This window comes from Homo sapiens, chromosome 4 (assembly GCF_000001405.40).
Source record: "Homo sapiens chromosome 4, GRCh38.p14 Primary Assembly".
In the NCBI taxonomy this organism is placed as follows: Eukaryota; Metazoa; Chordata; class Mammalia; order Primates; family Hominidae; genus Homo; species Homo sapiens.
In genome coordinates, this window is record NC_000004.12 from 73,816,827 (window position 1) to 73,888,915 (window position 72,089).

Below are 72,089 nucleotides of genomic sequence, written 5' to 3' on the forward strand. Positions count from 1 at the left end.
AAAGAGGAGAAAAAAATGAAATGAATGAAGAATAAATGAGGAGTACGAGTCTCTGGTGCTATTTAATATTAAACACAAGGCAGTGTTGACCTAGACACTGAGGCAAGGAATGGTGATGAAAGGGTGGGACGGAGGCAAACATGAAACACATTACTGGGTGATCTCCAGGCAGTGCAGCTGTGTGTTCTGATGAGTCAGACATAACTGGGGAAACTTGGTTTCAACCACCAGGAAATTAAAGCACTTAAAAATTGTTTAGGGGTGAGAGAATATAAATTCATGTGTCATTTCTAGGAAATAACTAACTTTTTAACTTAATAACATCTCACATACCAAATGTCCACCTAACTTCGTATAGCCTGGGGAAATGGTGCTATGTTTAGTGTTTTAAACATTGTGATCTCCAGGTCATATGATACTGATTTTTAAGACATTGAGGAGACAAGAAGAGTCAAACATTTATCCATTTCAGACATCACTATTTCTGGATAGAATCAGGAGGGGCACTTCTCCCATTGCCGCCAAACTGTGAGCTAAGGGGTTCTACAAACTACAAAGACTAAAGGATTTATATTGACCCCTCCTATATCAGCTGGTCTTCACAATAACACATAGAGATGATGGGGCAGCTGTTAAAACACCTTTCTTCCTGCACAGAGCACTCAGATGAGTACATAACACTTGAAAGAGAGTAAGGCCTAGAAGGTTGTGGGAACTGTCCAAGGTGACAGGGGAAGAAGATACCTGAGAACTAATAGATAAGTCAGCACCTATCACAACCAATTTTAAAGACAAACCAAAAAGAGGAATTTTTCTCTAGCAAGAAGTCTCAGGCTTTTCTTAGCTTCCAAGGAAGACTTCTCTGAAGGTCAGGCTGTACCTGTAGGACTGGTGATTGGATAGATCTCAATGTGTATAAAATGCCTGATGCGTCAAAAACCAGCTGTTGTTCAATGACTACATCTTTCTGGGAAGATTCTAGAGAAGTGGAGCAGAAATGATCAGTTGAAAGGAAAGGAGATTGATAAACATCTGTTGATACATTCTTGCTCAGGAGGTTGTTCAATGATCAAAGACTCTTAATACCTTAGAACTGTGATCTTACTATTAAAGTCTATTGAATGGCCATTTTAATGTAGAAAAGAGCAGAAAAGGAAAGAGAAGGGAAAGGAAATGAATAGGAAAAGGGATGCATATGTTAAATTCTTAAATATCCATGTAAATACAGGGGGAAATAAAAACTTATGTGTTGACTCTGAAAATGCTATTTCTGAGGACAGTGGAGAGAGGAATAATAGAGCAGATTCTGGCAGATGAGGTTCATTTAGAAAACGTGAGAACAGATGATAGCTGCAATCAAATGTTTCTATGAAGGACTATGTGAGTGCTAAGAGATCACCCCATCACCCTAATTTTTGGTGGTAGCAGTTGGAATTTTGTCAATGAAAAAAAGGGAAACTGTATTCAAGGCTTAAGGAGAAGAGAACACCACAAAGTCAGCCCTGGGACCTCAGCTCATGCCTTGTCTATAGGCATTGATGTGGCTGTAATACCATGGTGAGGTCATGGCTCCCACATTAAAAGCTTTGAGGGTTTTGTGTAGCCAGAGTTCTTTTCCTAAGTAGAGTCTACATATCCTTACCCCATATAAAACAAACATCCCAGTGACATACTTAGGTCTCTGTTACCACCATGAAACAATTTAGTTACTCACCAAAGGAACCACCATTTGGAACTAAGAAAATGGCCTCTAAAATGAAATCCTGCCATTTGCAGCAACATAGATGGAACTGGAGTACATTATGTTAACTGAAATAAACCAGACACAGAAAGGTAAATTTTGCATGTTCTCATTTATATTTTGGAGCTAAAAATTAAAACGATTGAACTCATGGTGATAGATAGTTGAATGATGGTTACTAGAAGGTGGGAAGGGTAGTGGGGGTTGGGGGAAATTGTGTAGTTTATGGGTAAAAATATATAGCTAGATAAAATGAATAAGATTTAGTGTTTAATAACAAAAATGTGACTATAAGCAACAATAATTTATTGTACCTTTAAAAATAATTAAAAGAGTAGAATTGGAATGTTCCTAACATAAAGAAATGAAAAATGCTTGAGGTGATGAATAGATTGATTATCCTGATGTGATTATTACACATTGTATGCCTGTGTCAAAACATCACAGGTACCCTATAAATCTTTACACCTATTATGGGCCCATAATAATTAAAAAATTAAAAAATTTTAAATGAGAATAAAGAGAAAAATGGCCTCTATGAACTGGAGAAGAAACATAGGAACACAAATGGTAGAGGACTTTAGTCTCTTAATGACAAACCAGACTCAGAAGTACCAAAGTTTATTTTTTAACAGACAAGCCTTTATTAGGAAATCAACTGAAGATAGAAGGAAGGACAATTTTGAAGATCTTTTCTGATTATTGCCTGTCTCTCCTGTCACTTAATGTTATGAGACAACAGCCTTGTTCCTCATACAGTCAGAGATCAATAATGTCTTTGTAACAAATGCATTAATAGATTAATTAACAGAAATAAACCTTTATGATTTGAGTTCTAGTGCCTTTCAACTGAGGGTATATTATGAAGAGATTGAAATTCTTTGCAGAAATTGTTACATTAAAGAAACAGATGGATATGGGTCTTCTATTTCATAGAGACCCAACATGAACTACAGCAGCAATAGCAGTGACAGGTCTAGTCCAAGGTCTTGGCACATTATTCTAAGAGTAAGCTAGGAAAAATTAATCAACTTGGCTACCAGAACGTAGAGGTGGGGACAAAAATAAAATAATAATCTCTTTTCGTCTTGCATATCCTCTTAGAAGACCTCATGAGTTGAATACAAATAGCTGTTAATTGAGGAAAGTTTCATTGCATATGTATTAGCAGGGTATATTGAAGGGTCATTCATGGATAGGATTATGGTACTTTCTCTACATAAAGTGAATGTTGGCTATTCACAAGACAAATTATTAAATTAATCAGTGATTCATGGAAGTGTTAGAATAAGTCTTGGGGATTGCTTTATTAGAGATTAGTGACATTAGGACATCTGTTGCATAATAGGACTATTGGTAAAGAGTGGGCAAGAGAGTTATTACAAGATCCCATTATCCAAATATATCACCAATTCAAAAAGAATTCTGAAAAACAGCATGTAAATGTCTATTGATTATAATACTCTTAATTGTCTATTTAAGGCCAGTTATAAAAGCAGTAATTTTGACCTCCATATCAATCAGGATGAATTTGTTTGCTTATTACAAAATTAGTGTTTTATAGTTAGGATGATATCACCAGATAGATGAAGAGGAATAGGAAAACCCCACCTTTGCTCAGTGCAGTTTCTCATGCCTTTAAATAATAAGTGTCTCAGGAGATGTATCAGAAGTCCCTGATAGGTTTCAACACAAAATGAAGAAGGTGGTTTATGGTGAGACCCACCTAGATGGGTAACTGTAGCAGCAGGTAGTGGCAGTGACAGCAGCTATAACTTGTTTTAGCAGTAGCTGCAGCAGCAGCTATAATAAAAGCATCCACTGCCCAGTGTTGCATGTTGAGTGTCAGCGATGCAAGCCATGGTGTCTCTGACCTGTGGGAAAAGCTTACTTTACCTTCACCAGTCTGGTTCTGCTACATGAATTTGGGCATCGTTCTCGATGTGCATCCTCTGAGACTTGCTCTCTGGCCCTCCTAAAATTTATGTGAGCTTCTGAGTGTCTTTTTAAAATATACTTCTTTTCTGTTTAAATTGTCATTTGTTATTTGTAACTGATTGTATCATTGTCTTTAGCAAGCTGTTAGGGTAAAAGAATCTGCATGAAGTCTCTTTCAATATCTCCCTGGAGAAAGCCAGTTCTGTGAGGCTTTTATGCACAAGGTGCTCCTCAGGAGGGAGTGAGCAGCAAAGTAACCAAAAGTTATTCCTGACATCCCACTGATAATCAGCAGTTTCTTTGGGAAGCAAAGTTACAGAGCAAAAAGATTATGGGCCTTGTAACCAGAAACTACCATTTACAGTGTCTATAACAAGTTGATTAATCTCTCTGGGACCTTTTTTTCCTTATATGTATACACAAATAATAACATTTATTTTGCAGGGCTGTTATAAGATTGTGGGAAAATTGATATGAAGGATTGAGCCAGGTGCTGTAGAAGATGAAAAATGAGTTGGGTAATGCAGGAAGAAGAAAATGAATTGAACATGAGGAAAAACAGTGAGACTGATGATCACTAAATATTGGGGTCCTCAATGCACCATTTGAGACCATGATGTGAGCTCTCTCTCTAGGTGGATTCCACAAGTCATTCCTTATGTGATGTCTCTCACACACATAGCTTCAGCACAAACTTCTTCCCTGAGTTCCAGAATCATAAACAACTTGTTCCATGATATTTTCACTTGGATATTTCACAGGAATTTACAATTTTAAACGTCTAAAAGAGGATTTTTTTTTTATTCCACTGCTGTGTAAACATGTATTTCCCCATTCTTTCATATCTCAATCAATGGCATCCCCATACAGAGTTGTTTCCATCAAACAACAAGGAAACATTCTTGAATCTTCCATTGCCAGTATCCAAACTCTTCAGAATGTCCTGGAGGTTGTAACTGTGAAATATATAGAGACTCTTTCATCATCTCTATGTCTCAATAGATATCATCCTAGCCCAATCCGTCATAATTTTTCATCCAGAACAAGGGTTGCCAAACTTTCCGTAAAGGACCAGAAAGTAATTTTGTTGTTGTTTTGCAGGATATACAGTTTCTTTCACAATTATTCAACACCGTCATTACAGTGTGAAAGTAGCCATATGTAAAATGTGTGCAAATCATTGCAGCCGTGTTTTGCTAAAGCTTTATTTACAGACATGTGGCAGACCAGACTTAGACCATCCTGATAGTTTGCTTAGCTTTCACCAAGATTGTTGGAGTTGCCCTCTAACTTGAGTTTCTTTTTCTTTCTTTTTCTTTTTTCTTTCTTGAGATGGAATCTTGCTCTGTCACCCAGGTTGGAGTGCAGTGGTGCTATCTCAGCTCACTGTAACCTCCGCCTCCTGGGTTCAAGTGATTCTCCCGTCTCAGCCTCTTGAGTAGCTGGGATTACAGGCACACATCACCATGCCCGGCTAATTTTTATATTTTTAGTAGAGACGGAGTTTCGCCATGTTGGCCAGGCTGGTCTTGAACTCCTGACGTCAGGTGATCAGCCCACCTCGGCCTCCTCAAGTGCTGGGATTACAGGCGTGAGCCACCATGCCCAGCCTAACTTGAGTTTCTTAATCCAAAGTTGACACTACGACATTTCCACACAGAAGTCAGATTAAAAAAAAACAAAAACAAAAACAAAAAAAAAAACAGATCATACCTTCTTGTAACATAACATCCTTGAATTGCTTTCTACTGCAAATAAAATAAGTTATAAACTCTGCATCTTGGCCTAGAAATTTCTGCATGACCATGTCCCTGATGACCTCTGTGATCTCACTCATGTCATTTTCCCCCTTTCTAAGTTCCAGCCATCAGCTGCTACTCTTAGTTATGAAAACATAGCAAACTCGTCCTGCTTCTGACTTTTGTCCTGCCGTGTGTTCTGCCTGGAACCCTCATTTCTATGCTCTTTGCAGGTGTGTATCATTTCTATTCTTCTGGTGTCAGCTTAAAATTTCACCTTCTTAGTGACCATTGTTCTAAGCTAAGCATTCCCAGCCCATGATCTTTTTGATCAAGTGGTGATGTTACTCTGACTCATAGATCTACCATAGTCTCTATATTGTTTCTTTGACTGTTTTATTTTTACTTCTCCCACTAGCAAATGAGGAGAGTCCCATGAGGACAAGGTCCTGTACTGCTCTGTTCATCATGTATCTTGAGCACTAACACAATGAAGATTCTCCGTAAATAGAAATTGGGTATTTGAATGAATAAAATGAAAATAGAGAAAGCTAGGTGCAAATGAAGAGTCATTCTGCAAGGCAGGGAGAAATTAATTGAGAAAGTTTCTACCAGACAATGATAAAGAGTGACATAGAGAGGGAGAAGAAGAGGGAGAAAGGGGAGGGAGGGAGGGAGGGAGAGAGAGAGATAGAGAGAGAGAGGAATTGAAAAGACTAAACCAGGGAAGGTTCAAATTTGTGCTGAAGGGAACAGAAGAGCTGACTAAGACAAAATAAAAGACTTTATGTGGCATTGAATCAGCAGAAAGAAATTGGGAAACATGAGGTGCTGTGATCTGGATGCTTGTATGACTTCTTAAAAATTTTCTTGACACATATATTAATCCATTTCCACACTGCTATAAAGGATTGCCCCAAACTGGGTAATTTATAAAGAAAAGAGGTCTAATTGATTCACAGTTCTCTATGGCTGGAAGCCCTTAGGAAACTTAAAATTGTGGCAGAAGGCCAAGGGGAAGCAAGACACATCTTACATAGCAGCAGTGGGGAGAGAGAAACAGAGAGAGAAGTGCCACACTTAAAGCCATCAGCTCTTGTGAGAACTTGCTCACTATCACAAGAGCAGCATGGGGGAAACCACCCCTGCCCTAGGAACCCTCCTCACCCCATTATTCAATCACCTCCCACCAGGTCCCTCCCTCCACATGTGGGGATTACTATTCAAGATGAGATTTGGGTGGGGACACAGGGACAAACCATAACAACAGATATGGTATACCTTATTATTGTTATCATTACTATTATTATATTATAGACTTATGAAGCACTGCAGAAGTATATTCTGAAGGCTTGATGAGAAAAACAGGCCAGTAAGAACATTCTAAGCATTTGTCAGACAGACTCTTTTTAATGCTTTAAAGAAATGCTTTTCAAACATTAGTGTGCAAAAGAAAAATCTCCTAGAGAGCTTGTTAAAATACAGATTCCTAACAACCTCACTCTCTCATCCTAATTTAGTAGTGGTCCTGGGACACCACCCAGGAATTATTTTTTCATTGAGATTACACTCACCTGCTGTAAAATTCACCCTTTTAAAGTGCTCACTTTAGTGGTTTTCAAAAAATGTTCACAAAGTTGTGTAATCATCACTATTATCTAATTCCAGAATATTATAAGCATCCCCCAAAGCCACACCCATTACCAGTCACTCCCCATTCCTCCCTTGTCAAGACCCTGGCAACCACTAGTTTTCCTGTCCAATTGATTTGCCTATTCTGAACATTTTATTTAAGTGGAATCATCCAAAACAGCTTTTTGTATCTAGCTTCTTTTACTTTGCATAATGTTTTCTTTGTGCTGAATGAAATTAGCATAAGGCCCATCCATGTTGTAACATAAATCAGTACTTTTATGCTGGATAATATTCCATTGTAATAATATAAAGAACTCTTATACCACATTCTGATTATCCATTTTTCAATTGTGGACATTTGGTTGTTCCTACTTTTCGGCTATTACAAATAATGTTGCTATGAGCTTTCATAAGTATGTTTTTGTATTGACATATATTTCCAATTCTTTTTGTTGTATTCCTTAAAGTGAGATTGCTGGGTCATATAGAAGCTCTATGTTTAACATTTTAAGTAATTGTTAACTGTTTCCCAAAACTGCTGCGTTATTTACATTTCCACCAGTAATGTATGAGGGTTCTAATTTTTCCACATCCTTGAAACACTTTATATTATCTCGTTGTGGTTTTGATTTATATTTCCCTAAGCACAATGAAGAATACATTAGTTAATATTGATGTTGAACATTTTTTCTCATACTTCCTGGTCATTTGTATATTTTCTTTGAAGAGATGTATATTTTAATACTTTTCCCAATTTTAATAGCGTTATTTGTCTTTGTGTCACTGCACTGTAAGACTTCTTTATACATTCTGGATACTAGGTGCTTACCATGTATATAATTTGAAAATATTATCTCCCATTTCATGGGCTGTCTTTTCACTTTCTTGTTAATGTCCTTTGATACACAACTTTTTAAAATTTTAATGAAGTCCAATTTGTTATTTGGTTGTTAGTGTCATATCTAAGAAATAATTATCTAATACAAGATCACAAAGATCAAAGCCTAACTTTTTTCCTAAGAGTTTTATAGTTTTAGCACTTATATTTAGGTTGCTGATGTATTTTGAGTCCAATTTTGTGTATGGTGTGAAGTAGTGGTCCAACTTCACTCTTTTGTATATTGATATATGATTGCCCAGCATTATTTATTTAAAAGACTATTCTTTCTCCCATTTATTTATCTTGGCACCCTTGTTGAACACCAACTGATCATAAACTTATGGTTTTATTTCTGGACTCAATTCTATTGCATTGGTATATATTGTCCACCGTAGGCCAGTACTACACAGCCTTGATTGTTGTAGCTATGTAGCAATTTTGAAATTGAGAAGTATGAGTCTTGCAAATTACTCCTTTTTAAAGATTGTTTTAGCTACTCTGGGTCTCTTATTTCAGAATTTGCTTTTCAATTAGATAGAGTCCTTTTAACTTCTCATACTTTGTAGGCAGGGTACAAGGAGGCTGTGATTTAAGGTTTTGGTACCTACTTGATTAAAGATCCTGGGCTGACCTTGGTTGATTCCACAGTTTTTTTTAGCTTACATCATAATATCAATTTTGAGGCTTAGAAAATTTCTTATATCAGGATAAGAAGAATGAGAGTTTACAGATTTAAAAAAAAATATAACATTTCGTATTTCAAAATGCCAGAATTCTTTGCTCTGAGGAAAGTAACCGCATATGTAATCTGAGAGAACATGTCCCCAGCACTTTGCAAGCATAAACTAATGACTTCCTCTCTTACCTGTGCCTTTACCAGAGTCTAGCTAAAGACAGTTGGAGGAACAGGGAGTTGGCAGTCCTACTCACGGTAACTTCATAGTGTACTATAAATCACATGATGGCAAAAAGTATGCAGAACTTTTTCATTAAAGAATGTTCTTACAGAAATTCACAGTGAAAGAATCTGAACCATAACAGAGGATAGGAGAGAACAATAGAAAACACTTCAGAAGGGTAAAAACTGAGTTATTCCAGAAAAAAAAAATTTTGTAGATAAACCAGAATTAATTTTGCCCCAGAAAACTAATGTGAGTCCAGGTTAGATTGACTGATTGATTAATTGATTGGCCCAAAATGGAAGAAGACATCAAATGCAAATGTGAGACTGCCAATTGAATATAAAACAAAAATGATTTAATTAAACTTTGTGAAACACGTTGTCAATACTGGAATCAAAGTCGATGGATTATTGGAGTCAGTTATTGTAATTTTGGGACAGGCTTACAGAACAGGATCATATTTTGAAATACTAACTAATGTGTTTTCCTCCTGCGTACCCACAGCAGCAGAGTCAGCATATTCTATCAACTTGTTACTCCCACAGTGCCACATAGCACCTAACCTAAAACTAGCAAATAATCCACTTCCATTTAAAGGAGCACTAAAATTATAATGCTTTCTTGTTGCCACCATTGAATATCTACCCTTAGCAGCATTCAGCATGTCACTCATTGAGGATGAAGAAGTAATCATAACTACCTATTTATTTAAATCTTGCTCAACTTTTTTTCCAAAATATGACACATGGACAATCCCTTTCTCGAGGCCCTACTTATTTACAGGAACATTGCAGATATATTGTGGGTTTGGTTCCAGACCACTGCAAGAAAATGAATATCAAAATAAAGTGAGTCGCAAAATTTTTTTGTTTCCCTGTGCATATAAAAGTTGTGTTTACATGATACTGTAGTCTATTAAGTGTGCTATGGCATTGTGTCTACAAAATAAGAATCCCTTAACTTTAAAATACTTTATTACTAAAAACTGCTAACAATTGTTTAAGCCTTCACCACGTCATAATACTTTTCCTGGTGGAGAGTCTTGCCTCAATGTTGATGGCTGCTCACTGATCAGGAAGTTGGCTGCTGATGGTTGAGGTGGCTGTGGCAATTTCTTAAAAGAAGTCAGCAATGAGATTTGTGGCATTGATTGACTCTTCCTTTCACAAAAGATTTCTCTATAGCACATTATGTTGTTTGGCAGCATTTTATCCACAGCAGAACCTCTTCCAAAATTGGAGTCAATCCTTTCAATTCCTGATGTTGCTTTATCAACAAAATTTATGATGTAATACTCCGTATCCTTTGTTATCATTTCAACAATCATCACAGCATTTTCACCAGGAGTAGATTCCATTTCAAGAAACCACTCTTTGTTCATCCATAAGAAGTAATTCTTCATTTATTCAAGTTTTGTGATGACATTGTAGCATTCAGTCACATCTTCGGGCTCCACTTCTAATTGTCTTACTATTTCTACCACATCTGCAGTTATTTCCTCCATTGAAGTATTGAACTTCTTAAAACTATCCATGAAGGTTGAAATCAACTTCTTCCAAACTCCTGTTAATGTTGACATTTTGACTTCCTTCTATGAATCACAAATGTTAACAGTACTTAGAATGATGAATCCTTACCCAAAATTTTTCAATTTATTTTTCCCAGATCCATCAAAAGAATCACTATCTCTGGCAGCTACAGCCTTACAAAACGTATGTCTTAAATAATACTATTTGAAAGTCAAAATTACTTTTTGATCCATGGGCTGCAGAATAGATTTTGTGTTCACAGGCATAAAGGCAACATTAATTTCTTTGTACATCTCCATCAGAATTCTTACATGACTATGTGCATTCTCAATGAGCAAAAGAATTGAAAATACACTTTACAAGGGAGATTTACAAATGGCAAGCAAGCATCCTTAAAGGTGTTCAACATCATTAGTAATCATGAAATAATAATTAAAAGCTTAATGGGATACTACTAAATGCCTACCAGTAGCTACAATTTTAAAAAGAATGATGATGATGATATGGAGTAGTCAGGGCACACTTCCTTTGTGGGTGGGAGTATGAAATGGTAAAACTCTTTTGACAACAGTTTACAGCATGGCTTATTGAATATTTTGAGCCCACTGTTGAGACCTACTGCTCGGGAAAAAAATAATTTTCTTTCAAAATATTACTGTTCATTGAATTTCCTAGGAACCATTATGAAAATTCAACAGATGGCATATCTGTATCTGTTCCTGTACTTTAATTGGTTTCATGGGTCTCTCTGTCTCTCCTTACTCCAACTGTCCTTGTTAATGTGTTTTATATTGTGCCTTGAAATCAGATAGTGTGGTTTCTCTTTGTTCTTCTTTTTCAAAATTGAGCTGTTATAAGTCTTTGCTTATTCATATAAATGGTATAAGTGATGTATCAATTTCTCAAAAACAGCTTAATGTGATTTTTATTTAACGTTGCATTGAATGTGCACACTGACTTGGGGAGAATTATCAGCTTAGCAATTTTGAGTTTTCTAATTTATAAACATGATATTGACACTTTGTTATTTGCTTCAGTCTTTTTATCTTTTTTTTTTGCAGCCTTGTGATATACAGCATAGAATTCTTGTTCATCTTTTGTTCAATTTATTCTTAAGTGTTTTATAATTCTGATGCTATGGTAAATGGTATTTTAAAAATTCTATTTTCAAATATTTTGCTGGTATAACACAGAAATAAAGTAGACTTTTACATATTGTCTTTTTATCTTCAAATTTTATTAAATTCACTTATTGGTTCAGTATATTTTATAATTTATTTTTAGTTTTCTGTATTAATGACAATTTTATCTGCAAATAAGGACAGTTTTATTTCTTCCTTTTTCATTTTTATGTCTTTATTTCTTTTTTAAAACTTACTTCACTGCCTATAACCATTAGCATAAAATAGAGTTGAAATACTGAGACTAGAAATAATTGTCTTGCTCTTTTTGAAGTAGATCAAGTGTTATTCAAATCATTTGTACATTAATTAATATTTTTGTCTACTTCTATTAGTTACTTAACGGTATTAAAATTTCTAACTGTGATTGAAGATAATACCTGTTGTAAGTTCTAATTGGTAGTTTTGTTTCATGTAATTTGAAGCTTATTTAGTAAGCATGTATAAATTTATAATTTTTTTTATTTATTGACCATTTATCATTATGAAATGTGCTTATGTATCTCTGATAATACTTGTTTTCTTGCAGTCTGTTTTGCTGAATATTTATAAGGCCACTCTAGACTTCATATGGTACTGGTTGCATGGTGTTTTTCTTTCCATTCTTTGATTTTCAATCTGTATATGCCTGAATTTAAGCAATTTTTTTTCAAACCATCACAGAAAGCTGGCTGGATATAGTTCAATACAAAACTTTCACAACTTCCATTTACTACAAAGAACGGTCTTGTGCACAGCAACATTGTGGTCTATTTCTAATACATGAGCCACCACATGTTTTCCTGTTCTATGACATAATCCCTCCCGGTCATAGCATTCATCAGTCTGGTCTCAAATTCAAGTTAGGGAAAAAAAGTCAAAACTGTTTCTAACGTCAGAAATATATTGTGTTCCAAAGAAAATAACTTCCTGTCTGATTTACTAATACTGCAATTTTTGGAAATCAAAATGATTCAAAGTAAAATATTTTGTTAAAGCAATTTGGTCAATTTACTCTTCAGAGGAAGTCACGCTTTAAAATCCCAAAATGCTAGTAAGAAACTTATAGTCCAACATTAGCCAGAATTTCTAGGATTTTGTGACTTTTGGCTTGGCATTGCAACACCTTTTATGTCAGTGTGAGCAATTTCCTAATTCCCAATTCTTATACTAAAAAATAACATTTAAAATATGCATGAAAATAGTTATTCACTGGAAATTCATAATGAGATTTAATGAATTAGTGGCAAAAAATCAACTCTAAGACATATTTTTTTCTTATTTTTTTCTTTTGATCTTTGTTTTGTCGATGTGGTGAGGGCACTGGTGGTAGTGGTGGTGTACTTGTGTGTTTGTCTTTTAAGTTCATGAACATTGCCTGGGATACTTGTCAAATGTTAGGTCTTCCCTATTTTTTCAAGCAGTGACAAGGAAGGAAAAAGACGGTTTTGAATGTCTAGGAAATACAAAAATCACACATATACAAATATATTACAATTATTCCTATTAAAACGGCAATCCTGAGGTTCTACTATATATTAAATGAGAATTAAATATATTATGAAGTAATACAGAAGACAGTATCTGCTGAAAAATACAAGTTATGAAGGTAATGTTGATCAGAAATTATATATCAAACAAGCATTATTTAGCACAGTATTAGAAATCTAACTTACATAAAAGACTTTTGTAGTATAGAAATGCCTTCTCAAAGTTATTTAAAATATCTAACATTAAAATATACATACATATATATATATATATATATATATATCTTTCCTTAGCCCAGAAGAAATTTTTGAAGAAAGCAATGAAGACTTCCTGTTTCTGAAAAACTTAAGGCTTTTAGAAACATTTAAAACTTTAATTCTTATCTTTTTTTATCCTATGTAGCAACTCTTGTTGTCAACAAAAACTTTTCTAACGTTTGCACAGTTGGACAACAGATAACTAGCTGCCCCATCCACACAAGAGGTGGGGAAGAGAAGCCCAGCTATGATTATTTGAAATCTAGCTCAGTACAGACTAAGTCAAGGTTCATTGATTTAGTCCTCAAACAGATATAATCTGAAATGAGCAGCAAGGAAAATTAGATAATTGGCAAAAGGAAGAAAAATATTCCTGGCATTTCAAAGCAAAGGTGAAGCAACCCTGGAGCAAAGTCATTCCCTGGATGATAGTACTTCTTCATTGGACTACCAGCTCAATTTAGGAGACAGACTGCATTCACATTGCAAAGTAAACTCAGCAGTTGCTGGTGTTTTTTCCTTTTTCTTTGCATACATGCAAGTTACTCTATCCTCCACTTAAACTCTTATTGCCTTCCTTATACTGAAACACTTGATATGCTTAACCTGATAATAATTATTGCAATTATATAGCATTTCTTAAAGGTAATACAAAGAATGGTGAATATAAAAAATAAAATCTTGGAAAAAACATTTGAAAAGGCCTAACCTAAGCCAAATACTAAATCATATAATTAAAGGCTTCTCTAGTTAGAAAAAATCAATTTAGAATGACATACACACACTGTTAACATTCAACGCAGTGTAATGTAATCAGATTTTTCCATTGTCATTTATCTCCAACAATCTCTATGTCACAAAAACTATGTAATTTGGTTAATACATTAGTTATATGTATTTTTTCTTTTAATATCAAGTGCCTTGCCGGATTCTGAACATTCTTTTGAACAGTTTGAATTCAAAGACAGAAAATATCGTTGATATCATTCTAACTTTCCCTAAGAATAACCCAGAAATAATTTCCCACATAGGAGGCAGCCAATTCAAAATTGTAAAGTTTAAAAAAATACAGGAGTTAATGACAATAAACAGCCCCATTCTTTTCTCTTTAAGATCTACTTGTAAGGTAAAGAACACCGTAAAATTAAAAAGTTGTTATCATTATCCATCACCAAGTGCTCATAGACTGTTCGCTGTTGAACTAAGAAATTATGTGAGGTTGTGTGAGAAATGTAAGATATCGTCACTGATTTTAAGGAGTTCGTAGTTGACTTGAGGGAGATAAAAGTAAAATTAAGGAGTAATTAAACTCTGCCTCATGCAGTGGTTATTGTAAGTACACTAGATGTTCGAAGAGCAAAGGTGGAAGGAATACTCTATTCTGGCTTTGTCAGAATAAGCTTTTTCAAAGACAGGACTTTGAATTTGCCTTGAAGAAAGTGAGGGATATAGAAAGTGGTTTCAAGTTGAATATGTTGGAAGTCTCTTTTACCCTTGATATTACTGTGGTCCCAAAGATAGGAGTGAATGGATTGAGGTTCTCAATAACTTAAAATGTGGTTTCTGGGAAATATAATAAAGTGGTTACCCAGATTGTGGAAAGCCACTGTGGGGTGTTTGCCAGCAACTGTGAAGAAAGTGGTTTGTAATCTGGAAACTATTAAAAATTACTGGGGCACGTTCTCTGGTGTTTAACTGCCAATTCTGGATTTTCTATTACTTAACTCATTCTCTGGGAGAGAGATTTTTTTTTTTTTAATCAGCCTCAAAGAATAAATGTGAAGCTCAAGAAATAATGAGCATAAAAGTGTTTTGAACGCCACAAACTCTTTGGAATGTTTTCATTCATATTATATTAATCTGTGGTACAATGACTAAAATAGGATTGATTTTGACAGGGAGTAAACTTTTCAGGCCATCAGGATGCAAATGGCATTGGAAGAATTTTTCCCTTATTGTTGGGAACAAAAATAACACAGAGCTTTTCTCTACCAGCTGGACACAGTGCAGGTAACACAAATGGTTTTCCTTTAAACTAGTGAAAAGGGAGCAATGACTTTTAAAGTCCTATGTCTGTCGTAGTTCTTCATGCTTTCCATCTTAACCTCAGGGGATCTTTGCATCATTCATGTTCCCTCCTGTATTTTTACAAGGCCAACATCAGAGAATGCCTAGATAGAAGCCAGACATGGACAATGACCCAGGCTGATTTTCATGGGAAGCCAGGAAAAGCGACACATTGCTTCCTGATTAGGTTGGGTAACCCAACAACTCACTTTTATTGGGGACTTTCTATTACTTGCTTATCAACTGCAGAAATATTTTTTCTTCTTACATTCTATAAATAATCCTTTGTGAATTGATTCAGAGTGCAAAGCAGGTAAGACATGTGTACTTATAAGACCATCAGGAGGAACTGGCAATCTTGTCTCATGATTCCTCTCTGATTTTACCATTTGGTGCCAAAAACAAATTCATATGTTCATTTATGTTTAAAATGGCTTATTCAGAACTAACCCACATACAGACAGGGAGAGAGAGTTTAAAAGTCAATAACCTATGTCATCTCTAAACTTTTTTTTAAACAAAGCCTTATACTGTGGTTTATTCCCTGTGGTTAAGTTGAATTAATTGCCTAGGAGCTGAGTCACATTTTTGAAGTTTTGTCTTAGCCATTTCAGCAAGGCTTATCTTTTGTCTTTAGACACATTCTAATCTTTAAAATGTCAATATGCTAAATCTGCAGGCTGTTTTCTACAGATTACCACTCCCCAAAAAGATGAAGGATTCCATTTGCTGAGTCAGGTATGATGTTGATGGTGTCAGGAAGCTGTGAGAACTTCTCATTTAGCTTCCCACAAACTGAAGGCCAAACCACCCAGCCTTCCTCAGCCAATGAATTTCTTGTTTCCTTCCAGAATCAAAATTGTAAAGGTCTGTGACACCTCTTTCTTGCTCACCAATGGAGGTGACAGGAGAGGAAGTTAATAAAATTCCCCAGTGTCACAAGGGACAAGGAAAAGAGTTGTGTTCCATAACTGGCTTCTCAATGCCGTCATGTTTACTGATGACCTTTGCTGGCCTGCACTGAGGACAAAGTTCTTCAGAACCAGCCAGAAGAGGATCTAGTTAGACTTCTGTGAAAGAAAGTCTATGTGCCATTCCAGTGCCGTACTCATGCCTGCCATGGAGCAAGACGGTGGAAGACACTTAAACCTTCAGTGCTTTAACTCCTCCACGGATAACAAAGAAGGAGAGAGGGAGAAGCTGGAAGCTACTTCACCCTTCAATTTCAGGAGGCAGTGCAGGGCTCACTGGGGACTAGAACAGGTCTGCAGAAACAGCCTTGGTCACCAGTAATCATGAAATTAGATGGTTCCAGAAGCCTATGGGGAGAATTCCTCCCCCCATGAGGTTGTTTGGGGGAAAACAGACTGGGTGCTATTATGCTGCCCAATTGATGCAAATCTCTAGAAGAAGCTTTCACATGAGCCCCTCAAATTCATCAACCTCCTACAGCATCTCCAAATGGTGTCAAAAACACACCTGGGGGTGGGACCAGAGCTGGGGCAGGCCCGGGCTCCCTGGCAAACTTCAGTCTATGCTCACCATACTACACTTCACTCCCAATAAGACCAAAACCTCTTCCAATTCAATAGCATAGCAACCGCCAAAAGTACATTTTATCTTCCATGGCAATTTGCTGGGTGATTTTTGTTTGAAGATATTTTTGTTTATTAAACTGCCTCAACACACATATGCTTGCTAAACTACAAGTATACAATTTCTAATAAACAGATTTCACTTTGGGGCCAATTCAGGCAACTTGTTGACTTCAGGTGGGGATAGAGCCTCTTTCATCACGTTATCTTGGCTTCTAAAGCTGTTTGAAATCCAGATAATCAAAAAGTCATTCAAGAAACCTAGAATGACCTGCCTGCAAGAAGAGGAAGGACTCTCAGTTTAGGGCAATAATCATGAATAACATTTCCTGAATAATAGTAATAATAATTAGAAAGGATTGACTTTCAGAAATTTTTCTCAAGTCAAAGCTTCCACTACTATGGTTCCAACTTTTCTCTCTTTTTTTTAATTTTATTATTATTATACTTTAAGTTTTAGGGTACATGTGCACAATGTGCAGGTTAGTTACATATCTATACATGTGCCATGCTGGTGTGCTGCACCCATTAACTCGTCATTTAGCATTAGGTACATCTCCTAATGCTATCCCTCCCCCCTCCCCCCAGCCCACAACAGTCCCCAGAGTGTGATGTTCCCCTTCCTGTGTCCATGTGTTCTCCTTGTTCAATTCCCACCTATGAGTGAGAACATGCGGTGTTTGGTTTTTTGTCCTTGCGATAGTTTACTGAGAATGATGATTTCCAATTTCATCCACGTCCCTACAAAGGACATGAACTCATCCTTTTTTATGGCTGCATAGTATTCCATGGTGTATATGTGCCACATTTTCTTAATCCAGTCTATCATTGTTGGACATTTGGGTTGGTTCCAAGTCTTTGCTATTGTGAATAGTGCTGCAATAAACATTCGTGTGCATGTGTCTTTATAGCAGCATGATTTATAGTCCTTTGGGTATATACCCAGTAATGGGACGGCTGGGTCAAATGGTATTTGTAGTTCTAGATCCCTGAGGAATCGCCACACTGACTTCCACACTGGTTGAACTAGTTTACAGTCCCACCAACAGTGTAAAAGTGTTCCCATTTCTCCACATCCTCTCCAGCACCTGTTGTTTCCTGACTTTTTAATGATTGCCATTCTAACTGGTGTGAGATGGTATCTCATTGTGGTTTTGATTTGCATTTCTCTGATGGCCAGTGATGGTGAGCATTGTTTCATGTGTTTTTTGGCTGCATAAATGTCTTGAGAAGTGTCTGTTCATGTCCTTCATCCACTTTTTGATGGGGTTGTTTGTTTTTTTGTTGTAAATTTGTTTGAGTTCATTGTAGGTTCTGGATATTAGCCCTTTGTCAGATGAGTAGGTCGCGAAAATTTTCTCCCATTTTGTAGGTTGCCTGTTCACTCTGATGGTAGTTTCTTTTGCTGTGCAGAAGCTCTTGAGTTTAATTAGATCCCATTTGTCAATTTTGGCTTTTGTTGCCATTGCTTTTGGTGTTTTATACATGAAGACCTTGCCCATGCCTATGTCCTGAATGGGTAATGCCTAGGTTTTCTTCTAGGGTTTTTATGGTTTCAGGTCTAACGTTTAAGTCTTTAATCCATCTTGAATTAATTTTTGTATAAGGTGTAAGGAAGGGATCCAGTTTCAGCTTTCTACATATGGCTAGCCAGTTTTCCCAGCACCATTTATTAAATAGGGAATCCTTTCCCTATTGCTTGTTTTTCTCAGGTTTGTCAAAGATCAGATAGTTGTAGATATGCGGCATTATTTCTGAGGGCTCTGTTCTGTTCCATTGATCTATATCTCTGTTTTGGTACCAGTACCATGCTGTTTTGGTTACTGTAGCCTTGTAGTATAGTTTGAAGTCAGGTAGCGTGATGCCTCCAGCTTGGTTCTTTTGGCTTAGGATTGACTTGGCCATGCGGGCTCTTTTTTGGTTCCATATGAACTTTCAAGTAGTTTTTTCCAATTCTGTGAAGAAAGTCATTGGTAGCTTGATGGGGATGGTATTGAATCTATAAGTTACCTTGGGCAGTATGGCCATATTCACGATATTGATTTTTCCTACCCATGAGCATGGAATATTCTTCCATTTGTTTGTATCCTCTTTTATTTCATTGAGCAGTGGTTTGTAGTTCTCCTTGAAGAGGTCCTTCATGTCCCTTGTAAGTTGGATTCCTAGGTATTTTATTCTCTTTGAAGCAATTGTGAATGGGAGTTCACTCATGATTTGGCTCTCTGTTTGTTTGTTATTGGTGTATAAGAATGCTTGTGATTTTTGTGCATTGATTTTGTATCCTGAGACTTTGCTGAAGTTGCTTATCAGCTTAAGGAGATTTTGGGCTGAGACCATGTCTCTGTTTGTTTGTTATTGGTGTATAAGAATGCTTGTGATTTTTGTGCATTGATTTTGTATCCTGAGACTTTGCTGAAGTTGCTTATCAGCTTAAGGAGATTTTGGGCTGAGACCATGGGGTTTTCTAGATATACAATTATGTAATTTGCAAATAGGGACAATTTGACTTCCTCTTTTCCTAATTGAATACCCTTTATTTCCTTCTCCTGCCTAATTGTCCTGGCCATTGGAGAGGAGGAGCATCTCCCAGACAGCTGCGTGCCTCAGAGAAGCCAGCCTCGCTAACCCCTCAAGCCCAGGGGATGAGACCCTGCTGAATCGCTGCTCTATTTTGGCTGGAGCCACAGCTCCCTCCACCGCGGGGCGGGGCTAAAATGTCCTCCCCCTTAAGGGAGCAGGCAGCTCCTCCCAGCCACCCACCCCACCAATTCCCATCCTCCCGCCCCCCTCCACCAACCCCTTCTTTCCACACTGCCCCCTGAGTTCAGGGAATTTCCCCAGCATCCCAAAGCTTGAGTTTCCTGCCAGTCGGGAGGGATGAATGCAGATAAAGGGAGTGCAGAAGGCACGAGGAAACCAAAGTGCTCTGTATCCTCCAGTCTCCGCGCCTCCACCCAGCTCAGGAACCCGCGAACCCTCTCTTGACCACTATGAGCCTCCCGTCCAGCCGCGCGGCCCGTGTCCCGGGTCCTTCGGGCTCCTTGTGCGCGCTGCTCGCGCTGCTGCTCCTGCTGACGCCGCCGGGGCCCCTCGCCAGCGGTGAGAGCTCCTGGCACTGGGGTGCATCCCAGCCTCTGCGGGGCCGCTGCGTTCCAGGGAACTCTCCCAGCAACCTGCCCTATAAAAATGTCTTTCTTCCCCAGCTGGTCCTGTCTCTGCTGTGCTGACAGAGCTGCGTTGCACTTGTTTACGCGTTACGCTGAGAGTAAACCCCAAAACGATTGGTAAACTGCAGGTGTTCCCCGCAGGCCCGCAGTGCTCCAAGGTGGAAGTGGTGTAAGTTCTCCTGTGTTGCTGTGTCCACTGTGACTTAGGCAAGTCCTCCAGCCTGGGTCGTCAACCTTTGTGGCTCATGGGTGCATCCTCTTTTTCTTTACTTCAGAGCCTCCCTGAAGAACGGGAAGCAAGTTTGTCTGGACCCGGAAGCCCCTTTTCTAAAGAAAGTCATCCAGAAAATTTTGGACAGGTATTTGTCCCTTTGATCTTTGTGGTGTTTTAATATCTTCTATGGAAAGCATATACTTCACAATGTCCTTATTCTCTCTGTAGGATTTAGACTATGCTTAGAATTATAAGGTTGTTAAGAAGAATAAGGAAACTTTTTTTCTGGAATGTTCTGGGTAAACCTTTATCACCAATCTTACATGCCTGAACAATTACACAGAGCTCATTACTGACATCTATTTTTTGTCTGCTCTTTGCTTTTATTGATTTTTTTCCCCCACCAAACGCTTTTGAAAACCAAATGTAGCATACAAGAGTGTGGGAATTGGTTATACTAATATAACTCTTTTCTCAACAGTGGAAACAAGAAAAACTGAGTAACAAAAAAGACCATGCATCATAAAATTGCCCAGTCTTCAGCGGAGCAGTTTTCTGGAGATCCCTGGACCCAGTAAGAATAAGAAGGAAGGGTTGGTTTTTTTCCATTTTCTACATGGATTCCCTACTTTGAAGAGTGTGGGGGAAAGCCTACGCTTCTCCCTGAAGTTTACAGCTCAGCTAATGAAGTACTAATATAGTATTTCCACTATTTACTGTTATTTTACCTGATAAGTTATTGAACCCTTTGGCAATTGACCATATTGTGAGCAAAGAATCACTGGTTATTAGTCTTTCAATGAATATTGAATTGAAGATAACTATTGTATTTCTATCATACATTCCTTAAAGTCTTACCGAAAAGGCTGTGGATTTCGTATGGAAATAATGTTTTATTAGTGTGCTGTTGAGGGAGGTATCCTGTTGTTCTTACTCACTCTTCTCATAAAATAGGAAATATTTTAGTTCTGTTTCTTGGGGAATATGTTACTCTTTACCCTAGGATGCTATTTAAGTTGTACTGTATTAGAACACTGGGTGTGTCATACCGTTATCTGTGCAGAATATATTTCCTTATTCAGAATTTCTAAAAATTTAAGTTCTGTAAGGGCTAATATATTCTCTTCCTATGGTTTTAGACGTTTGATGTCTTCTTAGTATGGCATAATGTCATGATTTACTCATTAAACTTTGATTTTGTATGCTATTTTTTCACTATAGGATGACTATAATTCTGGTCACTAAATATACACTTTAGATAGATGAAGAAGCCCAAAAACAGATAAATTCCTGATTGCTAATTTACATAGAAATGTATTCTCTTGGTTTTTTAAATAAAAGCAAAATTAACAATGATCTGTGCTCTGAAAGTTTTGAAAATATATTTGAACAATTTGAATATAAATTCATCATTTAGTCCTCAAAATATATATAGCATTGCTAAGATTTTCAGATATCTATTGTGGATCTTTTAAAGGTTTTGACCATTTTGTTATGAGGAATTATACATGTATCACATTCACTATATTAAAATTGCACTTTTATTTTTTCCTGTGTGTCATGTTGGTTTTTGGTACTTGTATTGTCATTTGGAGAAACAATAAAAGATTTCTAAACCACTGATGTTGTTTCTCCTTCTTATACAGTTACTATTTATCTTTAATTCTACATTATTCAAAATATTACCTCTGCTCTTCTCTGGCTGGCAGAGAGGGCCCTCATTCCCCAATACCATTGCATTGGTTCAACTTTTCTCCATGTTCAGCCCCCTTCCAGTTACTCCTTCACAGCACCAATAGCCTCTGGGGTCTTTAGAAAACACAAATAGGATAAGATTTTCCTATCTAAATTCTTAAATGGCTCCCTGTTTCCTAGACATGAAATAAAAGTTGCTAAACATGATGAATGAGGTTCTGTCTCATCTCACTCCTGATCATCAGTACTTCAACTTCCCTTGTGCCTCACATTCACTATAGTCAGGCGTTCAGTTCCCTAACTAGGCATGTTCTTTCCCCAGGCTCATGACTTTGTATTTGCTAGGGTCTCTACCTGGAAAGCATTTACGTTTTCCTGCGTATAAGAGGAGGCTTATTCATCCTTCAGAACTCAGTTCAAGCAATATCTCCTTCGTGAATTTTCCTTGGCACACTCAGCAAAGCTTGTGGTTTGCATCTTGGTGTTCTCATAGCATCTTCTAGACATCTGCACTACAACAAATATATTCCATTGCTTTTATTTGTTTATAGGTTTCTTCATCTAACTGTATTAAGAGCTCTCCTAGAACATCGACCATATTTCATCCAACTCTGCATTCCAAATGTGTGGCATGGAATGACTTAATGAATTAATAAGTTATCCTGACCCTCAGGTAGTCAGATGTTATACTAAAATCAATAATCTGGCTCATGGTAGATTTTGATTAAATTGTAATTTGTTCACCTTCTTTTCTCCTTCTTGTCTACAGGTAATCCAACAGGGCTTTAGCATGTGTAATCCACCCACCCCTCATTTTCACTTAGCTACCTCCCATCTTTCCTTCCTTTGGGGATAGCTTACATATCATTTTCTTGATACAATCTTTATAACTCTTACTCCTCCCAGATTAAGATCCCTTTTATATACTGTCATAGCACTCTGTACTTTTTATTCATAACATTTTCTCATGAAGGTGACTTTAGAGTTTATAGAGCATATAGACATGTGGTCATGTGTTTAGAGTCTATCTATTCTAGCTTCACTGTAAGTTCTATGAGAGCAGGGACAATGTTTATCATCTTTATCTCAGTTCCTGGTACAATGCCTAGCACATAGTGTATATTTAAACAAATGAGTGATCTGGTTAAACAAGTCTCTCTGTTTCTCTAGTATTAAAAGTGTCGTTTCATATAAAATACCTGTTCTTAGGAAAAGCAAGAAAATGAAACGAAGAAGACTAACCGAATTAGTATGTGTATACATACATTCACACTGCAGCTGGATTAATATATTATATATGTTTATATTGGCACGTACTTGTATACTTTAGTATATCTAACCTAGGCTTTCCTGTATGTTTTATCTCTCTCTTTATATATAAAATATAAATTGGATTAATATTTTTTAATTATTATATATTGATATATTTAAATAACAGAGAGAGAAAGAGACACAAAGATATGAAAAAACTTAAAAAGTAGCTTCAGAGATGGGTTTTCTAATCATTTTTTCAACAATAAAAAAGTACAAAATATCTCTAATTTTTTAAAATGCATTAAACTTCTGTGGTCTCTTTTTGCTCTCTCAAATGGTATTTTTTTTGAACTTATGGATGATACAGTAATTCTGGGGAAATACTAGAAAGCAAACCAAATTACAAAAATGAGCTCTAAATTTCAGTGTTTAAAACAATCCCTGCTATGTCACATTAACTCCAAAATACTTATTGAAAAATGCTTGATTATAAAAGATTAAAGAATATTAAATGCCCTTTGTACAGGTGAAATATAAGCTTCATAAGGAAATAAACATTGCTGGTTAGTTTTTTGTTTTTGTTTTTTTTTTTTGAGACCAAGTCTCACTGTCACCCAGGCTGGAGTTCAGTGACACAATCTCGGCTTACTGCAACCTCCGCCTCCCAGGTTCAAGTGATTCTCCTGCCTCAGCCTCCCATGTAGCTGGGACTACAGGCATGCACCACCACGCCTAGCTAATTTTTTGTATTTTTAGTAGAGATGTAGTTTCACCATGTCGGCCAGGCTTGTCTCAATGGTTTTTTGTTTGTTTGTTTTTTTGTTTGTTTGTTTGTTTTTATCATCAAGCTCTGTTTTTTTAAGAAGCAACACTTGTAAGTTTAGTTTGTTCATAGAAATAGAATGAAACATGATTTCTAATATTCTTGCAATTCTAGTTGTCAGGCCCATTCCGCAAATGGTCACTCTATAGAGAAAATAGATTACAGTATATTACTGAAGAGTAACCTATACAAGCAACTCAATGATAGCTACTGTTCACTCTTTCAACCATTCCTAGTTGATCTTTCTACTAGCAAACTCAAGGACTAACATATTTGGGGAAACTTAATCTAATGTAAATATCCTAGGGATAAGTCTTCTAGTTTCTTCATACTAACCCCTAAATACTATTTTCACTCTGTTATCCGTCTGAAACTCTATCTTATGTATAAAGTCACTAGATATTGAACAAATGCTCAGCTAAAATCTACTCTGTTACTGCTCCAATCCAGACAATTTTAAATGTATAATTAATGTCCTTCATTATACCAGAATTTCCTGTTTGCCTCTATGTGTGACGCATTCATATAATCCTTCAATTCCTGAAGGTATGACAAGATCTATGATAAAATATGACTAGTGGCTTTGTTTTTCTATCATGATTTTAATTCTTGCTTAAGGAAAATAATTGCTGTGGATAACTCTCATGTTGTATATAACTTCAAAATACCTTCCTGTATGTTACAAAATGAGAAATTTACCAGATGGAAGGAGCACTTGGGGATTTCTAGTTGCCTCCCTGACTAAATCAAGGAAGAGGAGGAGAAGGTACCATGATTTGGATTTTGGCTGACAGTCCTGGTTCATTCTTAGTCAGAAAAATTAATGTTATATTCCTAAGAAGGATTGTTCATACCTCAAATATGTGGAGTGAGATAAGAACATAGAAAGACCTAGAGTTTGGGTGTATAATTTTGTTTCTACAAATTTCAAAGTTCTGTTTCTGAAACATAGATAAGTTGCAAGGACGCTTCTCTGGAAAATCCACTTTTTTTTTTTTTTTTTTTTTGACGGAGTCTCGCTCTGTTGCCCAGGCTGGTGTGCAGTGGCGCAATCTCAGCTCACTGCAAGCTCCATCTCCTGGGTTCATGCCATTCTCTTGCCTCAGCCTCCTGAGTAGCTGGGACTACAGGTGCCTGCCACCACACCCAGCTAATTTTTTGTATTTTTAACAGAGACGTTTCTCTAACACATAAATTTATGTTTGTTTTTAATCTACCTCTAGGGTTAGATAAAGAGAAAACTAGTTGACTTACTTCCAGCAAGAGAAGCTAATTATACTTCTTTATATTTTGTGGTGCAGTACAGAATTAGAGCAATTGCATTTCAAATCTAGTTTTGTGTATTTCCAGCTATGTGAACTTGACAATTTGTTTCACATCTACCTTCCCCAGCTTCCTCACCTGTAAAATCAGTATAATAGCTATCTCACAGGCACTACCCTGGAACAAAGTAGATTCTTGGTAAATATTATTAATAATTTCTTTCCCAAGACTCCTAGTTCAAACTCCCCCTTACAAATGAGAAAACTGAGAACTTAGTAGTTTAAACATACTTATTTTTTCTTAATTTATTTATATTCTTTTTACATATGCATGACTAATTATTAGTACTCCTAAAATTTTTTCTATGAGTCTTTTTATAGAAGCTTTTGAAAGCTGTATATTCTATTTTTTTGTGAAGTACATGGTAACTATCAAAAATTATGATGTATTTTCCTTCATATAAACATTCTTCAATCAAATATCAATTTATTAACCTTTATTGATAATCTTGTTACATACCTGACCCTATGCAAGATCCTTATAAATCTGGAAATTATAAAAATGAAGAGCTTTCTGTCTGAGTTAAGATCTCTTTACAGCAAATATACTGTTTCCCACAGAACAAAGATTTTCTAATAAGGGGAGAGAAAGAAAGGGGAGGAGAGGTGAGGGGAGGGACTAGGAGAAAGGAAAAGGAGAAGTAAGAAAGAAGGAGGAGAGTGGAGGGGCTTGTGTTTTGTGTTGACTTTTTTTCTATTTTCTTTCTTCTTTCCCCTTCCCTCTTCTCCTCTTCTCTCCCCTTTCCTTCTCTCCCTCCCTTCATCCTTTCTGTTTATTCCTCAGAAGTAAAATAATGCTATTTAAAAGAGGAAGAGAAGGACCCAGGTACCCTAGCAGAAATCTCAGCCAGCAGCCAACACCAACCACCTCTCATAGGAATGAGGCCAGTTTTGATTTTCATCCATTTCAGTTTCTTCTGACTGCACCCACTTAATTGAGCTTAGCAGAAGAATCTCACATTAACGTGTAGAATTATCAAAATAATAAACTGTCATTTTAAGCCACTAAATTTAAGGTTGACTTCTTACACAGCAAAAGAGGATCAAACGGTACTTGCTAACAATTGAATGTGTTTGCAGACTCTGGAAAAACATCGTACTGGAATTTCCTCAAATGAATGAATATGTAATGAAAGTGGGTAACAGTCATACATTTGAGACTCAGCAAATTATACTGATTAACATAAATTGAAATGAAAATTCTCAGGCCTGCAAAACTTTGCAGCACTTCTATGTAACAGTACCCAGGAAGATATTTCCCCAGCCCCACTCTCCCCACTCTTTCCCCACCCACACCTCATGTTTCACTGGAAGACAGTAAAACCTCCATTAACCTGAGTGCCAGTGGTCTGAATGATTCATATCAACTGAGAGTCACACATAAAACACATTTGGTTTCAGCACTTAATAGAAACTCTTTTATTGACTAGTATTTCAATTTATTGATTAAAATACTTTAACAAACTGACCCAAAATTTTTACTAGCTCTAGGATATTCTGTTCAAATTATTTTTATGATTGATAGCTCATTGACTTTGTACTTAAAAGAAGGATTTGGGAAATGTCAGCTCAAAATGTTCTATGTAAGGCAGGGATAATATGTCTTAATTTCAAGGGATAGTAGTCCTCTGATGTCTCTAGATATTTTCTTTTAAAATAGCCAACAGGTAAGTTCTGTTTGGGGTCTTAGAAAACTTCTTTGTTTTCTGAATGACTGTTATTTATAGTATGACTTAAAGGAAAAAGACTTGATAAAATTTCTTAGCACATACACACATAAAAACCCATGTGACAATGTAAGCTTCTTTAAAAAGGCTGTCATTTTAATATTCAAGAACCTCTGACAATTGTTTTTACCCCTAGTATTCATTCAGATTTATAATTTTGTATAAGCTAACTGCTTTTAACTGAATAACTTATTTGAAAATATCTTTTAACCATTTGTGTATGCCTTGCCCTCTGTACTGTGCTTCTCATCTTGGAAATCAAAGGGAATAAGGCAAATGACAGTAACAACAATTAACAGTTACAGTCATTACAGTAGTAGTAATAATAGAGTATTATCCATATCCCATTGCTTTACACAAATATTTTAGATTGCTCTTAAAAAAGAAATAGTTAAATGACTAAGTTACACAAAAATGAGAACTTTATAATGCCTGGCACATAATAGATGTTTAATCAATATTTTTAAATAAATGAAAACAAGCAAAAAGCTATTTTATATCAACTGCTGACTAATAGGCTTATGAAATTGTGATGACTCAAGAAATGTTTTAAGACTTCCTCATGAACCTTGCTGACAATGTATTGTCTGTGACGAACCACATTTGTTGATTAAGACAATGACTTGATGATAGTGTGCCCCATGGCTACCTCCTTCCCGGTATCAACCAATTCAAACAGCATCATTACTTCAGAAGACGTTTCATATAGTTTCCTCAAAAGGATTAGTGACTTTTAAAAAATCTTTCTAATGAAACAGGAAAGAAATCTGAATAGTGTTAAGCATGGAAAGAAAAAATCGTCCAGTGAAGCTAGTAAATATTCTCAGCAATGTGTTTAAGGGGTTGAACAGAAAATGAAAGATACTATGAATAGTGTTAAAAACCTTTATCTCTTGCTCTGGAAATGGTTTTGATCTTATGTTTGAATGGAAACGTATCTGCTTGAGAATTCACAATATCTCAATGTCAATAATGAGGGAAGTCTATAAAGTCATCTCACAGGAGGAACTAGAAAGAAGCCTGCTCTCCTAATTCTGTGTCCTGCTGAGCTTATCTTTGCAATTGACTCCACATCTCAACTCTCAGAAGAACCCAAACTCTCAGCATATCCCCTTCCTTTACGCTTGCTTAAGACTAGAAACTTCTGTGTTGAGACAGGAGAAAAATCATTTTAGTTTATTATATTGTACTGCTAAACTCTAATTTATAAGAAAAAAATGAGGTGGAGAAAAATAAGGGATATATTAAAAAACAGGACCTAACAATTTAAGTAGGCATAGTCAGGAACTATTAAACAAGAAAATCTGACTTAAAAACTTAAGTCAGAAAAAATATTTACTACATTCATTTTTTGGCTAGAAAGCAATTTTGCATATTTAATATTTTGAGACTTCAAGTGATGGGGCTTGTGCTTTGTGTTGTCTTTTTTTTTTTTCTATTTTATTTCGTCTTTCTCCTTTTCTCTCCCTTTTCCTTCCCTCCCTCCTTACTTTCTGTTTATTCCTCAGAAGTAAAACAAAGCTACTAAAAAAAGGAGGAGAAAGATGAAGGTACCCTAGCAGAAATCTCAGCCAGCAGCCAACACCAACCACGTCCCATGTGAATGAGGCCATTTTTAATTTTCAGCTATTTCAGTTGTTTCTGATTGCACCCACTTAGGTGAGCTTAGCAGAAGAAGCTCACAATAACATGCAGAATTATCAGAAATAATAAATAATTGTTCATAAAATTCAGTTATTAAAAGTAAGAAAAGAATATGGGAAGTTTAAATAACATCCTAAGAGAGTTATACATAGTTGTAGCAGGAAGACTGCCTGTTGCCAGGACCACTTGTATCTGCCTCGTTCTTTATTGCCAGTCTTCCAAATGACACTTTCATACTACACGTGCTATGGGTCATGTGGAGTTTGTAGCTAATTAGAACAGAAAAGAGAAACCTTCCTTCATGGGATTTATGTTTGTTGATTTACTTATTAACACTGCTTAGGACTTACTTTATCCTGCATTATCCTACATGCAATAGGATACATGAGACATTCAGAGAAACCTAGGACATGCCTCTGCCTTCAAAATGTCTAATTCAATTGAACAAGCAAATCTTATAAATGGGACAGTGATCCAGACAATAATATACAAACCAACATGTGATGTATATAGGTATACTTCTGTATCTATGTGGGGCTTAGTTTATATGCAATATTTCACACCAAGCGCTTTAATCAGGACCTGAGAATTCAGAAACAAAGATTTGATTGCAGCTTCTTTTTTTTTTTTTTTTTTTTTTTTTTGAGACAGAGTCTCACTCTGTCATCAGGGCTGGAGTGCAATGGTGCGATCTCGGCTCACTGCAACCTCCGCCTCCCAGATTCAAGTGATTCTCCTGCCTCAGCCTCCAGAGTAGCTGGGATTGCAGGCATATGCCACCCCGCCCAGCTAATTTTTTGTATTTTTAGTAGAGACAGGGTTTCACCATGTTAGTCAGGATGGTCTCGATCTTCTGACTTCGTGATCTGCCCCCTTGGCCTCCCAAAGTGCTGGGATTACAGGTGTAAGCCTGATTGCAGCTTCTAGTAGTTCAAAACTTCCTTATGGTCATAAACAAGGCAGAGGCTGAGTAACTATTTTTCCTACCATAGAATGTCATGTAACCATTAAAAAGAATGGGGGAAGACTGCATCAAAGTAGCATAAAAGGATGCTGAACCCATATTTTTATTTATTTATTTATTTATTTATTTATTTATTTTGAGATGGGGTTTCACTCTTGTTGCCCAGGCTGGAGTGCAATGGCCCGGTTGAACCCATATTTTGAAAGACAAAAGTAAGTTGTATAATAATCTATATAAAGGGATCCCATTTATATAAAAAAGACCTTCATATACCTCTGTGAATAGTATACATGTATCTTTACATATTAAACATGTTTCTCTCTGTATATGCATAAATATGTGCATATAAATCTACATAGAATAGAAAACTAATCCCAAATTGTCACCAATGGTTACCACTGAAGAGCAGTAATATGGAGTAATGATAAGGAACTTGAATGTTTTATTTCAAATATATCTGTAGTGTATGAATTGTTTACAACAAATGATATCATCTATTTTTCTATTAGATTAAGAGGAAAGGAAAAAATCAATATGGTGGGTCTTGTTTTTTAAAGTATACTCAGGTGGTAGAAACAAGTAACTTCTTTTATAATACAAAGGAGGATGTGTTTTGTTTATAGATTCTGGGTGAAATTACAAAAGACAATTCATTTGGAAGACAGAAAGAAGCCCATAAGCTAAAATAAAAAGTAAATCTTTTACGGTAGTTGGCTCTTATTTTACTCACATACTCCAAACTAATCCAAATACTTATCAACAACCAGGAAAAGAATATCTACTTCCCATAGCTACTAGAAAGGAAAGATAACTCTCTCTTTCAAGGGCCACAAGTTTGTGCTTTTGGGTGCTCCTAAAGTCCATCAAGCCTGTACACTGCATTCTAGGAAAGTCAGGGCATATTGTTACATACTCATACAAAGAAAATGCATGTGGTATTTCAGGGTAGTTCTTACCTTCCTAAGTAGAGTTCTTACACATGTGTAAGAGAGATAGCTACTGAGAAAGGGAGAGTGGGAATGTGAAGAGATGCGTAACATGCAACTTAGTAGGAATTTTGATCTGTTTCGTGTTTCTCTGGGTTGGGCACAGCTTGACAGGCTTATATGTGGATCACCACATACCCTCACTTCCCCTTTCCCTATCTCTTCCTCCTTCCTGGCTTTGAGGGATAGGATATAAATGACATCTTCAAAGCATGAGAAGCCACTTGTCTGCAGACTTGTAGGCAGCAGCTCACCCTCATGTGCAAGTCTTCTGGCTCTGGAAACAACTCTAGCTCAGTCTTCTCCACCATGAGCCTCAGACTCAAAGCCACCCCTTCCTGTAACAGTGCCAGACCATTTCATGCCCTGCAGGTGTTGCTGCTTCTGTCACTGCTGCTGACCGCTCTGCCTTCCTGCACCAATGGGCAAAGCAAGAGAAACTTAGGGAAAAGCAAAGGTAGAGACCTGCTGCCTGCACCTGTTGCTGCTTCTGCTATACCTGTGTCTGGGAGAAAGACTAGCTGGTGCCCCTGGGTCTGGAGAGTGCCATTATACTAACAACTCCAATTGGAGGGGGCACACAGAGGGGGCACTTCACATGTGCTGAGCATTCTGCTGGGCACTTTACTAAAGCTTTACAGATCATATTCACAATGGCCTTATGAGAGAGGTACAATTACTGTCAATTTACAAATAAGGAATTGAGCTAAATAGTCATGGCCACTAATAAATCACATTTTCTACTCCACCTGAATGTGTAGACAGTGACTTGTACATTGAACTGTGCTGCGTGTGTGTGAAGTCAGCCTCTGGAATTCATCCCAGCAACATCATCCCAAACATCCACATTTATTTGCTGTTAATTATCATGGGCATGTCTAGTCTAACAGTAGAGTAGAGCAAGAAAAATCAATTAAAATGTATTTGGAAGTAGATTCTCAAATAAAGAGGGCAAAGCATTGTGCAATGGTCAGCCAGGAATTAGGGCTAACCTAGGATGGATCACCAGCACTCATCATTTGGAAGTGGTCAGGTCAGGAGCCCCTTGCAACAAAGTCCAAGTGATGTAAGTCCCTGCTTCTGTGTCATTGCTTCATCAGGAAAGCCCTACACCTTCACCTCCTTCCCCATCTGTATTGTTTTCTGTTTCTCAACAGATAATTCTGTTGTCTCTTACAGAGCCATGCTGAAAGATGGGAGGAAAATGTACCTGGACCCAGAAGCTCCCAGAATCAAGAAGATAGTCCAGAAAATGTTGGAAGGTGATGGGTCAGGTGCTTAATCTGTTCACTTTCTGCCAAACCTGTTTACCTCCCAGGAAGGGCAGGATTTTAAAGCCTTGACTTTTTTGAATTCTTATTTTATCCAAGATACCTACTCTTACTGTATTAAAATCCAGGTATGTTTCCATTCTCTCTCAAAAATCACATTTTATTCTGAGAAGGCTAGTTAAAAGATGACAGAAAGAAGATGAAAATAAGCAAGCCTAGTTTCAACATAGTACATGGTTTACTCTCTAATTCCTGGCTAACCATTGCACAGTGCTTTGCTCTCTTTATTTGAGAATCTCCTTCCAAACATATTTTTGTTGATTTTTCTTGCTCAGTTTTACTGTTAGACTAGACATGCCCATGATAATTAACAGATTTTATAATGGTCAATGATATAAGAACTCACACAGAGCCCAGCATAGAATATTTGGTCAATAAATTTTTGTTAAACTCTTTAGGGATATAATAGAGCTTTCCAATGTGCTAGGATGTCTTGTTTACAACATTCTCTGAAAGATTTTCTAATGTTTATTTTAGCCTTCCAATGCTGAAAATAGTAAAGTTGTTGAATGTTCAGTTTTGTAAGTTGTGATTATTTACTTTAAAGTGAACATATTTGTCACTAGCAGAGTAACAATATATAACAAAAACATATCCAGATATTCTATAAAGAAAACTATGGTATTTTCTGGAACAACAAAAAAAGAAAGTTGAAAGAAATTTAAAATCTTGCCCCAACATTAGATTACTTAGTAGGTGACAGAGTGGGGATTTGAAACTCTGCTCTTAATACTGCACCACACCACTTTTCTTAACTCTGCTTCCTCGAATGAGGAGATTACATTACATATAACATAGTATTATTGGCACACAAAATAGGATTTATTGCATAGATAACATACTGTATACTATAATGATTATAGGAGAAGAAATAATTTCACCTATTCCAACTTGTACGTGGACTTTGGGGAGGTACTCATGTACTAAGCATGTAGTTTACAACTTTTGTGCTATTAAGGAATGCTCTTATTATCTCCTCACCATCATAGGCTCAATACCTTAAAGTGTTTTGTCTATAAAATAAATGTATATATTAAATAATAGCCAAAACGATACATAAATAAACACGTAATAAAGCAGTAAATGCAAATTGCAATTCTTCTCCTTAGTTTTTTTTCTCAATTATTCAAAGTAGCTCAAGCATCTCACTCATATCTGTAGTGTTTTACCACTGAAACTTGTCAACGCCAGCTCCTGAGACATAACACAGTGTTGGCACTACATTTATTCTTCATGAGATGCAGGTATCTCTTATTTTTGTGTGAAGTTATTGAGTTATTCTATTTAGATGCAGAGAAAGGGTAGTTTAGTTGCCACTCGCTGCTGCCTGAATTCCTGTATGCTGCCAATATTGAAATCTCCGGGTAAGATTGTACAGACCTACTATGTTGCCCATTGAAATGTAAAACCATCCCTTTTATTTATTCTCTCCGCTGTTAACTTCAGTTTCAGTTCCATGGAAATGTATGAATTACAATATGTTCTGCCACAGCCATTGAGTTGTACACCAGATGTTTAAAAATACAGTCAAACATTGCTTAACGATGGGGATAAGCTCTGGGAAATGCATCACTAGGCAATTGTTTTCATTGTGTAAACATCATAGAGTGTACTTACAAAAACCTAGTATAGCCTACTACACACCTAGGCCATATGTTATGGCCTATTGCTCCTAAGCTACAAACCTGTACAGTATGCTACTGTATTGAATACTGTAGGCAAATGTAACACAATGATAAGTATTTGTGTGCCTAAATATATTTAAACATAGAAAAGGTACAGTAGAAGTATGCTCAAATAGAAAATGGTAAACCTGTAGAGAGCACTTGCCATGAATGGAGCTTGCAGGACTGGAAGTTGCTCTAGGTGAGTCAGTGAGTGAGTGATCAGCGAATGTGAAGGCCCAGGACATTACAGTCCGATCCTGCAGGCTGTATAAACACTGTACACTTAGGCTACACTAAGTTTCTAAAAAATATTTTTCTTTATTCAATATAAATTAACCTTAGCTTACTGTAACATTTTTATTTTATAAATGTGTTAATTTTCTAAACTTTTTCACTTTCATAATAATACTTCACATAGAATACAAACACACTGTACAGCTATATAAATATATTTTTTCTTTTCTATTCTCATTCTATAAGCTTTTTAATTTTTAATTTTTTCACCTTTTAAATTTTTTTATTGAAAACTAAGACTCCAACATAAAAATTTGCCTATACAAGGTCAGAATCATCAATCACTTTCTTCCACATTCATTTCTTATCTCATGGGCAATAAGACATATGGAGTGGTCATCTTCTAAAATAACAATGTCTTTTTCTGGAATATTTTCTGAAGGGCCTTCCAGAGGCTGATTCATAGTTAACTCTTCTTCCATTAGCAGGAGAAGGAGTTCACTCTAAAATAATGATTAAAGAGTATAATATAGTAAATACACAAACCAGAAACAGTGTTGTTTATTATAATTATCCATTTTTATGTACTGTACATACTTGTATGTCATATACTTTTATGCAACTGGAAGCACAGTAAGTTTGTTTACACCAGCATTACCACAAACACATGAATAATACATTGGCTTGCTATGATTTTACAACAGCTATGGTATCACAAGGCAATAGGAATTTTTTAGCTCCACTATAGTCTTATGGGATCATCATCACTTATACAGTCTATTACTGCCCAAAACGTTGTTATGTGGTGGGTGACTGCACATAAGTCACAGAGAATTGCTATTGAAGAGATCACTATCTTGTGGGAGAGGCAGACAAGTGGACAAATAATTTTGACCATATGTGACACGTGTCAATATAGATGTATGTTCCAATTATATGCTCTAATTGCTCCAATTGAATAGACATAGGAACACGTCAAAGCCTCATCATCATCATTTTCAACACATTATCTTCACTACTGTAGCTACTTTGCACTGAGTCCCTACCAGTACATTGAAATAGTGATAAACGTTATGATATCTAATGTCACAGTGTTTTCCATTTAAGAAACAAAACAATTTTAAACACTTTTAAATACACAGATACACATACACACACATATATATATATATATCTACAATATATGTGTGTGTATGTTTGTGTATTCTGTGAGAAATACGAAGAACAGAGTTCTGCAAGATAGAACAACAAGGGAACACAATTATATATAGCTGTCAGGGAAGGCACACCTGAGGAAGTGATATTTAAGCTGACACCAGAAATATGAATAGGTCTTAGCCAGCTGAATAGGCAGGTGTAGGGAGAGTAGGAGAAAGAATTGCATATTCCTACAAAAATGCAGGTTTGCTGAGCATTAGAATATCAGCTAGTTCCATCCAGTGGGTCCCTGACACCCTTCACCACTGTTAGTCAGAGTGACAGGGAACCTTGGGCTTTGGGTTGAGGGTGTACCTTGCCCTGATCAAGAGCCAAAGTCATTCTTTTTTAGAGAAGAGAAAACGGTCGATATGGATCTCTTCCCCTTTCCCGTGTGGGATTCTGTTGCATCCCCTTCACTGTCACCTCCCATCATTCTCACACCCAACTCCCAGATGCCCTGAATCCTCCCACAGAGAGCATCACTGCTCCCTGCCAACAGTGCAGCCCATCTCACCCTGTCACTGGCAGTGACTGAGGACACAGCAGGCTCTGGAAGACATGGCCTGGCAAACTCTCCTTGTCCTCTCTTCTGGACTATTATTCAGGATTGAAACAATGAAGAAACATCCAGGAGCTAAGTTTTTATAAAAATAATGCATTCAAATATTACTTCTGCAATTTTTCTAAGAGTAACGGGAAATAGATCTTGCATCCTACAGTATACTGGGTGATTGTTGGTGGAGCCTGGTAAATCTCATCCAGAGACTAGGGAAGTTTTCCACATTCAGGTGAAATTCAGAAGAGTCATCACCTAGAGACCAAATTAAACTTATTAGTATTAGAAAACAATTGCAAATAGCACACTCTTCAAACACACAGCCATCAAACTCAATGGTAATCAAGACTGAAGTTAGGAGCATATGGGCAGTTCTTGAGTTGAGAAGGAAACAAGAACTGTCTGGGTCCTGAAGCCACCTGCTGTGTAAGTTGCTTGGTGACTACAGAGAACTCTACTATGATACAACACAGAAAATATTTCTCTTCTAAGATGCAAGTAGTGTTTCTAACTCCACAAATGTAAGTGTATATAAACTGAGGTTGGAGGTATGCATCTTTGTACCACCTCCTAGCCAAGGCAGCTGCCCCCAGCCTTTTGTTTTGTAATCTTGGCTGGCCAGAGTCTGAGTCTTCATAGCAGTGTCTTAGCTCCTGCACCACAGTTCCTCGCTGTCCACCCCAGGCTTCCGGACTGGAAGGACAGTGGGACAGTGACGGGGGATAAAAGAAGCCTGGTGAGGCCAGGAGTCACTGCCTGCAGAACCCCAGCCCGACTTTCCCTGCGCACTGGGATCCTGCTGGAACCTCAGCTGCAACATGAGCTCCGCAGCCAGGTCCCGCCTCACCCGCGCCACCCGCCAGGAGATGCTGTTCTTGGCGTTGCTGCTCCTGCCAGTTGTGGTCGCCTTCGCCAGAGGTGAGAGCAGAAACCAGGCTGGGAGGGCCAGCAGCGGCGAGGGGGAGTCCGGGAAGCCCTGGGGCTGGGGAGGAATCCTCTAGGATCATGATCGCAGCTGCTCTTATTGCGCGCGTGCTGAGTCTGCGGGTACAGTGCCAGGCACTGCACGTGCACCTCGCCACCTGATCAGCACAACCTCTGTCTGAGAGAGGTCTGATTTACGGCTAAGGAAAAGAAAGCTGAAGGTAGTGGAAAAGGTCCCTAAAGTATCTCTGGCTACTCAGGGAGTCACAACTCCCACCCCTCCTCCTCTCTTACTCCCTCCCTTTCCCCCTCAGCTGAAGCTGAAGAAGATGGGGACCTGCAGTGCCTGTGTGTGAAGACCACCTCCCAGGTCCGTCCCAGGCACATCACCAGCCTGGAGGTGATCAAGGCCGGACCCCACTGCCCCACTGCCCAACTCATGTGAGTCCTCGCACTGCATCAGTTAGTGCTCCCGCTCCGTGCCTCCTCTGCCCATCCCTCCCCCTTCTAATGCCATTTGCAAACCCAAGGACTGAAAGTCACGTCTCTTCTCTTTTCCCTGCCAGAGCCACGCTGAAGAATGGGAGGAAAATTTGCTTGGATCTGCAAGCCCTGCTGTACAAGAAAATCATTAAGGAACATTTGGAGAGTTAGCTACTAGCTGCCTAAGTGTGCACTTTCAATCTAACTGTGAAAGAATCTTCTGATGTTTGTATTATCCTTCTTATATTATATTAACGAAATAAATCAAGTTGTGGTATAGTCAATCTATTTCTTAATAATACTGCAAAAATAATGCTGACACATCACAATTTCATATTTTAAAATTTCCAGAATTTTAAGCAAAAAGCATTATGAAGGAAGGCTTGGTTTAATAAAGACTGATTTTGTTCAGTGTTATATGTTAGCTGATACATATTTGTTCATTTATGTGATTGCAGTACTTTATAGCTACATATTTACCTTGAATGTTACAATTAGCTTGCCAATAAATATTAGTAGCTCTTAAGCATTACTCGACAGCTTTTTTTTTTTTCAATGAAGTAAATAAGCAACACTCTGCTTTTATCCCCACAAATTCCTTAACATTGGTGATATTAAGATTCTGGGAACTAAGAGAAGTGTGAGGTAATATTTTCATTCATCCTTTAGGAAGACATTGCTCTACACTGGGGAGAAATGAAGGTGTTATAATGTGGGCATATTAGTTTCCTGTTGCTTCTGTAAGAAATTACCACAAACTCAGTGGCTTAACCAACACAAATTTATCGTCTTGTAATTCTAGGGGTCTCAAGTCCAAAGTAAGTCTTAAAGGTTAAACTCAAGCTGTCCTCAGAGCTGTATTCCTTCTGAAGGCTCTAGAAGAGAATCTACTTCCTCTCCTTTTTCACCAGCATTCCTTGCCTCATAGCCCTTTCTCCAGTCTTCAACCTGCATCACACCAACCTCTACTTCTCCTCTGTCTCTGCTGACTCTTCTACCTTTTATATCCGGCTTACCTCTCATAAGGAGGCGTGTGAATACATTGGGCTCACTTGGATAATTCAGAAACGCTTTCCAACTCAAGTTCTCTAATACATCTGCAAAGATATATATATATATATATATATATATATATATATATATATATATATATATTTTTTTTTTTTTTTTGCCATGTTAAGCAACACATTCATAGTGTCCAGAGAGTAGAACACAAGGATCTCAGGGGTGGGGGGCATTATTCAGCCTACCACCATGGACCAGAAGGCAAGACCTACTTGAGGCAGGAGAAAGCTACAGACCCTTGTTCATGAGCTAGTGCAATTTTAACCTAATGTGACAATGTGTACAGATAGGATTAAGATCTATGATAAAATACAGATGGTACAGTTCAATCTCTGTGGTGGGCTGGAAGGGAGGGAGGTACCTAGGATGACAAATTGATTAAAATAAACAAAATTTACAGAGACTTGTGAATATCATCTAAAATTTCCACATCCACATTGCAAATTAGTATTATTCCTATTATAGAGATGAGGTGACAGTCTTGGGAAGGACGCAGCTTGTTCAGAGGCTGAGCAGATCATTCTGACTCCCTACTTCCTGCTCTTGCTTTCACATTGTGCTGTCTTTCACACAGGAAAGTGGCATGTTAGCGAATTCCATGAACTAGCTGTTGAAGGTGGAGTAGGAATTTGTTGGCGGGGGGGGGCAGGCGGGCAATGGGAAGACTGGAACTGCCTCAAGATAAATAACAAGTAGAAAGACACAAGATCATTTTAAGTCATTTGCATGTTTGTACAACAGTTCATAGCACTGCAGGGTTGGAGTATCTATGGGGAGAGAGAATGAACAAGGGTCTCCCAACCAGTTTTTGCCCACTTAGTGTTTTTTATCTTCAGTATAACTTAATGTACTACCACCCAAACTATCTTTCCAAAACCCAAATATTTCATTTCCCTGAATAAAATATTCAAGATCCGAAGTCCTTAACCTGGCATCCCAGGCTGCGCTACACTCACTTTCCCTCTGTGCCTTAGTTTTCATATGTGTGAAATGAGGACATTATGAGTGTCTAACTTTATGGATTGATTATCTTAAGGACTAAACAGAGGATGCATGCAAAACATTTGGCACAGTTCCTTATATACAGTCTGAGCTTAAAAATTAACAACGATTAATTGTATTATAGTATTATATTACCGGTATCAATATTTCTCTTAATGTACCATTCCAGTTAGTCTGGAGTGTTGAGTAAGAATTTTTTATTTTTTATTTTTTTGTAAGACAGTGTCTCACTCTGTTGTCCAGCAACCTCTGCCACCCAGGTTCAAGTGATTCTCATGCCTCAGCCTCCTGTGTAGCTGGGATTATAGGCAAGTGCCACCAAGCCCAGCTAATTTTTCTATTTTTAGTAGAGACAGGTTGGTCTCAAACTCCTGGCCTCAAGTGATCCACCGGCCTCAGCCTCCCAAAGTGCTTGGATTACAAGCATGAGCCACTGCGCCTGGCCTGAGTAAGGAATTTAACAGAGGGTTGTTTTTTTTTTTGTAATAGGTAGCAAAAAAAATTGCAATAGCAATGAAATTGCTCAAAACAAATGAACTTTGAAGGAGAAAATACTGGAAATCAGATGTGTGTGGTGTGATTTTGTTTTTGCTGCTTTCCTTTTTGTTGCCTGTCTCAAACAGCATACTTAGCTTTATTTAATAATTTGTTGATGTGACTTTTAAAGGGTCAAAAGAGCAAAACAAATTTTGCCAAGTCAAACAATCCTGGAATGCTGGTGCCTCATACATTCTTGCTTCAGAATGACTTTGGTCTAACTGTCCTGAGAACACTTTTGAGTCATGTATTAATCTGTTTTGCATTGCTATAATGGAATACCTGAGGTAATTTATTAAATTAAAAAAAAAGAAGCTTATTTGGCTCACAGTTCTGCAGTCTGTACAAGCATGACACCAATGTCTGCTCAGCTTCTGGTGAGGCCTCAGGAAGCTTTTACTCATGGTGGAAGGCAAAGGGGGAGCAGGCATTTGTGATGGTTAATACTGAGTGTCAACTTGATTGGATTGAAGGATACAAAGTATTGATTCTTCACATGTCTGTGAGGGTGTGGCCAAGGAAGATTAACATTTGAATCAGTGGGCTGGGAAAGGTAGACCCACTCTTAATCTTGGTGGGCACAATCTAATCAGCTGCCAGTGCGGCTAGTATATAAGCAGGCAAAAAAAATGTGAAAAGAGAAACTGGCCTAGCCTCCCAGCCCACATCTTCCTCCCATGCTGGATGCCTCCTGCCCTCAAATATTGGACCCCAAGTCCTTCAGTTTGGGGGCTCGGACTGCTTCTCCTTCCTCCTCAGCTTGCAGACAGCCTATTGTGGGACCTTGTGATCGTGTGAGTTAATACTTAATAAACTCCCCTGTGTATATATATGTATATATTTTTTCCAGCCCAGCTGGAAAGTTAAATCTTCTGGACTACAATGTTCCTTTAATCTCAGTCTCCATCCCTGACCTGGGGTTGGAGTCTCGAGGAAAACCATGAACAACAGCTTCTGTGGTAAAGATGCCACACCAAATCGGATGTTGTCTGGATTGTTGAATATATATGGAATACACACACACACACACACACACACACATGCACACACACACATATTCCATTAGTTCTATCCCTCTAGAGAGCCCTGACTAATACAGTGTGTCACATAGTGAGAGAAAGGGAGCAAGAGAGAAGGAAGTGCCCGATTCCTTTAAATAGCCAGTTTTGTGAAGTAACAGAGTGAGAACTCATTCATTACCGTGTGGAGGGCACCAAGCCATGCATGAGAAATCTTCTCCCATGACCCAAACACCTCCCACTAGGCTCCACTTCCAACACTGGGGGCCACGTTTCAACATGAGATCTGGAGGGAACGCACATCCAAACTGTATTAAGTTACTGCCTTTATCTGCATGGGCATGGGGAGAGGGCTTTGCTCCTTGGAAAATCCCAAGCGACACAGCAACTCCCTGTTGTTGTTTCAACATTCATGGAGTAATAAAGATTCAGTGCACTTAAACTCCCCTCTAGATGGAGGCAGTCAGCATAAAATGTCCACAAATTAGGGACTTACCACATAGTCATGGTGTCTATCAATGAAACAAAACCATCAAAGGACATTTTGACCTTGCAAGTTGTTCTGTATTTTTATTATTGCTTTTTTTCCTTCTAAGACCTTTGTGGTAAAATAAGTTCCTCTGTAATGCATAGGATATTGAAGACTTCTTTGTTTTTAAATACATATTCATATTTTTCTCATTGTAAAAGACAATGCATCTTCACTCTAAGTAACAGAAAACAGAGGCAAAAGAATAGAAACTATTTTTTAAAACTTGTAATTTTGCCACTCAATGTTCTTTTTCTTTTTGGACATATTATCATTTGACATGGTTATAAGTTGAACTGCTAATTTTCAATACAATATCAATTATTTGTACACAATCATAAAGAAAACACTTAGTAATTACTTAAGTGCATTGCAAGCACTTAGGGAGCATTCCTGTCCCAATTTTACAAATAGGAAACCAAGTCCAGGGTAATAGAATTAGTTTTCTTTGGCCAGAGAATGAATAGCTAACCTATGTGATCCAGCATTCACTTATACATATATGTAGATCCTATGATTCTTATATTCATTGTGTGTATATGTATGTGTGTATGAATGTATGTATATATTTCCACACATACAGATACATACACACTCACACAAACATAAAACAAGTTCATAATGCAATACTTATATTTGCTTTGTACTGTGTGTCCTCATATTTTGTGTTCTATTCTACTCTATCCTACCACATTCCATTTTTTAAAAGATGTTGGCCACACCACTATAAAGTGATTTCATAACCTACTGATGTACCATGATGTGTAGTTTAAAAACACTCCTCCAGTTCTTTGATTAAAGAGTTAAGTTGTGACGGTCTATATTGGATTCCACACTCCAGATAAAATGCTTGAAGAGCCATTAGGGGCAGGATACTAAGGCCTAGCTGAAAAGTTAAATCTCCTGGTCTATAGTGTTCCTTTAATCTCAGTCACCATCCCTCACCTGGGGTTGGAGTCTCGAGGAAACCCATGAAAAACAGCTTCTGTGGTAAAGATGTCACACCAAATAGGATGTTGTCGGGATTGTTGAGACTCTAGGTCCTTTTCAGCTTGGGCTACCATTTATATTTCCTGACCATCTGCTTCAGCCGTGTACTGCCTAGCTTGGTCCCAAATGTAAATTGGGTTAAGAACAGAAAACACATCGATTTCTAGGAGGGCTCAAATAAAAGCAGCATATTCACACTCAGTGGACTTAACTAGCTGTTATATAAAATTCTTCCCATATGGGTTTTTTCCTTATTATTCCTGTAGATGCTGGCATTAGCCCAGTGGGCTTTTGAGAAAGACAGTTTGGGTTGTATCTCAGCTTTGACTCTGTGTGACCCTGGGTCTCCTCAGTTCCCTTATTCCAAAACAAGGACAATAAAGCCCACCACACAGGGTACTGAAAAGGATTAAATCACACTTACAATAGGATCCAGTATGGGTTCTTACTCAGAATTGAAACCTAGTAAATAAATGTTTCCTTTCCTCTTCTTGGAGTTCTACTCTCAGGGAACATAACATTTCCAGCAGAAGCCACAATCCCTGAGCTAGCAACCAACTCTTTAAGAATACAGCCAATAAGCCAGTACTTCCCTTGCTCAGAACCACAACCCAAAGCTTGGGTGCAGACAGCTAGTTAAGAAAAAATTTAGCATGACAGACACAAGTAGTATTTTCCTGATAACAACTAAAAGAAAATTAAATAACAAAACCACAATGTTTGTCAGCCAGCATATCTGTAAGATTATAAAATATACAGGACATCTAGTGAACTGTATATTTATACAGGAGGCTGGCTTAGCTATTTTTCCAGGAAAGAAAACAAGAAAAAATAAACTTTAGACTTAAATTTGCCAAGTATTTACTTCTTCACTGAAGCAGGCACAACATGAGGATTATGTCACTATTCAGCATTTGTGGTGAGAGGCAATCCAACTTGAAACAGAGCAGTCAAAACAGAGTTGGAACAGCCAGCTCTTACTTATCAGCTGTGTTGGAGAATCAGTTTTCTTTTCTCAGTAATTCTAGGGATAGCTATAGGGAATGTTAGGAAATAAGCAATAAAGCAATTTACACACGCCTCCATCAGAATAACTATTAAGCTTCACTGTAATTATTCCTTTATCTATTTTCCTACTTTAAATCAGAGAATAAGGATTAAGCCTATTCCATCTCTTCATTCTGGATTTCAGAAAAATGCCTGATAGAGTAGGTGTTAAGTAAATGTGTGTCAAATATTAACTACTTGGAGAAGAATAAATCTGCAGTTAGTGCTGTGAAGTAATGGTGCAGTTGGGTGCTAAGGATAAGCTACTCAGCCAACAGAAAGTTAGTTGAAAATTAAAGAAAGACACCGTTTTCCCAGCTCTCGATCTTGTTAGGCTCACTGATCTCATCAAGTTATTCATAGACATTATAACACACCCATACTATCTGCCTCATCAGTGATTTGTTTGATGTTTTAATTAGAGTCGCATTCGTAACTATTAGGGACTCTGTTAAGAGTTCCCCTCGTCTGTCTATTCACGTGCTCTCATCATACACAGATGCTATGATATAGACATATTAAACATTATTTTATTATAGATGTTTGCTTCAATGTACAACATACAGATGGTAAATTACACACAACCAAGCCCTTGTTCCTCCTCTTTCACTATAATACCCACCATATCTAATTAGATCTTGTATTTCTTTAGTGTCCTTAATTAACTACTTACTTAATTAACTAGAAATGTCAATCAAGGAACTAGCTCAGTCACACACCAGTAGAGCAACCTCTTTGAAATCAGTATTGTTCAGGAAAATCTGTTTCAAAGATTACCTAAGTAAATGGACTGATCAAGAAGGTAAAAAGGAAAACACAAATATTTCTTACCAAAAAATTGAAGGATAATGAATGTTGGAAAATACTATGGACAAGATGTTAACATAAGTTCTCATGATGATTCAAACTTTTCTTTGCTGAAATCTGCGTTTTTATGCTATGTATGCTATTTTCATTTGTGGTTTATATGTTCATCCTTCAATTTCCTAAATTTTGTTTTCGGAATGACAAAGTCATAATAACGTTTTCTTCTCCAAAACAAATTTCTTGCATAATTATTTCCAAGAGAAACTTTTCATTTCCTTATCCTTTGCAATCCTGTAATTCTTTTTTTTTTTTTTTAAATATATGCTCATGATGTCATTACTTGGTGAATACCACTTCCAGATAGGTCAGAAAACAATCTTAAAGAAAACAGAGATGCAAAAAGATTTATAAAAACCTTTTTAAAAAACAATAACCAGCCGGGCATGGTGGCTCACGCCTATAATCCCAGAACTTTGGGAGGCTGCGGCGGGCGGATCACCTGAGGTTGGGAGTTCGAGAACAGCCTGACCACTATGGAGAAATCCCGTCTCTCCTAAAAATATAAAAAAATTAGCCATGTGTGGTGGTACATGCCTGTAATCCTAGCTACTCGGGAGGCTGAGGTAGGAGAATCACTTGAACCTGGGAGGCGGAGGTTGCAGTAGCCGAGATCATGCCATTGCATTCCAGCCTGGGCAACAAGAGTGAAACTCTGTCTCAAAACAAACAAACAAACAAACAAAAAAAAAAAAAAAAAAAAAAATATAAAAACAATAACCACCCCTCCAAAAAAAAATCTGGCAAAGCTAATATATCAAATGATTCTCAGTGTTACCTGAATGATTTTAAGTATCTGTAGACTAATCATAACATCAGATTATCATGCCAGGAACAGAAAAACAAATAATATAGCATTGCAAGAGAAAGTAGTCAGGCTAAACAAAGAATTTTACATTAGAATTCATATTTTATCCAACTTTTCCTCTTCTACTAAACTTATCACTGTGCCTTTTACACGCAGATGAATTTTAAAATGTGTGGGAAGAATAGCTATTATCTACTCACTTACTGCCTAGATCATGAACCTGTAATGACCTGGATTGTTCTATCAGCCCTAAGGCAAATGACCTATAAACCAAACACAGATATTCCAGCTCCATCTGTGACAAGGACCTCCCTGGCCTTATTCCTAACATTGTTCCCCTTCTGTTCCACACCTGGGAGAGCTCAAGCCCTCTGGCTTTGGATGCAGGTCCCATCTGTCTCTTTAAATGTATTGGCAGACCTGGGCATCAGAGCTTTCTAAGGACTTTGGTTCAGACTCATTACTCTGGCTTTCCCAGGTAGGGGATCCCCTTTTCTAGCTCTTACTATAGAATTCAAACTGTGGCTCTGACCCAACTGTCATATCTGGTTTCATTAAATGTCCACTGGCATCTTTTATTCTGGTCCTGAAAAGTCAAAATAGGCAAAAGAAACTAAGGAAATTCCACACTCCATCAAGGGAAGCTTCCACATATCCTGACTTAAGGATATTTTAGTTTTAAAACAGTGACCTGAAACCATTGACTCATGCATTATGTCAGCAAACATTTGTTGAGTGCTTAGCATGAACCAGACTCATTTTAGAGACTTTTTCTTCTAGCTCCTTCTAACTCCCTGTTTGAAAACTTATCTTCATGTTTACATCTTCTTTTTCCAGAGTCCTGGCACAAAGCTTCCCGTGAACTTTCAGGACCAGATATTCATAGTTTTTGATGGGTCCCTAGGAAAACCACTGGTGTGAGAGAATTTTAGAGTCTGGTGGATGCAAACAGGAATGAGATATATGATGGCTTTCCTTACAGAATACACAATCCAGTATGGGAGTATGTAAATCAATGCTCCCCACAATGTGATTTGTATCCAAAGGCCAAGATAACCCTTTGGAAGGAAAGATGGGATTTTAATGGAAGTGACATTTGAAATGGTCCTTGATTGATAAATAGGAGCCTTCAGTGACTGGGCCCTGCCTATCCTTCTGCTGGATCAATCTAAATGTTAAATTCTGTGTTAAAAAAATAAACGGCTGATTTTTGTTTTCAGGTCACACTACACTGTTGCCAGTTTCCATTCCTTTGCTTGTTTGGTCTGCCTCTTCTGAAGTGGGTCCCTTCCCAACTCACCTTAGGTAGCACCCTCTACCAGAAAGTTTTCTCTGGAAGCTCCCACCCTCCCAAGAAAAAGGGTCAGGTGTTCACCTCCTGTGAGTGCCCACAAAACTCTGCACACAGCTGAGTGTCTTGGACCTCCACACAATGCCATATCTTTCTGTGCCACTCTGTAGATGTGAGTTCAGTTGAAGCAAAGTCTTCTTTTCCCTCTTTGTAATCCGATTTAGAGCCAAATTTAGTTCCTGGATTATGAGTGGTAGATAAATTTTGAATGGATGAATGGACAGATGCATTAACAATAAAGTAACTAGAGCAACTATGTAGGAAAGTTGTCTGTAGCAGAAGTGTGGAAGATGGGTGGTATTAGGCAAGACTATTTCACTGGCAAGAGACAGACATCTAATTTATACCATCTCAAAAAAAAGAAAAGAAAGAAAATCTGCTGGCCTACATGACTGAGAAGTTCATAAATAAATCAGAGCCAGCTGGAGGACCTAGGTGTCCATACATATACTTAGATGGTCCCCTTCATGTCTTACCTTTGCTTTTCTCTGGGCCAAATTCGCTCTCAGGTAGGTTCTCTCCAAGCATTACAAAATTCCAGGCCCTCATTTTACCAGTTTTGCAATCCCAGTGAGAATTCAGAACCTCCTTTTCATTCGTTCCAGCAAAAATTCTAGGAACTATTTCTAATATAGCCAGGCTTTGGTCACTTGTCCACATCTGAATTAATCAGCAGGGTTAGGGCTGGGGGTGGCATACAGGAAGGAACTGAGAGATGGGTTATCTTACCTGAAATCTACAGACTAAGAGCTGGTAATCGAGGGGGTGTTCCGAGAAGGGGGTGCCAGACAAGCAGTCTTTGGAAGACTGAATAGAGAGGCTGAACCTAACTCTAGCACCCACTATGCCCTTGTACTTTGGGGGGTGAACTGATCCAGAAATCTAACATCATATTCACACATCTTTATTATTCTCTGCTCAGAGCCAGAGTCATTACATTGGAAGAGATGAGTATAGAGAAATAGGTACAGCAGGTGTGAGGGACAAGAGTTCCTAAGGCAAGTAGGGGCAGAGGAGAGCTGCCCCGCCGGTTCCTGCCTGCCTTGAGCATGGTCACTTCTCAGGATGGAGCAGTGCCTCTATTTAGGCTCCCCTAAAATACAGAGCTTGAGTCATGGGCTTGCCATGCATGTAATTGATTTGGGGAAATGTTCCCAACACAGAGGACTCAAGAACAGGAAAGAGTAAAATAGGAAAAGAGGACATGGGCAACTGGGGTTCAATCCTACTGGATATCCTCTGAGAAATGATGTAGAATGTCTGCCCAAAGCATGAAAAATGGGAAAACATGTATCTTTTGCCTCTGGTTTCTCCTGCGAAAGGGATGTTACATGGCAGCAACAGAGAAACTTTGGGCTAGTGAGTGAAAAATACCTGATGCAGCTGAGGCAGGGAGCTGCCAGGTGACATCTGCAGGCAGCAGAGTGCTACAGCAATGACAGATAAACAGGTCTAGAAAACATGAGCTCCCAGATTTGACTGCTAATTATGAAAGTTTCAATAGTGATTCCAGGCAAAATGGAATTTAGCTACCAAAGCTTCCATTTTTAAAGGTTCCTCCATTTCTTTAAGAATTGTTGCTTGCATACGTTTAAAGACTGCGTAAAATCCCGTCATTCAACTCTTGAAAAAAATTAGCTTGGAGGAACATTTGTTCCAACAAGACAATGAATTTGTTTATTTTTCCAGGCTACAGCATTCCTGTGCTTATAAATTTTGAATTTTGGTTTATGCGGATTTCATTGATACAAGTGGCATATTAAGGAGGAAATAACAACAAAAAATTCTTTCCATTCCAATTCATTTACACAAAATGTGATTTTGATGAAAATTTTCCTGAGTCAAGTTCTGTCTAATCTGCGGATGCCCACTGCTTCTTGACATGCTTAATTCGCTTCATTCTCTTGGCAGCTCCTGTGGAGCTCTGCTCCCCCTGAGCGCTCTCATTGCGTCAGTTTTGGGTTGGGTCCTGAGATGATTACAGCAGAAACACTTGTGTTTTTCTCCAGTTACCAGAACTAGATGAGAGATTTGGGCAGCGTGATTAATGATGAAGGCAAACTATTTAATCCTATGAAACATGATGAAGTGTCCAAACTCGGCAGTAGATATTTTGGATTTTCATATTTGAACAAACAGGCACTAAACGAAAATTCAGTTTCCTCTCTAAAAGCTAGCAGATGAAACACGCATGGCCATTTAATTTTGGTGGCATTCTAAATGAATTCAGAAAGAGAAACTTTTTAAAAAATAAACTATTTTAAAAAAAGAAACTAAAAAATAAAAAAATTATTTTGAAATAATTTTAAGTTTATAAAAGTTGCAAAGTCAATACAGTATCTGTGTATCTTTCACCCACTTTCCTTTAAAGTGAACATTTTACAATATCATGGTATAGTCGTCAAAGCTAAGAAACCACCGCTGACACATTACTTTTAACTGAACTGCAGATTTTATTTGGGTTTTGCCAGTTTTTCCGTTAACATCCTCTTTCTGTTTCAGAATGCAAACCAAAGTACCACACTGCAGTGGATTGTCATATCTCCATAATTTCCTCTGGACTGTGATGGTTCTTCAATCTGCCCTTATTTTTCATGACATTGACAATTTTGAAGAGTACCACTCAGCCATTTAAGATTCTTTGATTTAGGTTTGAAGCATGCTTTTCTCATGATTAGACTTGGGCTATTAATTTTTGAAAGAGCACCAAAGAGGTATGCTGTTCTTGTGACATCATATCAAGGGGGTACATGATATGCACATGACATCACACTGATGACGTAAATCTTCCTCATTTGGTATAGGGCGAGTTTACCAGGTTTTCTCATGGCAAAGTTACTATTTTATTTTTCAGAATTGTGTACTTCAGGAAAATATAACAAGCTATTTCAATGCCACAGGAAAGATATGCTGTTAGTGAAACAAAATTATAGAGATGTGTGACCATTTTGCTGTGTTTTCATTTAAGAATATGTAAATTTGAACCATTCAACTAGGGCAATAACAGATTTTTTAAAATCATTCTACTCTTGAAAGTATTAATTATATATCACAGAGTGTTTTTATCATAGTATAATAGTTAAATGCCATTTTATCTGACTTTGATTTCCAGGCTCAAGGATGTATGACCTTAGGCAAGTGACTTAACCTCTCTGCACCACAGTTTCTTTATTTGCAACTTAAAATCTCATAGACACAACAATATCTACTGATACTGTAGTTATCAGTACAAGCACAGGCTTGTTTGGAAGACTGAATGAGTTAATATTTGTAAACTGCTTAGAAGAGCAGAAAATAAATGCTCTGCCCTTTGCCTCGGGTGTAGAGGTTTAGCAATTTGCCCTTGGTATGCAGCAGCATAATCAAGGAAGCAGCATATTTTTTATTTACCAGAATTCTGTAAGCTCTTATAATTTAGCTCCTTTGTTGAAGAAAAAAAAGCAAATTTTCAGCGACCTGTGAATGTTTGTTTCATAGACAAAGTGAAGAGACATTAGAGAAGAAAAATCTCTTCTTGCCTTTTTGGTTTGTATAAACTTTATAAAATGAGCATATATTACAACTACAATTAGAAAACAAAACAATACATTTTTCAAGTTTTAAAGAATCATTTCCATGTTTCTGGAAATTTCAGTTTCCCATCAAATCCCAGAAAAAGAGTGATAATAAGAGGTGTAATCACTCAAACTTTCAATTATGCATGAGCTAGTCACACACTTAATAAACTTTAGATTATATGTCATTTCCTATTCCTTACTACTAATTTGAACCTTCCTCTAATTTTCTTGATTTTTCCCTTAGAGTCATATTGATAAATACTAGAGTTTTTTTAAAAAATAGTCATTCCTTTAGTACATCTTTTCAATAAATAAGATGAAGACTATTACATTCAAAGTCCCTTTTTATATACATGAAGTGATTGAAAGGTGGACTACAAAATAAACCAATGATCTGTCTGAACGGTAACAAATAAAATTTCATCTAAGTGTACCTCGTGGTAGAGTACATATTTGTCTTCCTTTCTGAAAGCCTGATACAGAAAATTTTATTTCAATTTTTGTAAATTCTCAGCTGAGTTTCTTTTTTAAAAAATTTAGATTTAGAAGTTTGCAGCATTGATTACAGCTTGAAACTGATGAAGATATTTGGGACACTGTATTTGGTCTCCATTGGGTCAATGCTTTTTCATTTATTCTTCCTGTTAAGAAATATAAGTAATCAGGAAGATGTGAAAAGAGAAATAATTGAAAAAGACTGGAGTACATATACTATCTACAGTGTCTGTTTTAAAGAAACAACATTCTAGCACACCTTTCTACCCTTGACTAAGATTACTGTAATGAGAGCACCAGTACCCCTGAGTAACCGAAAGGGCATTTTGGAAACTGAGCTTTTGGTGTTTATATGAACATTCTGTCTTCCAGGACCTGCCTTGATTTATTCAAGACTCATACTGCTGTATATGGTGTTGTATACATTAGGGGTAGTTGGGTAGCAGTAACTGATATAGAAAATTTTAAATGTAAAAAACACTGGGGAGTGAACCTTTCCATTATATATATATATATATATATATATATATATATATATATAAATATATAAATATATATATAAATTCACATCAGGATGAGTTTCTGTTTAGGCAATGTTGGAAAACGCTATTTCCATTTTTTTTTTAAACAAATATTTAACAAACATTTATAAGGCACTTAAATCCATGCTGGCTCTTACAAATGTTGACTCATTTCTCATAACCACCTTGGGGTAGAAACGGAGAGGCTAAACAATCTGCAGGCGATGCTTCACTACTAAATGCAGGTGGCAGCCTTGCCTGTGTTCTCTGCTTGGCTAGGAACACAGGTCTTACCTATTGAGCTGGGCTGTGTAGAACTCTGTTGTGGAGACATCTGCCCCTGGGGCAGAAGCCTCTGCTTTTTCCCCCTCCTCCCATCTTACTCCATGTCTCAGAGAGCTCTGAATCCCACTTGGAGAATCACACTTAAACCCTCTAAAAACCTAATGATGAATAAAAATAAGTTCTCTAGAACTTCTGGAGAAAAAAGTAATAAAGCTACCAGGTTAAATGACTGAAATTCCTGAGAGAAAACAACATGTGTGTGTTTCTCTAGAAAGGGGGCCCAATACTGAATACCAGGAAGTCCTATAGTAAATGGAATGTGACTCTATGTGGGATCCGGCGTTCCTATTTCATCCGAATGCATGTCTGCTGCTTCAGTGGGAAGGGTGCTTGCACACCAGGTACCCACTCCCTGGTGTCATGTGCTATGCAGTCCAAAGACAGAACCAGGAATGGTGAGCCCATGAGCCTGCTGGACCCAGCCCCTCCGAGGTCCGGAGTGACAACCAGTGCCGTATTTCTAGATCAAACCTGAACCCCTCCTACAGGGAAAAGATTTCCAGGGGATTTTGAAAGTTCCAACATTTTACAGGGAAGAAGGAAGATAAGCAGGATATGAAAGAAGAGTTCATGTTATACAGCCCTGGCTTCCACTGACGCTAACACTGGATTCAGCTTTTGACACTGATAATCTGTTGCCACCAAATGGAAAACGTAAACAAGATATTCTAAGTGTGGTTAGAGAATATGCAACACAAGGAACAAGCAGAACATTCTTCTCTGGAATCTGACATAATGGACTGTACTTTCACAGACAGCACTGATGTTAGATGTACGTGAAATAGGCTAAACTGAAAATAAGAAAGGCTGAGGCAGAGAGGATAATATAGCTCCAGCCTATCTCCCAGCACCTTGTTAATTTCTCTCAATCTCCAGCCACAAATCCGAGACACAACGCTCTTCCTCCAAAGAGGTCGCGCCTTCTCTGTGGTGGTTCTCAGGGATCCGCCCCAGCTCCTTCTCCGTTCCCAGCCCCACACACTGGGATCACCAGGCACCCAAGATCCCACCTCTCAGGTGGTATCTTCAGCGCAGGCTGCCACTCAGCCCCCCTCCAGGGATCTGGGGCAGAAGGCGAATATCCCAGAGTCTCAGAGTCCACAGGAGTTACTCTGAAGGGCGAGGCGCGGGCTGCATCAGTGGACCCCCACACCCCACCCGCACCCCAAGCGCTCCACCCTGGGGGCGGGGCCGTCGCCTTCCTTCCGGACTCGGGATCGATCTGGAACTCCGGGAATTTCCCTGGCCCGGGGGCTCCGGGCTTTCCAGCCCCAACCATGCATAAAAGGGGTTCGCGGATCTCGGAGAGCCACAGAGCCCGGGCCGCAGGCACCTCCTCGCCAGCTCTTCCGCTCCTCTCACAGCCGCCAGACCCGCCTGCTGAGCCCCATGGCCCGCGCTGCTCTCTCCGCCGCCCCCAGCAATCCCCGGCTCCTGCGAGTGGCACTGCTGCTCCTGCTCCTGGTAGCCGCTGGCCGGCGCGCAGCAGGTGGGTACCGGCGCCCTGGGGTCCCCGGGCCGGACGCGGCTGGGGTAGGCACCCAGCGCCGACAGCCTCGCTCAGTCAGTGAGTCTCTTCTTCCCTAGGAGCGTCCGTGGCCACTGAACTGCGCTGCCAGTGCTTGCAGACCCTGCAGGGAATTCACCCCAAGAACATCCAAAGTGTGAACGTGAAGTCCCCCGGACCCCACTGCGCCCAAACCGAAGTCATGTAAGTCCCGCCCCGCGCTGCCTCTGCCACCGCCGGGGTCCCAGACCCTCCTGCTGCCCCAACCCTGTCCCCAGCCCGACCTCCTGCCTCACGAGATTCCCTTCCCTCTGCAGAGCCACACTCAAGAATGGGCGGAAAGCTTGCCTCAATCCTGCATCCCCCATAGTTAAGAAAATCATCGAAAAGATGCTGAACAGGTGAGTTATGGTTTCCATGTACACAGGCGACTGGAGCCGTTGGTCAGAAATACTGGCATGTGCCCCCTAAAAATAAAATCAGGAAAACCCAGGGGTTAGTTGAAGGACTAGAAATTGGGATTATTGTTTTCACAATTAAGGTTTCCTTTACGATAATTACTGCTCTGGTGCCAGAGGATATTCCCAATGCCTGGCGTCCCCACCCTGGTTCTTCCTTCGTTCCAATGAATGTAGGTAAAACTGCCTTCATTTGAGGCCCAGTAGGACAAACAGCAACAGGTTCTGGCTGTTTTTAATCCAATAGTACAGTGGAGACCACCGCCCCACCCCACCCCCATTCCTAAAAGAGCATCCCAAGCTTAGAGGTCCCTGCCACACAGCACAGCTGTCATAGGCAGTAGCCACTTGGTTGCCAGGCTGGGGAAACTGCATTCGGAAAACTCTAGAGGCTGGAGGAGCAGGGCAGGAGAAGAGTGTTGTGCAATCAGCTTTCCCGAGCACCTACTCAGGGCACCCATTTTCTCATTGCAGTGACAAATCCAACTGACCAGAAGGGAGGAGGAAGCTCACTGGTGGCTGTTCCTGAAGGAGGCCCTGCCCTTATAGGAACAGAAGAGGAAAGAGAGACACAGCTGCAGAGGCCACCTGGATTGTGCCTAATGTGTTTGAGCATCGCTTAGGAGAAGTCTTCTATTTATTTATTTATTCATTAGTTTTGAAGATTCTATGTTAATATTTTAGGTGTAAAATAATTAAGGGTATGATTAACTCTACCTGCACACTGTCCTATTATATTCATTCTTTTTGAAATGTCAACCCCAAGTTAGTTCAATCTGGATTCATATTTAATTTGAAGGTAGAATGTTTTCAAATGTTCTCCAGTCATTATGTTAATATTTCTGAGGAGCCTGCAACATGCCAGCCACTGTGATAGAGGCTGGCGGATCCAAGCAAATGGCCAATGAGATCATTGTGAAGGCAGGGGAATGTATGTGCACATCTGTTTTGTAACTGTTTAGATGAATGTCAGTTGTTATTTATTGAAATGATTTCACAGTGTGTGGTCAACATTTCTCATGTTGAAACTTTAAGAACTAAAATGTTCTAAATATCCCTTGGACATTTTATGTCTTTCTTGTAAGGCATACTGCCTTGTTTAATGGTAGTTTTACAGTGTTTCTGGCTTAGAACAAAGGGGCTTAATTATTGATGTTTTCATAGAGAATATAAAAATAAAGCACTTATAGAAAAAACTCGTTTGATTTTTGGGGGGAAACAAGGGCTACCTTTACTGGAAAATCTGGTGATTTATATCAATATTTCTCAATTTTTTAATTGTGTTTATTTTTCTGGGTGTTCAATTTGCTATACAGATAAATCAAACTATGAGTTATGCTTCATTTCATGCGGTGATTGCTGCCAATACCCTTGGCTCTCACCTAGTGAAGAATGCGCTTTACTAAACTATGGGCTGGCCCCTAATGGGAGAGTCACTGATATAAATTGCCCTTTTTATAAGAAGTTTCTTTCTGTCTTGCTACTCAAATTTACCTCCTTAAAAATATTTATATTATCTTAACAAGGGCTCTCATTTCATTGCTTTTGTTGAACAATATTTCTCATAATTGTTGACAATTTAATGAAGCTGGCAGTGAAATGGTGGCTAAAATATTTCGTTTTTCAAAACTCAAATCATTTGTGTCGTCAATAGAAGCAAAAGTGAGTGGCTGAATGCTTCACCTGTGAAAAGATCTGATTGAAATTTGGGCTCAGCTTTCTAGCCTTCACATATAAGTAATTAGCACTAAGATTTGCGGTGTTTCAATCCTTTATAGCAATATACCAACTATAATGGTTTTAAGATTGGACTGCATTCATTTGCATCGTTCCTAGTGGAATTTTGATGGGACCTCATAGAGCGGTTGCCTTCTGGGGAACTCTGTATTCAATGCTGTCCCAGAACAGCAGCAGCACTACAGGTTTTTAGGACAGAAGCAAAATTGGCATGTCTAAGGAAGAAATACCCCAATAATATAAAAGAAACCACACTCCAAACCTGAAAAGGAAGGATGTTCGTGCATGCATGAGGTGTGTGCTTGTTTCTGATTCAGAACTCATTCAGAAATCCTGAGCCCTGGGTAACTGCCTCTAACAGAGGCAAGAAGGTGAGACTGGCAGCCTCAATACTTCAAATCAAATTCTGGATCATCCCAAGAAGCTGGGCAAATAGAGGTCATAAGCAACAAGAAACAAACTCTGTGAGCTTTTCTCACAACTAAAAAAGTTAAAAACAAGAATCTCTTCATAATTCCAACATTATTAGTTAATTATGAATGAGATGAGGAAGAAGAATATTTGTAAACTATACATAAGCAAATAAATGCAAACCATTTGAGAAACTCCATAAATGGTAGCATTCACTCCCTAACCCCAAGTTAGAGGACACTGGAAAATGTTTACAAGTAGCATCCAAGGGTTCAATAAAACCACTCCTTACACCTAAGACAAGTCCTTACCCTCAAACATTGGAGCTTGCTGTACTGGCTACCTAGCTCTGGCTAATATGGAACAGGGAACATAAAAAGGACAAAAGAGATGCTTTTATTCACATGGTGGTTAAAGACAGATTTCAAAGGATCAGATTGACTTTGGTGTAAATTCCAGCTCTGTCACTGTGATCTTGGGCAAGTTTCTTTACTTCACTCAACCTCATTTTCCTTTCTATAGGATGAGGATAATAAAATTAGCCTTCTGAAGTGTTGTAAGAATTAAATGTTATGGAGGCTCTGGAAACCTGGTTCTTGCCATTGGTCCTCAGGCCAACTCCATGGACATGGTCTCAGTCTCAGTCTTAGATCAAGCAGATATGTAAATTGTGTTTTCACACCAAATTGCTCTGAAAACTTGCAAGTACAAGGCAGTCTCCTGTTGGGAGTGTTATAGCAGGAAGTAGGATACAGCGTTTTTGGCGTGGTAGTCACAGGGTGAAGGAAGTAGGAAAAGGATATTACATAACACATCACAGTTTTGAGAAGCCATCAGCAGGAAACAGCAATGATCACAGTGACTGAGGTTTCTTGAGCAATGTTACCATGGGGTCTAGAGAAGGAAAGAAGGAGACGTGGCTAACGCTATTCTATCATTGTGAGTCCTCCTGAGACACCCTCTCAGGTGTTCCAGAAGTAACTGGAGAGACGTTAAGGGATGGTGGAGGTGGCAGACCCACAATAGCACAGTGAGGGAAATCCAGAAAAACAGATCACACAGTTTGTCTTTTCTGGCTACCCAATCACATAATTTAAAAAAGGACCTGCCTGTCTTCACCAATGATGTCCCACTCCCCTCACAATGAGTACAACAGCTGCAATGTATAACAGCTTCCCAACTTAAGGCACTTGTTCTTCTGCATCTCTTCCTGGGGGCTTCCTCCATTGAGGTGTGGGAAAGGGGGCTTGGCAGAGAGAGATTTCTCAGCCCACAGCTAGGATGGCCTGTGATTTGATGCCCTGAGAGGAGAGATAGGAGTTAAAGGATGAATATTCAATTTTCCCAGTCTCTTGTTAGATAATTCTAGAATTTCCTATCTCTCTCTCCATATATATGTGTGTGTTTAAATTTTATAGATAGTGTATTAAAATAAATAAATATTAAAAAGACATATGAATAGATGAAATGTTCCACTTCCCTCTTCATTATGTTTACACCTTCTTTACACACCTGAGCATAATTAAGATAGTTATTTTAAAATCTTGGTATGCTAAGTCTATCATTCTGTCACTTCTGAATCTATATTTACTTGATTTTTTTTCTCTTATATAACTCATGCTGTTCTACTTCTTAGCATGTATAATCATTTTCATTTGACTGCAGGAAATTTTGAATCTTATGTTGCTGAGTGTCAAGATTTGTTCTCTTTCTTTAGAGTCTTGGGCTCCATTTTGACAAGCAGGTAAGTTCTAGGGCATCAGCTTTGTCTCTTTGGGGCTTGTTGTTGAGCTTTGTTAGGGTGGTCTAGGAATGTTCTTCACTCTAGGGTTTGTTTAGCTGTACTACTAAGTCATGTCCTTCTTGTGCCGTTAGTGAATGCCCTGAGTGCTCACAGGTTCTCTCTACTACGACAGGGTAGACCTTAACTATCTCCTCATTCCATGCTAGGTCTGAGGTTTTCTCAGCTTACAAATCTCTAGTTACTCTTTGCTTGACTTATGGAGTTTCCCCCACCGTGCGTGTGTGACTTAGTACTGATCAAAGAGACCCAGTGGGACCTCAGTGCAGATTTATGGAGTTCTGGTTTCTTGCATAGATCTCCCCTTTCTACAACTCTTTTTTCCTAAACTTCTAGCCACCCCAGCTCCCTTGAATTCAAACCTGTGCCCCCTCAACTCAGTAAGACTACCATGGTCTACTTTGGATCTCTCCCCTTGCACGGTGGTCCAGAGTTGCTCCAGAAAAAAACCAAGATCACCATACACCTCACCTTGTTTATTTCCTTTTCTGAGGAATTCTAGCCTTTTGCTGCTTGTTGTCCAATGTCTGATAACAATTGCTTCATATATTGTGTTGCATTTTCTAGTTGCTTAAGACAGGAAGTTATGACTTCTGTTTTACTTCAACGTGACTGGAAATTGAAGTCTTATTGGGACAATTCTGAGGAACATTTTACAAGGTTTCCTTGAGACTCCATGGCAAGATGAAGCCCTGGTTGCACAAATGATAGCTCATTCATTACATACACTTTATTAGATTTTCTCTCTTCCCTATCCCACATTCCCCCACTCCTTCACTTGTTCTTTCCATGATCACCTGTAAGATAAACTACTGCGCATAAGTCTTTTATCAGACTCTGTTTTGGGGGAGCCCAAACTTAGACAGTTGGGCCCCCCAGAAATTAGACCTCATAGCAGAGGCTTATGACTACTATTTTATTGAGGAGTATAATGCCAGAAAACCAAGAGGAAGAAAAATGGGAAGTGAGGCAGAAACAAGTGAAAGCTCATGATAGAAGAGAGCAGAACCACACTGGCCATTGCTGCACACAACTGAGTTCTTGACCTCACAAAGGGGCTGTTGTGAGTGTTTGCTTTCCTCATCTGCAGAAACTATGAAACCTGCTCAAACCAAGAAATTGTAGTTGTTGTGTTTATAGCAGAGTCATAAATCTTCCTAACAGCAGGGCATCAGCCTCTGATTTCTATTCCTTGGCTATGCTTAAAATAAAAATGTGGAATCTGGATCCACAAGGTACTAAAGCAGGGAGAAAGAGTCTACTAAACCATAGTCAGGACCTCATTTTCACCTTTGAAAAGGTGAGGACTCCAACTGACATTTTTGTTCTCCACATTAAAAGTAATAAATCTTTCTTTTTTTAAGTGAAAAGTAGTTAGAAATGCTACTGTTGCTTTCAAGAATCTCCTAAAAAAGAAGCCAGATCATATGGTGAGAAATAAATAAATAAAATGTTGAGACTAGGGACTGATCCCTTGACAGCCAGACAGGAGTTTGGTTCAAAACTTGAGAGATCACAAGAAAAAGAAAATCAGCCTTCTCATTTTATAGATGGAACTACAAAGGCTCAGAAACCACCAAGGAGTTACCAAATGCCATGGAATTATTTTATTACAAAAGTGGGTCAGAGTTTGGTTTTCTGATGACTAATACACAGTGATTTTTATTAAACTAGATTATTTTCATGACTGCTCAAGAAGACAGTTATCCTAAATTTTGGCTACAGGATTGGCTTTCTAAAATTTGTAGAACCATTCTCAGAGTACTAATTAATAGCTAATAGCCATTCACGCCATGTGCCACTTTAAGAAAGTTTAAAGAAAACATTGTGCATATTGTAGCCAAATAATTCAAAGTATAAAATGAGTTCAGCCAATTTACTGGCTAAATTACTCTATTAATCATCTATTGTCTCCCGAAAATGCAGTGGGTTTAAACAGTCACCATTTTATTTTGACACATGACCATCAATTTGGGCTAGGCAATACAACAACCTGGGCTTGGCTCAGGTAGTTCTTCTGATGGTGTCTCCTGGAGTCACCAGGTGACACTTGGTGACCGAGTGCAGCTGCCTCACTCACATGTCTGGTTTTTTGCACTAGTCATTGCCTGGGCCTCATGAGCTTGGCTATCCTCATATGGTGGCAGCTGCATTTTAACAGAGCAGGGGTAGAAACTCCTAGGCTTCTTACCTTGTTGGCCTGGAACATCTACATCATCACTTTTAACACTTCCTATTGGCCAAAGCAAGTCATGAGGTGAGCATAGAGTCAAGGGGGTTGGGATACAGATTCTGTCTCTTAAAGTGAGGAGCTGCTAAGAATGTAAGGCTATTTTTAATCTTTCACTGCTGTATTACTTCCTAATATTTGATTTTCTTGTTTATGACATAGAAATACCCCTTGTAAAGTTTCCAGAAAACTTACAAAAATTCATAGAGGAATGTTAGCACAAATGTTTATTGGAGTACAATAAACAATTATTATTATTATATTACATTGCATTTCAGTGTAGATAAATATTTTAAAAAATAAAACATAGGATTACAGTTAAAATTGGATGTTTTGGTAACTTGCATATTTGTATAAGCCTCAGGCCTATGTGAAAATTCAACTAACAAAATAACTGTTTATAAGATCAGGGAAGTTGTCAAGTTGTCAGTCTCAGCACTCTAAATCTAACTGTAATAAGTTCTGCTGCAGATCTGGCATAAATTTTAGTAGCTGTAGAATGAGAGAACCATCTTTGATAAGAAAAATTACCATCTCTTTAACAAACTCCTTAGTAAACTATTGTGATGTCTTAAGTCTGTCTTTGAAGTTTTATGAAAAACTAAATTACTTCGAATCTTTCAATACTTGGTTATCTTATCTGTATATACTTTCTTATTAGCATCATAACACCTGTACAGATTGATAGCACATTTTTTTATTTTTTTTTAAATTTTATTATTATTATACTTTAAGTTTTAGGGTACATGTGCACAATGTGCAGGTTTGTTACATATGTATACATGTGCCATGCTGGTGTGTGATAGCACATTTTATTACCTTTACTTGGTACAGAAGAAAAATGAGATTTGAAGAAATCCAAGGTTGTTTCTGAATAACAGTTTGAAGTTACTTGCAGCTTTTCATTTCTACAAAGGACAAGATGTGATCAGTCAATTGAATGTTGTCAGGTTGTTAAAACATCTCATTTAAAGACTGAAATAGCTTTTTCCTCCTTCCTTAACATGCCCATGTCTTGTTTGTGCTTCTTTGTGCATTTCTCTGTCTCAAACGCTTATCAGCCTTCAAAAAAGAAATGATGACTTTCTTTTTGTCTTTTCACCAGTCCAGTGTTACCTTCCCTGTAAAGTCTTTCCTGACGGCCCTGGGGAAGTCCTCCCTCCCCTCTGCTTCCACTATGCCTCAGATATACAACTGTTATAACACAGACCACCTTTTAGTTTAATCTGTTTACTCATCTGTCTCTCAAAACAGACTGTGAACCTCTTAAGAGCAGAAATTCAACTTTCATTATCTTCAAATGCCTAGCATCAAGCAAAGGCCCTCGCAAATAATAAATGCTCAATTATAATCCGTAAAAGAAAATAACTTACTATTTAGGCTAGTTTTAGCTTTAAACTGTATCAACCTTTCAGTAATCACTAGTTCTTCAGTTAAATGTTGTTATAGGTTGAATTATATCCCCCTCAAATTTATATATTGAGGTCCTAATCCCCAGTACTTCAGAATGTGACCTTATTTGGAAGTAGGGTTCTTAAAGAGGTAATTCAGTTAAAGTGAAGTAATTAGAGTGAACCCCTAATTCAGTATGATTGGTGCCCTAATAAAAAGGGGAAATTTTTAGATAGACATGCAGACAAAGAGAACACCATGTAAACATAAAGATGAACACCCGCTAAGCAAGTAAAGATGTCTGGAACAACTCCTTCTCTCACAGTCCTGAGAAAGAAACAACCCCATTAAACCTACATTTTGGGCTTCCAGGGTCCAGAATTGAAATATGAAAACATTTCTGTTGTTTAAGCAACCCAGTCTGTGGTACTTTGGTATGATAGCCCTAGGAAACTAATACAAATGTTTTGGTCTTTGATTTGTTAATACAAAAAAAAATGTGGTCACTATGATATAATCAAAGTCACTTATAAAACTGCTTAAGAAATAAAATTAAAGCTCATAGTTCACTATTAGATAATTAACCTTGAAGCCAATGGAAACTGCTGCCTTCAAACAATAAGTAAAGTGTTGTTTGCAGTTCTTTTTAAAAATTATGTATTTATTACTTTTCTTTAATGCCATGAAAAAGATAACAGACCAGATTATCTTTATACTTTAAATAATTAAAACACAAAATATATGAAGTGATGGACATTAGACAATAGGAATAATGGGATAGTAATCCCTGCAAGAAAAAAAAAAATCAGAGGCAAGCCCTTCCATGGCCCCAGAGTACCACATAGAGAGCATTTCCAGAAATCATCATTGAAAGACAAAGTTCAGAGTTCTATGTTGTTGTTGTTTGTTTTGTTTTGCTTTGAATTATTTTTTTAAATTTTTACTTTAAGTTCAAGTGTACAAGTGTACATTTGGTACATGGCTAAACTTTTGTCATACAGATTATTTCATCACCCAGGTATTAAGCCTAGTACCTATTAATTAATTTTCCTGATCCTCTCCCTCCTCTCACCCTCCATCCTCCAACAGGACCCAGTGTGTGTTGTTCCCCTCTGTGTGTCCATAAGTTCTTATCATTTAGCTCTACTTATAAGTGAGAACATGCAGTATTGGGTTTTCAGTTCCTGTGTTAGTTTGCTGAGGATAATGGCCTCCAAGCTCCAACCATGTCCCTGCAAAGGACATGATCTCATTGTTTTTTATGGCTGCCTAGTATTCCATGGTGTTTATATACCACATTTTCTTTATCCAGTCTATCTTTGATGGGTATTTAGGTTGATTCTATGTCTTTGCTATTGTAAATAGTGCTGCAACAAATATACATTTGCCTGTGCCTTTATAATAGAATAATTTGTATTTCTTCTGGTATATACCCTGTAATGAGATTGCTGGGTCTTTAGGGCTTTGAGGAATTGCTGCACTGTCTTCCACAATGGTTGAACAAATTTACACTCCCATCGACAGTGTATAAGCATTCCTCTTTCTCCATGACATCGCCAGCATCTGTTATTTTTTTTCTTTTCAATAATAGTCATTCTGACTGGTGTGAGATGGTATCTCATTGTGGTTTTGATTTGATTTTCTCTAATGATCAGTGATGTTGAGCTTTTTCCATGATTGTTGGCTGCATATATGTCTTCTTTTGAAAAATGTCTGTTCATCTCCTTTGCCCTTTTTAATGGGGTTGTTTCCTTCTTGTAAATTTGTCTAAGTTCCTTATAGATGGTGGATATTAGAGCTTTGTTGGATGTATAGTTTGAAAAAAATTTCTTCCATTCCATAGGCTGTCTGTTTACTCTGTTGATAGTTTCTTTCACTGTGCAGAAGCTCTTAAGTTTAATTAAATCCCATTTGTCAATTTTTGCTTTGGGTGCAATTGCTTTCAGCATCTTTGTCATGACATCTTTGCCAGTGTCTACGTCCTGAATGGCATTGCCTAGGTTGTCTTCCCCAGGATGTTTATATTTTGGGATTTTACATTCAAGTCTTTAATCCATCTTGAGTTAATTTTTGTATATGGTGTAAAGAAGGGGTCCAGGGTTAATCTTCTGCATATGACCAGCAAGTTATCCTAGCACCATTTATTAAATAGGAAGTCCTTTTCCCATTGCTTGTTCTTGTCAAGTTGGCTGAAGATCAGATAGTGGTAGGTGTGTGGTCTTATTTCTGGGTTCTGTATTCTGTTCCATTGGTCTATATGTCTGTTTTTGTACCAGCACCATGTTGTTTTGGTTTCTGCAGCCTTGTAACATGGATAACAGTTGGATAGTGTGATGTCTCCAGCTTTAATCTTTTTGCTTAGGATTGCCTTGGCAATTCGGGTTCTTTTTTCGTTCCATATAAATTTTAAAATAGTTTTTTCTTTCTCTGTCAAGAATGCCAATGGTAGTTTAATAGCAATATCATTGAACCTATAAATTGCTTTGGGCAGTATGACCATTTTAACATTATTGATTATTCTTATACATGACCATAGAATGTTTGTCCATTTGTTTGTGTCATCTCTCATTTCTTTGAGCCATGTTCAGTAGTTAGTTATCCTTGTAGAAATTTTTCACCTCCCTAGTTAGCTGTATTCTCAGGTATTTTATTCTTTTGTGGCAGTTGTGAATGGGTGTTTGTTCCTGATTTGGTTCTCAGCTTGACCGATGTCGTTGTATGGGAATGCTAGTGATTTTTGCACATTGATTTTGTACTGAGACTTTGCATAAGTTGTTTATCCACTTAAGAACCTATTGGACTGAGACTATGTCATTATCTAGATATAGGATCATGTTGCCAGTTTACATTTCTTGACAGCAACATGGTTGTAATCTGAACTCCATTTTTCTGCAGGATATTAAGCTGTATGTGTACTTCAGGTTTGACCGACTTTATTAAGACCTTAAATGGGATTATGCAAATACAAAAGCCAACAGCAAATACTTCCTGAGGAAATGCATCTTAATTCCCTACTTTGTACAAACATGTTCTTTGTAAACATGCATAGACATTCTCATGACTCCATTCTACCAGTCACCATTAACTGCAACCGACATCGATCCCTTCACAATTATGCAGTTTCACCCCCAGAAAATAATACATTCATTTCTCTATTTAACAAGTTCATCTTAGCGTGCCCCCAAAGCCCCAATTAAAACAATACTTGAAAAACAAACTCAGTTTCCTTGCTGGCTTGTGAGTGACAACATGAGGCTCAATAAACTGTACCTTTTATTCTTTAACCAAGAGAGTGCAATGAGAGTAATAAAAAAGTTCTCAGCGTTGCAGAGAGCACATAAAAGTGGGCTGCAGTATTGATTCCACCAGAATCAATCTGGATCTTGATCCAGACCAGGATCAAGATCAAGGATAGACCTGGGTACTCAGGACTCCTCCAGCACTCCTCCTGCTAGCTGTCATTGTTCTGGGCACATTTGGTAAGCCAACTGTGGCTTTTATCTTTTCCTTCTAGGCATTAGAAAATCTCAGAAAATATTCCAGATGTAATGAGATTGTATTTGGCATTAAGAAAAATGTAAAAACTGTGAAATTGAAACTTAAGCTGACATATACAGTATTTAGACTATGGAGTGTCAAAGACTTCTTGTTGAGTCAAATAAAAACATCTGTTTAACTTCCTAGAAATATCTGAGTGTAAGAGTCTGTGCTTTTCTTATTATAGATGATAGCAGGAACGTTACCAAAAATTGGTTTACGATGTTCATTTTAATGATGGTAAGCAGAGAGAAAATGCTAATTTCAATTAATAAAATTCACATATAATCTTTATGTTTACAACTTTTGGTAGGAAGGATCAAGTTGATTTTTGCCATTGAAAAAGTTATCTTATTGACCATACATACTTGAAAGCAATAAATTATCGGTCTAGTATATCTACCAGTTTTTCAAGCATAATAGATGCTCAATAATTGTTTGTTGATCAGGATAATAATATGTTATTAATAATTATGTTTGTGTAACTGTCTTCATAAACATTTCTATCAGTACTGAATTTGTGAATACAGTTGAGTGTCCTTCTATATTGATTTCTACTTTAAAGTAAAGAAGTAAGCATCATGGCTATGTTTGTTCTCAATAAGGATTTTTCTAATTTTTTTCTCACACAGCTGATTCCTCTGAGGATTAAGAGTTGGATGTCAGTGTATTCAGACACATTCTGACTTTATTCCTCACCAATTCATTAAAAATGATCAGTTGATACATAAGGATCCTTTCTGCAGAAGAAAAGAAGTCAGTAAGTAGTGAAGATGTGGTGGAGTTTGGAAGCCTCTAGGACAGCAGTTTTCAAAGCTGGCATTTCCTTACAAAGTATGCTAGGTTGGAAGTATAGGAGATCTAACCTCTAGGTGTTATTCCTATGCAATGTGGGAAGATAACTGCCCAATCTTTATGCTTTCATTCCTGAAAACATTATCTACTTTCCCCAATAAAAAGGGCTCTCAAATGGGAACATAGGGTATGAATTCATCTGAGTGGAGTTAACCCTATAGTCAGTGAACATGTACCATAAGCAAAGATACACATTCCTCAGTAAGGATACATGGATAATTAGTTGATCATCAGGAAATCTATTACAAACTTAGTTATATGATAAATTCAGTATGGCCAGATGGCCATGGAGACAACTGAGGCATAAGCCTACAAATAAAGAGCTTAGAGACTGTGGAAAACAATTCTGCATTTTATTAAAAAAAATTTTACTATAAACTATGTTTGCCAGATTGTTTCAGGTGTTCATTGCCAGGTAATGAATTACCACAATTTAGTGGCTTAAAATTAACCCACTTATTAATTTTCACAGTTTCATAGCTCAGTAATCTAGGTGGCTTCACCAGTTTCTCTGCTTGGGGTTTCATAAAGTCAAAATCAAGGTGTCAGCTAAAGTCTCATGCGAAGACTCTAAGGATGCAATCCACTGCCAATCCAGGTTGTTGGTAGAATTCAGTTCTTTGCAGTATAAGACTGAGCTCTTCATATTCATTTTATCTCTCAAAAATTCTAATGAATTAATTTAAAGCATTGTTAAATTAAGCATAGTTATTATTTAGCCAGAACATTCTTTTCTTTTCAGAACCACACTGAAAGATGGGAAAATAATTTCTTCGGATCCCTGCATATGTGCATCTGAACATGGGAGAGAGAAAAATAAAGAGGGGCAGACAGAAAATAAAACACATCTCCTCAGAAGAAACAAACTGTTAGTCTTTAGAGTGGTGATATGTATATATTGAAAGAGAACTAGACAAAAAGTTCAGACGTTTGGGCTCTATGATTCTGAGCAAGCATCTGAGCTTCTTTATACTCAGTTGTAAATGTTAAAACATGGGAAAATGAAACAAAACATCTCCTCCTTGACAAAACTGTCAAGAGGAGATAATAAAATTGAAAGTGCTTTGAACATAAACATGAAAAATCAGAGTGTTGTTCTTATTAAAACTATGAGATCACTTCTTAATTAGTACTTAGAAAAGCAAGTTTTGTGGAACCTGTTCACATTGCCCTATCCATAACTACATATGCACCAAACCACTAAATTATCTGTAGCAGGTGCCAAGTTTTACTGCTGTAGATCATAGCAAAAATGATAATAGTTATTAAGCTGTATACTAACAAGTACCTCTGAGATTGAGCTCTGTGAAAAAAAAAAATCCATCTCAGGACAACAAGTTCAAGACCAAGTACTTTAGCACATAAAATTCCAAATTTCTGGGGAAAGGGATCCAGTTAGCACAGTTTGAGTCATGCACTCACTCATGGTCTACCCCTCTGTGGGCAGGAAATGAGAAACACACCACAGAGACATGGCTGCCAGAAGTCCTCCCAGGGTGAGGCAGGCGATTCTTGGAGTAACAGACAGACATCTCAGTGGGACCTCCCTACCACTCAGAGAGCATTCTTCTTAAATCTGAGGGAAGAGTAAATAACTGTGGGTACTTTTGGTTTCAGAAGGATTTTTTTCAGGGGTAAAGGGGGAGTGATAAAAATAACCTGAAAACCTTTAAATTACAAGTCACCTAAAACACTGACTATGGAAACAATTCTTTTAAATGAATAGCTTAGCTCTCTAGAAAGTAGTAAAAACCCCCAGGACCTCAAAAAAGAGCAATCAGAAAATAGGACAAGAAATTTCATAGGTTAGTGCCATGGATTGTGCAGAGTAAGGCTTGAAGATGGTTGCTCCATCAGTAACCTAGATGTTGACATTTTTATCTCACGTTAGAACAGAAGACATGGCTGTGGATCCTTGTAAGACAGAGAGTTGTAACAAAGGTCCTTGTATAAAATCAGAACCCTCAATAGAAATAAATCTACTAAAAACACTGATTTACAATAAGGAGGCATGTTTGTCTTAACATGAACAACAGGTTGAAGAAAAAACAATTTCTTGAGAAATTATTTGGGATTCTGTTATAACACCTGTTTGGGCTTGGAACCCCTTGGTACCATAGAAGGAGGCCCAGATCAATACCTGGCAGAAATGAAACTAAAACTGCGCTAATCAGATATATCTTCAATAGGCACCACACAGAAGTCTGAAAGATAAAGCCACACTGAAGATGGGTTAATAGTCCAAATTCATAAAACTCTGGAGAAACCATCCACCCTAAACAGGAGTTAAAACTTGGAATGAACAGCACTCCTAAATTGAAAGCGTTAAAATCAACAAAGAAGACCATTATAAACATGTTTCAAATCATTAGACATCAAAGAAGGACTTGAAATATAAGAATAAAATAAGATACTAGGAAGTTAAACAGATTTGGAAGGCGGATGGGGAAAATCTAAAACAGATAATAGAAAAAAAAAAGAATAGCAAATTTGAAAAAAAAAGGCGCTTCTAGAAATAGAAACACAACGATACAATGTGAAATTTCATAGGGTGGCTTAAGCAGTATATTTGACTCATCTAAAGACAAAATTATTTTGGAAGATCTGAGGAAATTACTATGCAGCAGAGATAAAAATATAGAATATATTATACAATAGGAGGTTAAGAAGCTTTAAAAATAGTATGAGAATATCTAACTTATTTCTGAAAGAAATTCTAGACCACAGGGAGAGGGAGAATAGGTAAAAAGTAATATTTGAAAGGATAATGATTGAGAATTTTGTAGGATAGATGAAACCCCCATGTTCAAGAAGCCAAATACATTTTAAGCAGAACAGAAAAATAAAACATTCAGCTGCAATGTACTGAAAGTACAAGATCCAAAAGATAAAGACCTGATAATGAATAATCATGTTCTAGAAGGACAATTAAAGAAAAGATCAAACCAGAGCCAAGTCTCTGGAAATAATGTATTTTCTCTAAAATGGAACTGCTTTGGTTGAATTAGTTTTAAAACAATATTAAATTGCTGTGGTTTTTTAATGCAACTCTGTAATGAAGAATCAAGGACACTAAGTTTGGCTTATGTTAGTTATGATTAAATGTCATATGGTTTCTAAGAGATGCAGTGAACTACTAATAAAAACATCAGGATTAATGATGTATTTATTGATCAACTAATTTTCATAGTAATTTTTTGCTTCCATATGTTTGTGGTTCAAATCCTATATACCCAATGATTCATACATTTTACATATTTTCTATGATTTTTTTTCTTCAGGTTCAAAGTTTTTTTCAAAAAGTAAGCTGCTGGACACATTGAGAAAAGTGGATCATTTGTATTGCTCTCCACCCATCCATCTTAATGTGATAATGTGGAGAAGTGCTAAAAATTAAAAGTTAAAACAGGGTTTGGGGCAGACAGACCCTAGATCTAGCATTTACAAGTTATGTGTTTTCAGGCAAATAACATTTCTGAATCTGTTTTCTCCTATAAAATGTTAACATTAATGTCTACTTTATTTGAAGTTTGTTGAGAATATTAAAAAAGCAAATGCCTTCTACTGATTTATGCCCTACAAGTCATAGCAAATTACTTACAGTGTTTCTGAAAATACTGTTCAACTTCTTGGCTTAAAGTTTTTGTTCATACAGTTCCCTCTGTACAGATCAATTCCCTTTGCTCTGCCTCCTTACCCTTCACCTGACCTAACATTTAAAGGATCTGAGGTCTGAAGAATGACTTTAGTTTGTGTGTCATCAACTCCAGCTTCCCACACCCCTTAAGTGCGGGTTATCTGTTCCTCTTCATCTACATAAGCTGCCAAAATTTCAGTTGTTTCACATTTAACTTCATTTCATGGAGGAAGCTTTTGAATCAAATCAAATGTAAATGACTTTCCAAAGATTATAAAACTAGTTAGTGACAGAGCCAAGGCATGAAGCCAGGAATCCTCATTTTTATCTTAAATTACCTCTGCTGCTTATACTTCAGTTAGCAGGGCTAGCCCCACCCTGGTTACGCCCAAGCTCTGTGGGGTGCTGAAACATAAAATCTTCAGAAGGATACCCTCTGTGTATTTCTGCGTGAGGTGCATTTCTTCCCCATGACACAGTGATTAATTCATCAGGCCTTCTAAGACATCCTGACTGCTGCTCCTTGCCAGCTCTGCTATCCTTTCACTGGATTATCAGGTGCTATCATCTTGATCTGGACCAATGCGTCTTCTGAATTTTCTTTTTAGTGCCAACAGAGATATGGTTTTTTTAAATATAGCTAAATCTCCTTCTAGAACTCATCATTTTCAATGGAAATTTTTCTCCTTTCTTGAGCCTCATTTATTGTCTGTCACTGCTGAAAAGAATTGTCCTCCCACCTCTAACCATGACCACCACTACCACCATCACCAATCCCCACTGAAACACACATTTCCTTACAACTATGCCCAACTCTGTGGGCCACGGAGTCCAAGGAAGAAAAGGTGACAAAGTAAGAAAGACTATTAGTCAGATCCTTTTTGTCATGTATTTGTAAGAAACAGTTATACTTCAAGAAAATAAGCATTTTCTGCTTAAGAGATTGCAAATATTCGTTGTGTTCTTTCCACTTGTATTTTTATTTCATTTCAATTTTCCTCTAAAAATATTATTAGTGTAATTAATTTATTAATTTTTTTCTTTATGGCATCTGGAGTTTGCGTTTTGCTTTCATAGCACTTCTCCCTTTCAAAACTCATTTCTTTTTCTTTTCAAATTTAGATATTTGATCCATCTGGAATTTATTTTGGTATAAGGAGAGATATAAGATTTAGCTTGCATCTATCCTCAGATGGTTAACCATATGTTTCAACTTCATTTATTTGCTCATCCCTTTCCCCCAGTGATTTTAAATACCTCCTCTAGTATGTGTTTAATGTCATGTGAATTTGATTCCGAACTCTCTATTCTATTCTACTAGTATCTCTGTTTCTTTGTCAGCCACCATCAGAATTTAAAGATTACTAGGCCCTTAAGAATGATACAACGGATTCTAGGGACTCAGGGGAAAAGGGTGGGAGGGGGATAACATAAAAGAATACACACTGGGTACAGGGCACACTGCTTAGGTGATGGATGCACCAAAATCTCAGAAATCATCACTAAAGAAATTTATCCGTATAACCAAACACCACCTGTTCCCCCAAATCCTACTGAAATAGAAAAATAATAATAATAAAAATTAAAGAATTACTGTGCCTTTATGTGCATTAGTATCTGTGTTGCTAATCCTTCTCTTGTAGCTCTTCAATTTCAAAGATTTTACGGCTCTTCCCAGATGTTTGTTTTGTCATGTAAACCTTAGAATCAACTTGCCTAATTCCAAAGAAAATGAACCTATTGGTATTTCATTGGAATTCTCTATTTGTGGATTAATTTAGAAAAAAATGATATCTTTATAAATATTGTCTACTTAAGAATCAAATACATCTTTTGCTTAATTCAAGGATGTGTATGTGTACCTGTGTGTGGACACATATGTACCTTAAAGGCATTTTAAACTTTTCCTCATTAAATCTTGTTCATTTCCTGTTTAGTTTATTCCTAGACAATTTTTGTTGCAGCTGTGTTTGCTATGATTAAAAATGAGACTTTTTATTCCATTACATTTTAAACATGCTGTTCCTTTTTTATGGGAAAGCTCTTGATGTCTGCATATTAACTCCATAACAATCAAGAGGCTGAACTTTTCAATTGCGTCAAATTAAGTTTAACTTGATTAATTGAGCTTCTGTTTGTGTAATCATGGCATCTGCAACTCATAACAATTTTTTTGCTCTTTTGTTTTTATATCTTTTTTGTTTCCTTCTTTCTCTGATTAAATTGGTAGTATTTAGGACAAGGTCATGATATAAATGGCTGTTAAGCATTCTTAAACTTATCCATCCCTTTAATGGGACTAAATGTTTTGCTATTAGGCATGATGCTGGCTTGGGCTGAAGGTAATATTTTCAAAATAAGATTACAACTCATGTGAAAGGAAAAATACTTCTCTACCTCTAAGTAGGGTGCACCTTTGCCTCTACTCTACTCAGGGGACTTACTTTGTTTGTAAGAATAAATCAGGCATGTTCGACACAACTCTTTTTTCCTCCCTTTTAGGATCAAGATACTGGGAGAATGAAGTCTTCTCTTTGCCAAAACTCTGACCTGGGCATCTCTTCCAACTTTCCTACTCGATGTGGACCAGAACATTCTTGTCCAGCATTACTAAACCCTTGCTGGATATGATTGTCTAGTCTGATGTTAAATTCACAAGTCTATTTGGCTTTCTCACCAAGCCATATCTTCTGTGGTGTTCCTTAAAAGCAATAAACATACATTGGTGTAGATATGCTCTTCCTTTGCTTTTTTCTTAATTTTTCAGGATAATAGAGTAGGTGTCCATTCATACTTTTAGCAGGAATTGTGAAATTTTTAATGAAAGTTGGACCTTATCAAATACTTTTGCAACATCGACTAGAGATAATTTAATTATCTCTCTTTTTTTGTTTTGTTACTCTTTTCACAAATAGACACCAATGTGGGGCTTAATAAATCATTTTTGCATTAAATTATAATTAAATGTTTAAATGTTTATGAGTAAATGGAGTTATCATAAAAAGTAATAGTAGTGTTTACTCTTCTTACTATATATTTTCAGATACGATTGTTAAAAGTAAGTCCTTTTTAAATCATATTAATTAAAGCTACCAGTGAGGAACATCAGTGGGGGTGTGGCTCCTATTCAGGTTTTAGCTGTTAAAAATATTTTCCATTACCACCAAATATAGAATCAGAAAATGTCTTGAGAAAGCAATCAACATATCGTAGATCACTGTATAGAAAACATAAGTTATAGTTTCCAGGGTGTATAAGAACATCATGGA

General features: G+C 37.6%; 3 protein-coding genes and 1 pseudogene across 4 annotated transcripts, besides 2 other annotated features; all 4 read left to right on the top strand.

Moving 5' to 3' along the window:
* Positions 15,926-16,220: a silencer, noted in NCBI's record as "tiled region #12152; K562 Repressive DNase matched - State 5:Enh". NCBI's record gives its function as "represses a minimal TATA promoter and a strong SV40 promoter by Sharpr-MPRA in K562 cells {active_cell/tissue: K562}" and the evidence as "EXISTENCE:reporter gene assay evidence [ECO:0000049][PMID:27701403]".
* Positions 19,826-20,120: a silencer, noted in NCBI's record as "tiled region #152; HepG2 Repressive non-DNase unmatched - State 22:ReprW, and K562 Repressive non-DNase unmatched - State 23:Low". NCBI's record gives its function as "represses a minimal TATA promoter and a strong SV40 promoter by Sharpr-MPRA in HepG2 and K562 cells {active_cell/tissue: HepG2 | K562}" and the evidence as "EXISTENCE:reporter gene assay evidence [ECO:0000049][PMID:27701403]".
* On the top strand, positions 19,852-21,934 carry CXCL6 (C-X-C motif chemokine ligand 6). Its single transcript, NM_002993.4, has 4 exons — positions 19,852-20,033; positions 20,138-20,270; positions 20,377-20,460; positions 20,797-21,934. The coding sequence occupies exons 1-4, from the start codon at positions 19,925-19,927 to the stop codon at positions 20,813-20,815; spliced, it is 345 nt and encodes a 114-aa protein (NP_002984.1). The 5' UTR covers positions 19,852-19,924; the 3' UTR covers positions 20,816-21,934.
* On the top strand, positions 31,910-32,427 carry PPBPP1 (pro-platelet basic protein pseudogene 1; annotated as a pseudogene).
* A 4,042-nt stretch (positions 32,428-36,469) lies between these two features.
* Positions 36,470-37,657, top strand: PF4V1 (platelet factor 4 variant 1). The gene is made up of 3 exons (NM_002620.4): positions 36,470-36,636; positions 36,957-37,083; positions 37,209-37,657. The coding sequence occupies exons 1-3, from the start codon at positions 36,537-36,539 to the stop codon at positions 37,294-37,296; spliced, it is 315 nt and encodes a 104-aa protein (NP_002611.1). The 5' UTR covers positions 36,470-36,536; the 3' UTR covers positions 37,297-37,657.
* A 14,909-nt stretch (positions 37,658-52,566) lies between these two features.
* CXCL1 (C-X-C motif chemokine ligand 1) lies at positions 52,567-54,482 on the top strand. Of its 2 annotated transcripts, none has more exons than NR_046035.2 (4): positions 52,567-52,744; positions 52,820-52,966; positions 53,080-53,163; positions 53,695-54,482. NR_046035.2 is itself a non-coding variant. In NM_001511.4 (4 exons), the coding sequence occupies exons 1-4, from the start codon at positions 52,645-52,647 to the stop codon at positions 53,708-53,710; spliced, it is 324 nt and encodes a 107-aa protein (NP_001502.1). In that variant the 5' UTR covers positions 52,567-52,644; the 3' UTR covers positions 53,711-54,482. The 2 variants fall into 2 exon arrangements, 1 of the variants encoding a protein (NP_001502.1); NM_001511.4 differs by having other exon boundaries at positions 52,843-52,966.
* Positions 54,483-72,089: the final 17,607 nt, after the last annotated feature.

Bases quoted from the DNA above. Each gene is read 5' to 3' on its own strand.
- CXCL6 (NM_002993.4), top strand. From the start codon at position 19,925: ATGAGCCTCCCGTCCAGCCGCGCGGCCCGTGTCCCGGGTCCTTCGGGC. The intron at 20,034-20,137 runs GTGAGAGCTCCT...TTTCTTCCCCAG, and splicing joins GCCGGGGCCCCTCGCCAGCG to CTGGTCCTGTCTCTGCTGTG. The intron at 20,271-20,376 runs GTAAGTTCTCCT...TCTTTACTTCAG, and splicing joins TGCTCCAAGGTGGAAGTGGT to AGCCTCCCTGAAGAACGGGA.
- PF4V1 (NM_002620.4), top strand. From the start codon at position 36,537: ATGAGCTCCGCAGCCAGGTCCCGCCTCACCCGCGCCACCCGCCAGGAG. The intron at 36,637-36,956 runs GTGAGAGCAGAA...TTTCCCCCTCAG, and splicing joins TGTGGTCGCCTTCGCCAGAG to CTGAAGCTGAAGAAGATGGG. The intron at 37,084-37,208 runs GTGAGTCCTCGC...TTTCCCTGCCAG, and splicing joins TGCCCCACTGCCCAACTCAT to AGCCACGCTGAAGAATGGGA.
- CXCL1 (NM_001511.4), top strand. From the start codon at position 52,645: ATGGCCCGCGCTGCTCTCTCCGCCGCCCCCAGCAATCCCCGGCTCCTG. The intron at 52,745-52,842 runs GTGGGTACCGGC...CTTCTTCCCTAG, and splicing joins CGCTGGCCGGCGCGCAGCAG to GAGCGTCCGTGGCCACTGAA. The intron at 52,967-53,079 runs GTAAGTCCCGCC...TTCCCTCTGCAG, and splicing joins TGCGCCCAAACCGAAGTCAT to AGCCACACTCAAGAATGGGC.